The sequence below is a fragment of the Cryptomeria japonica genome, chromosome 3, assembly GCF_030272615.1.
Source record: "Cryptomeria japonica chromosome 3, Sugi_1.0, whole genome shotgun sequence".
Classification (NCBI taxonomy): Eukaryota; Viridiplantae; Streptophyta; class Pinopsida; order Cupressales; family Cupressaceae; genus Cryptomeria; species Cryptomeria japonica.
In genome coordinates, this window is record NC_081407.1 from 389,559,274 (window position 1) to 389,631,362 (window position 72,089).

Sequence of the window (72,089 nt, forward strand, 5' to 3'; positions counted from 1 at the left end):
GCTGATGACATTTTTTGATGAAGCCCATGTTAGTCAGAATTCCAACAACCACAGTAATTATTTAAAAAAAAAGAAAAGCACAGGTTCATTTGAAAACCACGCGCGACGGATTGAATTAACTCTCAACTTCCTCTGCCTCTGTCGATTCCTTTGTTTCTTTTGCCTCTTCCTCTGCCTCTGCCTCTGCAAATTAGGTTCAACGTGTCCTTCTCCTTTTAACTCTCGACTTCCTAATTAACAACAACAAATTTATAGCTGAGTGTTTTGATATCTTTAAAGCCTAGCAAGTATATCGAAGGATTCAGCTTTAAATTTCTCTTGAACAAGACTATCACTTCAAGGGAATCTATATGAATTGTCTTTTCTTGGTCTGGTTATCTTTTCCTAGTTTAAAATTGGGTTGTCTAGCAATTGATATCGAAGGATTGAGTAGCTAGTTTGGAGGGTATTGACCTCTTGGAGATGGAAAAATTCTTGTAGATTTTTGCATGCCTATAAATTCATGTGGACTTGTAGGTTGTGTGTTTGAATCATGTAAAGTTGGTTGCAGACAAGTTCATTTCAGAGTGTGTGTCTCATAAATTTAAGCTTGTCGTCCTAGCGGTATGTTCTCATTTATCTGTTTTTCTTTACTTTCCTAATGTTGTAGTTCCTAGTTATTGAAAAGTCTTCCAATTATCGATTATGTTAGATAAAGGCTAAAAGTATTGTATAAAAAATAGAAAATAAGTAAACCCTATTTACTATACCATAATCGGGACATAAGCAGCAGTGATGTCCACATATTTATCTAAGTGGTGTTACAAAATTGAATTCAATTTCCAAGTTTTGTCAAATCCATAGAAAAATCTTTTAAAATCAAATAAGGTGATAAGCATTTGAATCTTCCATAGTTCAATTTGGCACTAGTTTTAGAGTGTGTTGGGATTCAATCTAACAGTTGGAAATTTTGCTTGAATGCTCCCTTGTGCATATAGTCTTATTTTGCCCATCATATATAACAGATTTGAGAAATCTTTAAATGGATCTCCCTCAGTCAAATTTGTCTTGGTGTCATTCCTCTTCATTCCACATGATATTATCATATGTTGAAAGTTGCAAAAGCCAAAAAAAATTCTCTATCTAGGAAGGTTTTAGTCATTTTTCTCACTTTTTGTGGAGTTGCAGACTTTTTGTTGACTACTGGACTTATTCTAATTGTCTAATATCCAGTTCCAACTGTCAGTCCCATGTGGAAGTTGTTGGTCCCTAATGATGGTATGATGAAAGAATAAGTATCTGGTAGATTACTGAGAGGGGGGGTGAATCAGTAACTAGAAAAACTAATACAAACTTCCGAAACTCAAACTCGAACATGCAAAGTAAACTTATCAATGAAATACCACTGTCAAGATCAATACTCATAAGAATACTAGTTGAATGTTACAAAAACTTAATCATAAACAACATTTAACTTGTAAACATCCAAATGCTTTATCATATGTCAATGCTTCACCTCTCAATGCATCCGGTTATCATGCCTTATCAGAAATAGTTAATCAAATCATTCATAAGATCATAACCACAAAAACATTCACCACATGACACAAGTATTTATACGTGGAAAAGCCAAATAGGTAAAAGCGACGATGAGATCAGAATCACAAGATAATATCTGAACTCTTCTGAAGTTCACCTTGTTAGGAGCCAAGCCTGTTAAAGATTTTACAAAAGTCCTATTAAGAATTGATCCTATTAGGAATCACCCGATTAAGGGATTGACTAAAAATGCCTTATTAGAAGCAAATACGCTGTAAGAATTAACCTCACTAGAGGATTTGAAAATATGATCTAATGGACCACCTTGTTAGAGGATTTAATAAGTAACCAAGCTTGTTAGAGCTTAACTTGCTAGGGGATTTCAATTCTAGTGTAATTGTTAGAAAATAATAGGAGTTTCTTGATCTATCTGAATAGCACTACATTTGCTTGATCAGATGTATTTAAGCTTCTATCTGCCTTTACTCAAACTTCATTGTTTGGTTCGGCAATCACACACTCAACTAATTTTTGCCAACTCTTGCCAATAGTTAAACAAAATAACTTCATCAACCTTAAATACAAATCAATTAGGTCGGTAACACAGCAAAAATCTAATCCTCTCATCGAGATTACAAACAAGTCATTACAAGCATGACCATTGGATTTTATAGCAATCTCTACACATCAATCAAGAAAACCTCAACCACTCCTTGATTACTACTTCATCAAGCTCAGTAACTCATCACACGTTTTGTATTAGATGCAAATACATTTTCTTCATTCCCTAGACAAACAAACATGCCAAATCATTTTGAACTTGTCTTCATACAATGACCTTACATGTCACCATCATTACCGCTCAACCAACATAACCAATTCAACAACCTTAATCGGTTAGGGTTTAACAAAAACAACTGGTAGGGTTTTATCAGTTACATAACATAGAAAGGGTTTAACCTTTTACTCCAATTACAGGTTCAACTCACAAACTTACATACCGGTTTACAATAACCTTCATAAAGTTCTTCCTACCGGTTATAAGATAATATCAACAATAACAACAATATTAGCAACATTATTAATATCATTACCAGTTCAATTAACATCAATGACAACATAACATATCAATAATGCAATCTTCATGCAAATGCCAACAATCTCCCCCTTTCGCATTGATGGCAATACAAAATATCAACACCATTGCTTTATTATTGTGATTGTGAATAGGAATCCTGGTTTACATTACCAAGTGTTCACATGCTCTCACTGTCTTCAGTCTGTCACTGGTTTTCCTTCCCATAATCACATAATTCTTTTCCCCCTTTGACAACAATGCCAAATTGAAAGTAGAATATGCAATGTTAAATTTACACTGTGCATCAACAACATACTACAACTTGATGCTCCCCCTATGGAATACATCCACTTCAACATCAACCCTTGTAAAATTTTGCAAGTTATTCAAGGATTGATGCAGTCAACATTATGTTCAACTGACTTCATGAAGAGGGAAAACCCCTAACTGACTTCTAAGATACTTAAAAGTAGTCTTAGGCAGAGGTTTGGTAAAAATATCTGCAAGCTGCTCCTTGGTAGAAACATGCTCTAAGATAACATCTTTTCTTAGAATTTTTTCCCTCAAGAAATGATACTTCAATTCAATGTGTTTGGTTCGTGTGTGCAAAACAGGATTCTTGGAAATATTTATGGCACTTGTGTTATCACATAAAATATTTATAGGCTATGAAATATTCATCTTAAAACCTTCCAAAATGTGCCTCATCCAAATAGCCTATGTGTAATTCATATAAGCGGCAACATACTTAGCTTCAGTAGTAGATTGTGAAGTACAACTTTGCTTTTTACTACTCCATGAAACAAGCCTTCCTCCAAGAAAAAATGCTCGATTGGTTGTGCTTTTCCTATCATCAACATTTCCTACCCAATCAACATCTATGTATTCCTTCAAATCAAATTTTCCTCCGTATGGATACCATAATCCATAGTCAGCAGTACCTTTCAGGTATCTAAAGATTCTCTTGGTTGCTATTAGGTGTGTCTCCTTAGGATTCTTCTAAAATCTAGCAACTATGCCAACCGCATGGGCTATGTCCGGACTGTTGTGAACAACATAGTACAATTTGCCGATCATTGACATGCATTCCTTCTCATCAACAGACTTAGATACATCTTCCTTGGATAACTTACAATCTGTAACCATTGGTGTCCCAACTAGTTTACAGTCACTCATGCCAAATGCCTTCAAAACTTCTTTCACATACTTAGACTATGTAATGAAAATACCATTCTTCATTTGTTGTATCTGCAAGCATATGAAATTTTTTATTTTCCCTACTAAAGACATTTCAAACTCATTTTTCATTTCATCTATAAAACTACTTCTCATGACATCATTACCTCCAAATATAATATCATCAACAAATACTTGATTGACTAGTATTTCATCTCCTTTAGACTTGAGATATATGTTACTATCATCATTGGTTCTCAGAAATCCTATCTTCATTAGATGTGTATGAATCCTTTCATACCATGCTCTGGGTGCCTTCTTTAATCCATATAAAGTCTTATACAATCTGCATACCATGTCTTTCTCATCAGTTAAAGCATAACCATCCGACTTCTCTATATATACCTCTTCTTCCAATATCCCATTCAAAAATGCAAACTTGACATCCATTTGATATACCTTGAACTTTTTATGGGCTGAAAATGCAAGTAAAGTTCTAACACCTTCTAGTCTTGCTACTGGTAAAAAAATTTCTCCATAATCTTCTCCTTCTTCTTGTGCATAACCCTTGTAGACTAATCTTGCCTTGTTGCGAACTACAACACCATCTTCATTCAACTAGTTCTTGTATACCCATTTAGTACCTATAACATTATTATTTACCGGTCGGGGTACTAGGGTCCAAGTGTTGTTCTTCTCAATTTGATCCAATTTCTCCTTCATATCTTTAAACCAATGATCATCACCAAATGCCTCCTTAGCAGTTTTTGGTTCAATGGTGGAGATCATGCAAGAATTTTCTCTGATTCTTCTTTTGGTTAGTACTCCATCATCCTTATCTCCAATAATCTTCTTAGGATTGTGATTCAATCTCACATATCTAGAAATAACATGATCATTATATTTAAGTTTAGCTTCTTCATTGTTATCATCTTCTTATGAATTTAACTGTTCTAGTTGAATTGGTGCATTAGAATTTGCTTTGCCGGTTTCATATTTCATAGTTTCTGGCTCCAAAATTAAAATGCAAGGATCTTCATCCTTTTTCTCTGAATTGGTTCCTTCTAAGACTAGGAAATTCATCCACTCAGACATCAACATTCTCAACAATTCTTTGTGTCAGGTTGTTAAAACATTTATAGGCCTTACTCTTGGTGGAATAGCCAAGAAATATACTTTCATCACTCTCTGCCTCAAATTCGCTAATGTAATCACCTCTCTTAATAAAACATATGTTTCCAAATATCTTAAAATAACTAACATGAGGTGATATTCCATACCAATATTCATAAGGAGTCTTTTCCTTACCTCTCTTTACCAGAATCCAGTTCATTATGTAGATAGTTGTGCTGACAGCTTCTCTCCAAAAGGTTTTCGCTACAACTCCTTGTATCAACATTATCCTAGTAGCTTCAACAACTGACCGATTTTTCCTTTCTATGATACCATTCGGTTGTGGTGTCCTTCATGTAGAAAGTTTTCATTTGATACCATTCTCTTCACAATACCTAGTGAATTCCTTAGAAGTAAATTCATCGCCTTGATCTGTCCTTAGACATTTTATCTTCTTACCATTCTCTTTCTCTGCTAAGGCCCTAAATGCCTTGAACTTACCAAAATCTTCAGTCTTATCCTTCAAGAATGTGACCCACATCATCCTTGAGAAATCATCAGTGAGAATCATAAAATATATGTCACCTGGAATTCTTATTGTTCTTATTGGTCCACAAAGATCTGTATGAACCAAATCTAACAAGTGCTCCACTGAGAAGGATTTTCTTTTGAAAGTTGAAGAAAACATCTTTCCTAACTGACATTCTTTGCAAAGAACATTAACCGGTTTGTCTAACTGAGGCAAACCTCTCACTGTCTTGGACTTACTCACTTTAACAATGTTATCAAAGTTTATATCAAAAAATTTCCTATGCCAAATCTAGCTATTATCTATTTTAGCAATAAAATAGTTGCTAACTTTATAATTAAGATGAAACAGGTTACCTTTAGTTTGTTTCCTGGTTGCAATCAATTCACCTTTGTTGTCAAAGATTTTGCACATACCATTTTTAAACTCCAGTGGGTATCGTTTGTCATTAAGTTATGCCACACTCAAAATATTGTGCTTTAGTCCTTTAACCTAGTAGACATCATTTGTACTACTCTTCCCATTAAGAGAAATAACTCGTTTACCTTTAACCATGCAGGGTGAGTCATTGCCAAATCTAACAACACCGCCATCAAATTCTTTCAAGAAAAGAAATTTTCTCCAATCATCGATCATATGATGTGAGCAACCACTATCAATGATCCAATTATCAAAGTTATCCATCCTATATACTAATGCCTTATGGTCTGATATCTCTTCCTTGATAGCTAGAAACACAATATCTTCACTAGCATCATCATCAGATTCTTCATCAGTGATACCACTATCAATAGCAATAAGCCAATCTCTTTTTCCTCTACCCTTATACTTCTTTAATTTATATCTCTTGTGTTGATTTTCACCATTAGGATAATTAGCCACTATGTGACCAATATTGTTGCATGCAAAACATTTTAAAGGTAATTTACCTTTGCATTTACCAGTGCCTCTAGGCAACTACTTTGCCAATAATGCTTCAAGATCCACTAAACTATCTTCATCATCAACATCTCTGCTGGATCTAGACTCATAACCATGACTAGTATCTCTTATTTTTCTCATAGATGGGTTAGAAACAAAAGCTCTAAATGCAGACTCATATTATTATACACTATCATCATAACCATTTAATTTAAAAGCAGTAAGCTTGCCAATGATGGAGTCAAGAGTTACCTTAGTTTTGTTAATGGACTTCATCTCTTGAATAGCCGCAACTCAAATAGCATAGACCGATAGCAGGGTTCTCAATACCTTACTGATTACTGTGGCATCTTCCACTTTCCCTCCTACACTCTTGATTTCACCTACTATTTCTTTTATCCTTTGACCATACTGTTGGATATTCTCACCTTCAGACATCCTCATGTCATCAAACTTTCCTCTTAGACTCTCTTCTTTAGTAATCTTAACATGTTCATCACCGCTATAAATCTCTTCAAGTTTTTTCCATACTTCATATGTAGTTTCAAGACCATGAACATCTACATATTTAGCATTAGATAGGAAACTGATAATAGCCTCCAATGCTTGATGATTTTCTTATCGTTCTTTCTTCTGATCATCACTCAGAATTCCAGTAGGTGCAATATACTTAGTTCTATATGAACCCAATACTGACTTCCCACACTCTTGATGTAAATTTTCATTATGTTACTCCATATCCTATAGTTTTCTCTGTTGAACTTTAGACCTTCCTTCTTCATCATGATCTAGCAGATCTTTTCCTCAAGATGTTTGGCTTCAACCTTAGAGGACCTAAATAGCTCCAATACCAATTAATGGTATGATGAATGAATAATTTTGATAGATTATTGAGACGGGGGGGTGAATCAATAACTAGAAAAAATAATACAAACTTCCCAAACTCAAACTCAAACATGCAAAGTAATCTTATCAGTGAAATACCACTGTCAAGATCAATACTCATAAGAATACCGGTTGACTGTTACAACAACTTATCAGTAAACAACATTTAACTTGTAAACATCCAAATGCTTTATCATATGCCAATGCTTTACCTCTCAATGTATCCGGGTATCATGCCTTATTAGAAATAGTTAATCAAATCATTCATAAGATCATAACCACAAAAACATTCACCACATGACACAATTATTTATATGTGGAAAACCCAAATAGGTAAAAACCATGGTGAGATGAGACTCACAAGATAATATCTGAACTCTTTTGACATTTGCCCTGTTAGGATCCAAGCCTGTTAAAGATTTTATAAAAGTCCTATTAAGAATTGATCCTATTAGGAATCACTTGGTTAAGGGATTGACTACAAATGCCTTGTTAGAAGCAAATACCCTGTAAGGAATAACCCTAGTAGAGGATTTGAAAATCCAATCTAATGGACCACCTTGTTAGAGCTTACCCAGTTAGGGGATTTCAATTCTGTTGTAATTGTTAGAAAACAATAGGAGTTTCTTGATCTGTCAGAATAACACTACATTTGCTTGATCAGATCCATTTAAGCTTCTCTTTATCTTTACTCAAACTGCAGACTCATTCTCTGGTTCGACAATCACACGCTCAACTAATTTCTACCAACTCTTGCCAATACTTAAATAAAATAACTTCATCAACCTTAAATAAAAATCAATTAGGTCGGTAACACAACAAAAATCTAATCCTCTCATTGATATTACAAACAAGTCGGTACAAGAATGACCGTTGGATTTTATAGAAATCTCTACATATCTATGGCTAGTTTCCAAGCATCTAATCGCACTTTGGAATGTGCTTCAAATTCCCCTCTGATTTGTAGGTATCTACATCATAGATAATATCTCTAGCCACAATCTCCAAAGTGATAAAGTTTTCTATTTGCTCAATTGTCTCTGTCATGTCAGGTACATCAGACCGGGCAATGTTAAGGGAAGCATTGAGAAGACTTTGGCACTCCACAATCCATTTATCCTTATCCTTAATCTATCCATTCTGATCTTCAATCTATGGAAAACCATGTTGTACTATTTCCTTACATTCATTCAGTTTGCAATTTTGTGTCAAAGTCTTCATGCTTTTTCAACAGATTTTGTATTCCTTTAATAACTTCAATATCTATATTGGCCATTGTCTTATCATGCAACATATTTCCTAGTCTATTATAAATTTGGTTGTGAGATATTGCATTATCCATATTCTTTTGATAAACAACCCAAAAATCTTCAAGGAAACCCTGCAATTTTTTAAATCTCTTACTCAATAAAACAAAGGTTGTGTCAGCCCTCACACTCTGCATTTGCCTTTTCAACTTTTTATTTTCTAGTTGCACTTCCTCACATTTTCTTTTCCACTAAGACCCATCATGGATTTGTGGCACAGACTGTCCTCCTCTTTTTAGCAATTCTTCATATAATCCCTTGTATTGATCTCTTTCTTTGATCACTTTGACCAATTGTGCTTTATTAAATTTTTAAATATCAATACCCATATCAACAATAATAATGGGATCTAATTCACCAACTTTCAATTTCATCATGTGACCAAAGGCTTTATCCACATCAATGATGTCATGCCCAAATTTTAGGGCAAGAACAATTTTTTTTTTTTTTAGAACATAACTATAAAATCATTAAATCGACAAATATAACTTGCTACAACATGGTTTGTCTTAACTATGTTTAGAGTTAACTAGCTCAAGTAATCAGAATTATTAAAATAAAAACGGAGTTCTAATGATTAGTTTTAAGAGTGCCTCCAATCTACTTGTCAATAATTAAATAGTAAATTAAACTAGGTCAACTAAAGGGTCGATCGTAATTGCAAATGCATATTTTCGTATAGCATTTAATCATATGCATCTATGTCTAGGAGAGTTAAAAATTTACCCTTTAGCCCATTAAGTTACATTTAGAATTTAAATTCCCTAGTGGTTTAATTTCACACATCTAAATTTATTTAATTAAAAATCTATAATAATCCACCGATTTCAATTTATAAATATTTCACCCCATTTAGATTCACAATTAAATATTAACTGCATTAAAATTTAATTTTATAATATCTCAATAAAATAAATATTAACCCTGTTAATATTTATTTTATGACATCTTAATATTCTTCAAATAAAAAATTAAAATTAAAATATTAATCCCCATTTAATATTTATTTCATAACATCTCCACCTTTATAATTATATATATAATTATATATATATACACATTCATATATCTATTTACAACCATATAATAATATGATATATATATATATATATATCAACCCTAACCCTTTTTTTTTTCATTATAAAAATAGGCTCTTCTATTATTTTTTTAAAAAACTTATTATTATCAACACATTTTTTTACCCTAGCCCTACCCGGGCTAGTGTTTCCTTTTTTTTCTTCTTGCTTGAAAATTTGGTTTGCAGGGCCGAACCAGACCTTGGAAGTGGCGGCCATGGCAAGGGAGGGAGTGAAGGTTGGGGGACGGCGTGGCCAAAGCCACCCACTATGCAATGCATAGTGGGTGGCACCGCCGACCATTGTACAGTGCATAGTGGGTTCAGCCATGGCCGACCCCCCCCGAGATTTCATAAAATAATTTTTTATTTTTTTTTAAAGTTTGTTTAATATTATTATTTTTTTATTTAAAAATATTATATATATATATATATAAAGGTATATTTTATTTATTTCTAAGAATGATTTCCTTTACTTGTAGACATAGGCATGCAAATTTGTTATATATATATATATATATATATATATATATATATATATATATTCAAAATAAATGCATGTTGTAACTAGGGTATAAATTTTCTATACAATAAATATACAGGTGCTTTTAATCTGCAACTTATCTAATAGTTTTGATGCTATATTGAGATTTCAATCATTGTGTTCCTTTCCCTTTTATCAAAATCTTAGTTGCTAAAAAGAAATAGATAGGTTATTTAGTTATTGATTTTCTTTCAGCAAAAATGATGTAAAAGGCAGAATTAAATCACTTAAAAACAACAACTCAAGGATCTTATTTATTTCATTTAATCTATTTCTATAGATTTTATTTTCTATACATAGCAAATGGTAGTATTTAATAATGCTAACAACAACTATAGAAAGGACAAGATGTTAAACAAATTTAACAACGACTAGATGAAACTAGATTTTATTAAAATCAAACATTAGAAAAGACTATAATAAAATTCTGATTTTTATTTTCTACAATAAGAAAATGACAGAATTAAACAATTACAACCAGCAGCAATATTATACTAGATCCAATTGATTTAAAACTTGGTGATATGCATAAGGATATAAGCAGAGCTCTTATTTCCAAAATAAACTTGCATGCAAGCAATAACATTATAAGAACAATGCAACTGATATCCAATGAAATCTTTTCATTTATGCAATAATCAAATTGACATTTTTGCAATAATCAAATTAACTGAGATAATGCATTTATCTAAACAAATTTGGCATACAATATGGCTAATATTACAAAATGTGTGAAATATCCAAACTAGTCCCTCATTTCTATTATATGGGGACTTTAAACCAAAATAAATACATGTTTTTTTTTAAATAACACAACATATAGTTTTTCCTTTACAATTTTGCAACTTAAAATATCAATACTTTATATCTCAATCTTTTTCTGCAACTGATTATAACCAGCCACTTCTACTTGCCCTTTTTTCTCTCCTTTCAACAACCTGCATTAAATCAAAAACTATGACCATGGAGTGCTCACCTCCAAGCCTAGGCTAACTGGTAGCCACCCTTGAGCTCAGAGAACCAAGCCCTAGATAGGTAACACACATGCAAACACAAAATAAACAATGGAATACACAAACTCAAACACAATCCCAACCCTGGCTACACTGCAGCACACATTGGTGATGTCCTTTCAAGGGTGGTAGTGGACCAAGTACCCTGAGGAGACTGCAAGTATGGAAAAACATATAGCCACCTCATGGAAAACCAAATACATCAAGTATAACAATCCCCATATTCCTTATGCCCCCCAAGGCATTCATGCCTTATTCCCTCCTTATGACCCCCAATGCATAAACAAGCCATGCAGCAAGGGTCACAAAAAATCCCTTGTGATCACTCTCATAATGAGAGCCTCTCACTTGAGGGCTATCACTTCTACCACCCACAAGACCATCCTCTCTCTCAAGAGTAGGAGGCCTTGTTCACTTCCCAAAAACACATGCATTGCACAAGCACAAAAATACCAATTAAATTTTCAAGAAAACATGCAAGAAAAACTAGTCTTTCACACAAGCATATCCTACAATACAACATGCAATAAGGAAACCATACAAGAAGATGAAACCAACCTTTAACTACCCAATGGAATGCTAGAATATAGTTGAGGAAGAGCAGCCCAAATCCACAAATCTTCTCTTCTACCCTTAGCCAAATTTTGAATCCAAAAAGAAAACTAAAAGGAAACATGCAAGATCTCCAACAATGGAGAGTGGGTGATTACCCACAAAATCTCACATTCTTGCTTAAGAAAACACTAGTGAGAGTTCTCACCAGTTTCTAAAATTGACAAGGAAACTAAGGTAAAATGGAAAAGGGAACTCTCATTCAAAAAGGAAGGTTTACAACTCAGTTGATCCTTCTAAGTTCAATTTTCGCACAACTTAGAAAAGCCACTTTTTAGGGTGTCGAAAAGGTCACATGTGAGTAGAAACTTGCCTAAAATTACCCCTAACCCTTAGGTATACCTTATGGGCTTTAGAAAACCCTATTAAACTACCCCTAGGTGTCCATTTAACCCTTTGTAAACCCCTCTGAAGTTAGTTTATAGGTCAAACCTAAGTTGACTTCCCCTAGGATTCTCTACCCAAGGCATTTATGGAATCACATTAAATTAATTGAAAAAGCTATAGTTAAACAATTCCCTCCAAGAGACAAATTTAAAAATTCAAACATAAATCCACACATGTGTCAAGTGACACAAAGAAAATACTTTACAAATTTATATATGAAATCGTGTCTCTTGTTGGATTTACTTAAGTCAATTAAATAACATTTAACACACATGCACCATTTACTATTACGAATAAAATATGACACAAATGGGGTTTTGTCTCTCCAAATAGACAAACCTTGGTTTTACGAACATACATAGGTCTAGGTTTGGTTCTCCGTAATATTTCCATGGTCACATGGATAACTTCCTGCGCATCTCAATTACACATTAGTAACTTCAAATAACCTCATATAATATAAAACACAAGAATAATAATACACATCAAACACTTGCATACAATTTACATTTGAACAATTTAATACATCTTTTATCCAAGTAATTTCACATGAGCAATTATCCTAATTCTCATAATTTGATCCACACATAAAACATACATCCTAATTCTATCATCATAGTAAAGTCCTGCAATTCCAATAACGACATTTATCACCACAAATTCATCCTATTCACAATCATGTAGTGTTCTATATCATAAAGCATATAAATGAAGCATCAACATACAACAATGTTATCCCAATCATGGAATCATATAAGTTCTAAATCCAAAATGCAGAAAAATAAAGCATCCATAATAGTCTCAACATAAAAACCACCGAAATATCAAACTGAGTCGGGGTGGGGCCTCACACCCTCCCCCTCTAGGCATGAACTTCCTCCTGGAGTTCATCAAAAAGGTGTGGGTACTCTGATCTCATACATGCTGCATCCTCCCATGAAGGTATAACTTCATCATAGCAATCCCACTGGACCGTAACCTAGTCCAGCTCTCGACCTCGAAGGGCCAGCGTTCGGCGTGCCAAAATGCAAATGGGCTCCAAAGCTAGCTGCCCATCCGACTCCACCTGTAAGGCATCCCAATCTAAAATATGAAACTCATCATAGATATATTTCCTCAAAACTAATACATGAAACACATCGTGGATGCGTGACAGGCTAGGTGGCAATGCTAAATGGTAGGCAATTGGGCCTATCCTCTCAAGGATCTCAAAGGGTCCTAGAAAGCGAGGTGCGAGCTTAGAACCCTTTCTATAATGGATTGGACTCTTATGTGGCCGCACTCTCAAGAAGACTTTGTCTCCAACCAAGTAGCTATGATCTATCCTCTTCGCATCAGCATATTTCTTCTATCTATCCTAAGCTGCTCTAAGATGCTGCCTAATCAAATCCACCTGCTGTTCCATATCCTGAACTATCTTAGGGCCAATAGCAACTCTGTCCTCTATGTGATCCCAACTCAACAGTGTCCTGCAAGGCCTACCGTATAATGCCTAATAGGGTGGCATCCCCAAAGAAGTGTGATGCCCATTGTTATAGGCAAACTCCACTAAGGGAAGATACTCTTCCCATCTGGTCTGATGATCCATGACATACATGCGAAGCATATCCTCTAACACCTGATTAACCCTCTTTGTCTGACCATCCATTTCTGCATGATAGGCTATATTGAAATTGAGCTTAGTGCCCATAGCTCCCTATAATGCCTTCCAAAAGGAAGAAGTGAAGAGGGAATCCCTATCAGAAATAATCTTGCATGGGATGCCATGAATTCTAACAATGTCTCACAAGAACACCTATGCTACTGCTGGTGCTGTGAAGGTAGTCTAAACTGGTGAAAAGTGGGCCACTTTGGTCAACTTGTCAACTATCACCAAGATAGCATCATGGTGACGAGAAGACATAAGAAGACCAATGATGAAATCCATGGATATAGTATCCCACTTCCACTCTGGTATAGCATGAGACTGGAGCAACCCACCTGGATGGCGGTGCTCCACCTTTACTCTCTAACACTTGAGACATTGGGCTACTATCTCAGCAATGAGCTGATGCATTCCTGGCCAATGATATAACTACCTCAAGTCAACATGCATCGTTTTAACTCTGGGATGCACTGCATAGGGAGCTCTATGAGCCTCCATGACAATGAACTCTCGCAATCCCCTGGAGGAAGGTACATAGATGTGCCCTCTATGGCATAATAGTCCATCGGACTCCAAAGAATAATCCACATATTTCCCCTCTAGAGTATCCTGAAATCGTATCACCTGACAACCCTCTACATACCAACCATTCCCTGGAAAATGTTGTAGTATACAGTCTCTCAAATCCATGCCCATAGATATGGTGTAAACCTTGTGATGTCTCCTACTCAAAGCATCTGCAACTACATTTTCCTTTCCTTTGATGTAGTGAACGTCAAAATCATATTTGCACAAGAACTCCATCCATCTCCTCTGACGTGCATTAAGGTTCGGCTGAGTGAAATGTACTAAAGACTCTGATGATCTGAATGTAGCTCGAAGTGATGACCCAAAAGGAAGTGTCTCCACCTCACAAGTGCATGCACTACTGCTGTGAGCTCAAGGTCATGAGTAGGATAATTAAGTTCATGAGTCTTAAGTTTCCTAGACTTGAAAGCTATAGCCCTACCATCCTGCATAAGAACTACCCCTACACCCTCTAGTGAAGCATCTGTACAAACCATGAAGTCAGTTGAGGGATCTAGTACAACAAGGATAGGAACACTAGTAAGTGCCTTCTTGAGTTCCTAAAAGGCCTTCTCGCACTTCTCTGTCCACTCAAATTTCTTCCCTTTACGCTAAAGAGAAGTAATAGGATGTGCAACTCTGGAGAAACCCTCAACAAAACATCGATAATAGCCTGCTAAGCCCATGAAGCTCCTGACCTCTGTCACACTGGTTGGCACTAGCCAATCCATAATAGTCCTGATCTTTGATGGGTCAACTGAGATCCCATCACCAGAAATAACGTGCCCAAGGTACTTGACCTCTAATCGAAAGAAAGCACACTTTGACAAACTTCCAAACAACTGATTATCCTGCAAACACTGCAATACCTGTTTCATGTGCTCCTCATGCTCCTTCTCATTTTGAGAATACATCAATATATCATCGAGGAACATAATTACACAGCGGTCCACAAATGTGTGGAATACCCCATTCATGAGGCTCATAAAAATAGTTGGAGTATTTGTCAAACTGAATGGAACCACGATGAACTCATAGTGACCATATCTAGTGCGAAATGCGGTCTTGTGGATATCACTCTCCACTATTCTCAGCTGATGGTATCCTGACTTCAGATCAATTTTGGAAAAGACTTTGGCACCCTAAAGTTGGTTGAATAAATCATCAATTTTGGGCAAAGGATATCGATTCTTGATGGTTACTTTATTTAACTACCGATAGTCCATACATAATCGGAGAGATCTGTCCTTCTTCTTAATGAAGATGACTAGTGCACCCTAAGGGGATACACTAGGATGAATATGACCCTTCTCAAGGAGTTCCTCAAGCTATATTTTGAGCTTATTAAGCTCATTTGTGGTCATCCTATAAGGTGCTCTCGAAACTGGCTTGACTCCTAGTACAAGGTCTATATGAAAGTCAATCTCTCTATGGGGTGACATTCCAGGTAGCTCTGAAGGAAACACATCTGAATATCCCTTAAGGATAGGATGGTCATCAAGCGATGTTTCATTTTCTTCCTCTTCTCCTCTATCACTGATAGTGATAGCAAAAAGCTGACATCCCTTTCGCATGCTCCGCTTCAGCTGCATTGCGGAGATCATATGTAGAGACACGGGTCTCTGAATCCCAGTGATAACTATGGGCGAACCATGATCATCCTCACACTTGATCTTTTTCATATAGCAATCCATCTTGGCTCTATGGGCATAAAGCCAATCCATGCCAAGTACGATACCATAAGATCCAAGTGGTATCACTCCAAGGTCTACTAAAGTGGTGGTCTTGCCAATCTATAGCTGACATGCCCTAACCTCTGATTCCACTGACACTCTAGCCCCTGAAGCTAATTTTACTTCCCAACTGACACCCTATCTAGTTGCCACTAGCCCACAACGCTCCACAACCAATGGAGATATAAAGGAGTTAGTAGCTCCTGAATCAAACAAAATAGATACATTATTACCTTTGATCATACCTGCAGCCTCAATGACCATGGCCTGATGCTTAGCTTGGCAGTTGTCAACCGCTACGAATACTCTATGGGACCTACCCATATCACCAACTATCGGCTCTGAAGTGGCCATCCGCTGATTCCCTGCCATCTGACCCTAAGGGCAATCCCTCGCCATATGCCCCATGGCTCCACATGTAAAGCAAGCACCCCGTGCCTAAAACTGGGTGCCCTGGGGCCTAGAGAATGCTTGTCCTCCCGTCCTACTAGATCTACTGTACCCACCCCTAGAGGACTATTGAGTCCTCGCCGGAGGTGTGTAAGGCACCTGCGCTCTTTGATCTCGCCTCTGACCCTGAGACTACCACTACTTGGGCTTGGCGCCCTGTTGATACTATGGAGGCTTCTGCCTCTGGTTCTATGGTGTCTGTTGTAGAGGAGGGGGTTTGGAGAACCCCTGTGAGTTTCGGTTATTTCCCTTCCAATGTGGTTTCTAGAATCCATAAGTCTGAGGTGTAGGGTTTCAGTTTTGAAACCGATCCCTAGTGTCCTGTGGTCTGACTTGAATCTCCTCGGCTATCAGTTCCTTCTCCATGGCAACCCAAAGGCTCTCTAGAGTGGACATCCTCACTAGCCTGGCTATACCGGCATTTAACCCTCTGATGAAGTGGTTAATGAGAAGTTTCTCATCCTTTAGATAATCCACATAAGGCAAGAGCTCAAAGAATTTACTCTTGTATTGGGTTACTAATAATCCCTTTTGTTGGAGGTCGTGAAACTCATCTATCCGACGCTGTCTGAAATGTTCTGATAGGTACCTCTCCCTGAACCTCTCTGTGAATATCTCCCAAGTGAGAGTATCAAGAACTAATCCGCACTTGTACTCCTCCTGTCTCCACCATGTGGAGGTCGTTCCTCTCAACAGATGGACTGCGACACGTGCTTTTAGGTTGCTCTCATAAGAGCGCAATACAAAGCACCTCTCAAGGCTCAAAAGTCATGCCTCAGCTTCTACCCCATCGGTAGAACCTCCAAAAGATGATGACTGGAGGTGCATAACCTTTCTGATAAGATCCCCTAGAGCCCGATGAGCTCTCTCAAAATAAACTGGCTCCACCATTGGAGGTGGTCCTGGTAGGTGCACAGACTCTGGCTCATTTCCACCCCAACTCTCTATAGGAATAGGAGCTGGACTCCTGATCCGTTCCCTATCAACTGATCTATGACTCCTAGAGTCCTGATTTCTAACATGAGGGTTCTCTGCTGGAATCCTTTCCTGAACTATGCCAATTAGGTTCTAGATTGCTTCTAAGAGGTTTCGGTTAGGATCATTTGGTTGTTCGGGAGGTGCTTCTGGGTTCTCTTCCAGAACCGACTCCTCCCTAGCTACCTCTTCGCATGCTATGCGCACACGCCTAGGACCACTTCTGTGCTTGCGAGCTTCTCGCGTAGTCGGAGGCATCCTAAGAGAAAAATAAAATAAATTAAATTAAATAATTAATCTCTTTTGGAAAAATATTTAATTAATTAAATTTAAATATCCTATAAAATCAATATAATAAAATAAATTAAATAATCTAATGCGAAACGTAAGTGGAGAAAGGTTCCTAGTGTGGAAACCTTGCTCTGATACCAAAATATCATGCCCAAATTTTAGGGCAAGAACGAAATTTTTTCTTTTTAAAACATAACTATAAAATCATTAAACCGACAAATATAACTTGCTACAACATGGTTTGTCTTAACTATGTTTAGAGTTAACTAGCTCAAGTAATCAAAATTATTAAAATAAAAGCGGAGTTCTAATGATTAGTTTTAAGAGTGCCTCCAATCTACTTGTCAATAATTAAATAGTAAATTAAACTAGGTCAACTAAAGGGTCGATCATAATTGCAAATGCATATTTTCCTATAGCGTTTAATCACATGCATCTATGTCTAGGAGAGTTAGAAATTTACCCTTTAGCCCATTAAGTTACATTTAGAATTTAAATTCCTTAGTGGTTTAATTTCAAACATCTAAATTTATTTAATTAAAAATCTATAATAATCCACCAATTTCAATTTATAAATATTTCACCCCATTTAGATTCACAATTAAATATTAACTCAATTAAAATTTAATTTCATAATATCTCAATAAACTAAATATTAACCCCGTTAATATTTATTTTATGACATCTCAATATTCTTCAAATAAAAAAAATATTAATCCCCATTTAATATTTATTTCATAACATCTCCACCTTTATAATTATATATATAATTATATATATATATATACATACATTCATATATCTATTTACAACCATATAGTTATATATATATATATATATATATATATTACTATATATATATATATATATTCAATTTCCTAGGGTATTGCCCATGCAACCCTAACCCCATTTTTTCATTATAAAAATAGGCTCTCCTATTTATTTTTTTAAAAGCTTATTATTATCAACACATTTTTTTACCCTAGCCCTACTCGGGCTAGGGTTTCCTTTTTTTTCTTCTTGCTTGAAAATTTAGTTTGCAGGGCCGAACCAAACCCTGGAAGCGGCAACCATGGCAAGGGAGGGGGCGAAGGTTGGGGGATGGTGTGGTCGAAGCCACCCACTGTGCAATGCACAGTGGTTTCGGCCCTCGCCGTCCACTATGCATTGCACAGTGGGCTCGGCCCCGCCGGCCACTATGCAATGCACAGTGGGCGCCGCCGCCGACCACTGTGCAGTGCACAATTGGCTCGACCGCCGACCATTGTGCAGTGCACAGTGGGTTCGGCCCCGGCCGACCCCCCCCGAAATTTCATAAAATAATTTTTCTTTTTTTAAAAAGTTTGTTTAATATTATTATTATTTTTTATTTAAAAATATAATATATATATATATATATAATATACCTTTTAATATGTATTTATATATATATACATATAAATAAGTATATTTTGTTTATTTCTAAGAATGATTTCCTTTACTCATAGACATAGGCATGCAAATTTGTTATATATATTTTTTTTTTCAAAATAAATGCATGTTGTAACTAGGGTATAAATTTTCTATACAATAAATATACAGGTGCTTTTAATCTGCAACTTATTTAACAGTTTTGATGCTATATTGAGATTTAAATCATTGTGTTCCTTTCCTTTTTATCAAAATCTTAGTTGCTAAAAAGAAATAGATAGGTTATTTAGTTATTGATTTTCTTTCAGCAAAAATGATATAAAAGGCAGAATTAAATCACTTAAAAACAACAACTCAAGGATCTTATTTATTTCATTTAATATGTTTCTATAGATTTTATTTTCTGTACATAGCAAATGGTAGTATTTAATAATGCTAACAACAACTATAGAAAGGACAGGATGTTAAACAAATTTAATAGCAACTAGATGAAACTAGATTTTATTAAAATCAAACTTTAGAAAAGACTATAATAAAATTCTGATTTTTATTTTCTACAATAAGAAAATGACAGAATTAAACAATTACAACCAGCAGCAATATTATACTAGATCCAATTGATTTAAAACTTGGTGATATGCATAAGGATATAAGCAGAGCTCTTATTTCGCAACTGATATCCAATGAAATCTTTTCATTTATGCAATAATCAAATTGACATTTATGCAATAATCAAATTAACTGAGATAATGCATTTATCTAAACAAATTTGGCATACAATATGGCTAATATTACAAAATGGGAGAAATATCCAAACTAGTCCCTCATTTCTATTATATGGGGACTTTAAACCAAAATAAATACATGTTTTTTTCCAAATAGCACAACATCTAGTTTTTCCTTTACAATTTTCCAACTTAAAATATCAATACTTTATATCTCAATCTTTTTCTGCAACCGATTATAACCAGCCACTTCTACTTGCCCTTTTTCTCTCCTTTCAAAAACTTGCATTAAATCAAAAACTATGATCATGGAGTGCTCACCTCCCAGCCTAGGCTAACTGGTAGCCACCCCTGAGCTCAGAGAACCAAGCCCTAGATAGGTAACACACATGCAAACACAAAATAAACAAGGGAATACACAAAGTCAAACACAATCCCAACCCTGGCTACACTGCAACACACATTGGTGATGTCCTTTCAAGGGTGGTAGTGGACCAAGTACCCTGAGGAGACTGCAAGTATGGAAAAACATATAGCCACCTCATGGCAAACCAAATACATCAAGTATAACAATCCCCATATTCCTTATGCCCCCCAAGGCATTCATGCCTTATTCCCTCCTTACGACCCCCAATGCATAAACAAGCCATGTAGCAAGGGTCACATAAAATCCCTTGTGATCACTCTCATAATGAGAGCCTCTCACTCGAGGGCTATCACTTCTACCACCCACAAGACCATCCTCTCTCCCAAGAGTAGGAGGCCTTGTTCACTTCCCAAAAACACATGCATTGTACAAGCACAAAAATACCAATTAAATTTTCAAGGAAATATGCAAGAAAAACTAGTCTTTCACACAAGCATATCCTACAATACAACATGCAATAAGGAAACCATACAAGAAGATGAAACCAACCTTTAACTACCCAATGGAATGCTAGAATATAGTTGAGGAAGAGCAGCCCAAGTCCACAAGTCTTCTCTTCTACCCTTAGCCAAATTTCGAATCCAAAAAGAAAACTAAAAGGAAACATGCAAGATCTCCAACAATGGAGAGTGGGTGATTACCCACAAAATCTCACATTCTTGCTTAAGAAGACACTAGTGAGAGTTCTCACTAGTTTCTAAAACTAACAAGGAAAGTAAGGTAAAATGGAAAAGGGAACTCTCATTCAAAAAGGAAGGTTTACAACTCAGTCGATCCTTCTAAGTTCAATTTTCGCACAACTTAGAAAAGCCACATTTTAGGGTGTCTAAAAGGTCACATGGGAGTAGAAACTTGCCTAAAATTACCCCTAACCCTTAGGTATACCTTATGGGCTTTAGGAAACCCTATTAAACTACCCCTAGGTGTCCATTTAACCCTTTTTAAACCCCGTTGAAGTTAATTTTCGGGGCAAACCTAAGCTGACTTCCCCTAGGATTCACTATCCAAGACATTTATGGAATCACATTAAATTAATTGAAAAAGCTATAGTTAAACAATTCCCTCCAAGAGACAAATTTAAAAATTCAAACATAAATCCACACATGTGTCAAGTGACACAAAGAAAAGAAAATACTTTACAAATTTATATATGAAATCGTGTCTCTTGTTGGATTTACATAAATCAATTAAATAACATTTAACACACATGCACCATTTACTATTACGAATAAAATACAACACAAACAGGGTGTTGTCTCTCTAAATAGACAAACCCTGGTTTTACGAACATACATAGGTCTAGGTTTGGTTCTTCGTAATATTTTGATGGTCACATGGATAACTTCCTGCGCATCTCAATTACACATTAGTAACTTCAAATAACCTCATATAATATAAAACACAAGAATAATAATACACATCAAACACTTGCATACAATTTACATTTGAATAATTTAATACATCTTTTATCCAAGTAATTTCACATGAGCAATTATCCTAATTCTCATAATTTGATCCACACATAAAACATACATCCTAATTCTATCATCATAGTAATGTCCTACAATTCCAATAATGACATTTATCACTGCAAATTCATCCTATTCACAATCATGTAGTGTTCTATATCATAAAGCATATAAATGAAGCATCAACATATAGCAATGTTATCCCAATCATGGAATCATATAAGTTCTAAATCCAAAATGCAGAAAAATAAAGCATCCATAATAGTCTCAACATAAAAACCACTGAAATGTCAGACTGAGTCGGGGTGGGGCCTCACAAATGATTTTTGGCCTCTTATTTGGAGGGTAAAGAGCCCATAAAAGAAAAGCCACTTCATTCTAGTCAAATCTAGAGCCGACAAACATATCATTTACCCCCTGAATATCCAATTTAAAATCCTTATTCTTAGAATGTAACATGCTATCAAAAATAAATGATGCACTCATGTCCCATCCTGGAAAGATGATGATGCCTTCTTCACTAAGAAGTTGTCTTCCCCTTTGAGGGGTTATAGTAGTTAATTCTAAACTGATTTCTTCCTTTAATTTCCTCAACAGTTCTGATTCTTTTTCAGGAGTGACATTATGTATAGAGTCTATTAATTTTTCCCTTTGACATTATATAAAAAGGATTTAAATTATTTTGACTTAATAAAAACATCATCAGACACAAAGGTAGAATACTCATCATATCTTGCATCACTATGGATTTTTAGCCTTGCAACAATTTTCTCTTGCAATTCTGGCTCTTCTGCTATGTCTGGTACTTGATGCCTAGATACCACCTCAACTTCTTTGGACTCACCTTCACTCTCTTCTTCTTTAGTTTCCATTTCTTGCAATCTCTTTTTCTTTTCTTCCAATTTCTTGTTTAATTCATCAATGCTCCTCTGGGCCTCTTCCTCCTCCATGTTTCTAAAAATGTCCTCTACTTCCAAGTAAACATGAAGATAATCTCCCATATTTTGACTTTTCTTGCAATTGTGAATATATCCCTCAGGGTCATAATTGACCCTAGAAGCATATTTGAACAAATTGTATTCTTCAATCAATTTCCTATCAATGGCTTCATAAGCCTTTGTTGATACAATGGTAAAATACCCAAAACTGAGAGTCCTAGGCAGGAAAGTCTACTTATGCATATCTCCAAAATGTTTGGCATTCGAGACACTTAACTATCTCACAATCTCCAGATAAGAATTATGTTTGGTATAAGTTTTGGCAACAGATATGGGGTACCTTTGAAACCATAAATCCTGAAGCAAGTAAAATCCTTGTGAACAAACCAATCGCCCCAGTTGTGATTGACAATACCTCTTTCATCAAAAACAATAGGTCTAAGAAATCTTTTAACTTCAGTGAAAATAAATCCTTCACACGAGACACCATACATCTGGTATAATGGATTTACTATTATCTCTTCAAACTTGATGTAGTTTGATTTCAAATATCATGAATCCCAAATTGATGTCCACATCTATACTGGTTGTTCTTTACCTACTCTATCCACTGTGTTCATTTTTAAATTCATTGGCCACATACCCCTAAATCTTCCATAAAATCAAATCAAATGGGTTAACAACAAGTAAAACTTGAAAGTGGGCTCCCTATTATCTCTAAGGTTCAAGAAACCTTCATGTAATTTTTCTACAAGATAAGTAGCATAATCAAAGGGTCTTGGCTCATACATCTATACATTTTTTGCTAACACCAGTGGCCCAATATTAGCTACATCAGGGACCTCTATACCTCCAACTTGTCTGCATGACATATAGGTGTATTGTAAGTAGTGTCTGAAAATGTCCATGTGTTGGGATTTGCATGAAGATTGCATTAATGATATGTTATGTTGTCATTGGTGTCAATTATCTGGTAATGATATTGTTGATATTGTCTTGTAACCGGTAGGAAGAGATTTGTGAAGGACATTGTAAATCGGTATGTAAGTTTGTGGGTTGAACCGGTAACCAGTGTAACAGGTTAAACCCTATCTATGTAATGTAACTGGTAAACCCTACCACTTGTTTTTGTTAAACCCTAACCGATTAAGGTTGTTGGATTGGTTATGTTGGTTTATGATTTGATGTTGAGTGGTAATGATGGTGACACATTTGGTCATTGTATGAAGACAAGTTCAAAATGTTATGGCATGTTTGTTTGTCTAGGGAATGAGAAAATTTTATTGCCTCTAATGCAAAGCATGTGATGAGTTACTGAGCTCGATGAAGTGGTAATCAAGGAGCAGTTGAGGTTTTCTTGATTGATGTGTAGAGATTGCTATGTAATCTCAATGAGAGAATTACATTTTTGTTGTGTTACCAACCTAATTGATTTGTATTTAAGGTCGATGAAGTTATTCTATTTAGAGTTGGCAAGAGTTAGCAGAAATCAGTTGAGTGTGTGGTTGCCAAACCGGATAATGAGTCTGCGGTTTGAGTAAAGGCAGATAGGAGCTTAAAAGGATCTGATCATGCAAGTGTAGTGATATTCAGACAGATCAAGCAAACTCTTGTTATTTTCTAACAATTACACCAGAATTGAAATCCCCTAACCGGGAAAGCTCTAACCAGCTTGGTTACTTATTAAATCCACTTACAAGGTGATCCATTAGATTGGATTTTCAAATCCTCTACCGAGGTTACTCCTAATAGGGTACTTGCTTCTAAAGAGGCATTTGTAGTCAATCCCTTAACTGGGTGATTCCTAACAGGATCAGTTCTTAACAAGACTTTTGTAAAAGCTTTAATAGGCTTGGCTCCTAACAGGGTGAACTTCTGAAGAGTTCAGATATTATCTTGTGAGTCCCATCTCACCGTGGTTTTTACCTATTTGGGTTTCCATGTCAAAAATACTTGTGTCATGTGGTGAATGTTTTTGTGGTTATGATCTTATGGTTGATTTGATTAACTACTTAACTATTCTGATAAGGCATGATAACCAAAAGCATTGAGAAATGGAGTATGTTGACATATGATAAAGCATTTGGATGTTTACAAGTTTAATGTTGTTTACTATTAAGTTGTTGTAGTAGTCAACCAGGTTTTCTTATGAGTATTTACAGTGGTATTTCATCAATAAGTTTACTTTGTGTGATTGAGATTGAGATTGGGAAAGTTTGTATTAGTTTTTCTATTTACTGATTCACCCCCCCGCTCTTAGTAATCTACCGGATACTTATTCTTTCATCATACCATCACCATGTTGAATGGGGGACCATCCTCTTTAGTTAGAATGCCCTTCTCAACCCTATGGAAAGCTAAGTTCCACCCTTTATAAGTAGTATCCATTTTAATAAATTCCTCCTCTAGTTCTTCAAATGACAAGGGTACATCAGGGTTAGGGTCTAAGCTAAAAACTTCATCTATGTTGCCATGACTAAATTTGATAAACACTTCACCATTTAGAAACTGAATGTGTCTCTTCATAGAATTGTAATTTTTGACCAAGACTTCCATCAATCTAATATTTACAAAAACATTTGGAACAACTAGTTTACCTAAGTTGGTTATCCACGAGTTACAAATTGGCACTTCTCTATCCTTTCTCAAAAAATGAAACAGGAAGAGTTCATGACCTCTCACCTTTGTCCATATATCTCCAACCCCTTTAAACCTGTCCTCAAACTGGTCTTTTCTAGGCATATGTTGTTTTGACCTCCTTGATTTTGGGCTTGGGGACTGCAATTGATCAATAATATCTTGATTCAGTTTTCGTGTAGGAGGGATTTCCATTGTTTTGGATTGTTTAGACGCGAATTCGGAGCCCTTAGCACTCCTCTTTCTTCCTAATGAACTTGCAGCCTCCATGATGAATTGTGAGCAATAATTCTCAACTTTATGTTTTTTACTAAGACGCAACCTTCATTTGGTTCTTAATTTGCCTCATGTGAGCCATCAATCTACTCAATTGCATGCATTAAATATAGGTTGCTTTGGTTTCAGTTTGAATTGTATCTATAATGGCTCATTGGTATATGTTTTCCTGGCGAATTACTCTATTGGCACCATCGGTAATATTTCATTCCTTAAGTCACTTTTTTTTTATCGGTGTGTGTCTTCCCGAGCCCTCCATCGGGTATCGAGATAACCTTAAACAACTTCTGTCGGTAGTTACTTTTTCCCTGATGAATCTCTTGCTCTATTGTTTCCATCAGATGTTGGGATAGCTTGAAATGTTACACCCCAATCTCTTTAAGTTGTACCGATGACTAAGGATTCTCTTCCTATCGGTGTAAATCTTACCAATAGCCTTATCGGCTATTGGCAAGACAACAATTCACATGTTCCAATAGCGAAAGTCACACTGATGATACTTTAGTAATGACCCAGTTGGTGTATATCATCTCGATGTGTCTATTGGGTATCGGGATAACTCCTATCCTCTGTTAGCAATAGTTAATCACTTCTTGATGACCTTTGGCTTTGCTAGGGTGCTTTCTTCAGGGTAGGCTACACTAATGGTTTGATTTGCTTATAAAATGTGTTCCCGTTAATGAAATACACATGTTTATGATTTTTTATATATAAACTAAACAAAACCTCACACAAGCTCAACCTTTGAGATATCACATAGATCTTGCCTCTTTGGCTACATTTGTCAAAGTGAAAGCCTTATCTTTACTCAGTGCCACCTCCCAATTGCTTGGCTGATGGTTGACTCACTAGAGACATATCACATATGGATGGGAATTGATGTTTTAGGATTACTCTTTCACCTAAAATTATAGTAGTAACTATTCTCATGATAAAAATACTTGTTTAAAACAATAATCAAATAGTATCTCAATAGCATAAATAATTTGAAAAATTATGTGCTAACAGAAGCTCTGCTAAGTATATTGGATTTTCCTTCTATTCATCTTCTTTTATTTCCTCCTTTTGTGGGTTTTTAATGAACAACTGATTTTTAGCGAACAACATGAAACAAATGGTTGTTCATGCTGAGGAAATTATGAATAGTATTTAGGTCTCTATTGGTGTCCTAGGTTCTGTCTTTTTGTTGTCTCTATGCTTTCCTTTCACTATCTGTTCCGGGTTTTTAATGATATGTTATGTTATTTGATCCCTTTCAGTGGGATCATTTTGTCTTTTTGAAGTGATCAGGCACTTTTTTCTAGTAGTTCTATTCTCCTAGCTTGTACAAGGTTTAGGTACCTTTCAAATACCTTCTTTTACTTAATCAAAATGAACAACTAGACTTTTGTCTCTTTGTACCAATATTCTATTCTCTTCTACATCATTTCATTGTCATGTACTCCAAAAATTTATTGCATTCTCTAACTTTACTTGCTTCCGTTACCATTTCATCCATTTTGCATAGTTCTAGACTTTCGGGGTTCATCCTTCCCTTTCTCATCCCAACCTTTGGTCCTTCTTTGCTCCCAATTTTCACAAGCCTTTTCTCCTCTTCCATTTTCCCTTTTGTGGAATTTTGAAGGTCATCCAAACTTCTTCCCATCCTTGTCTATCTTGTGACCTCCCATCCTTCTCTACAGCCCCACAATCTTCAATAACTTCTACTTTGCAGACTTGTAGAGTTCTAATGGACTTCTTCCATTTCTCTTCCACTTCTAGACATCCATACTTAAAGAAATACATACTCTCTTTTTTCTTAAATAAAATAGATAAATAAATGGTACTAAGATTAATAAGCTACATACTCATCATGAGTAATGAGAAATAAACAAGCTTGTCAAGCTTGAAATCAATGTGTAAGGCTAACTGAGGCATTTTGTCAAAAGCTGTCAAATAGTCATATGCATGTCTTGATTGTTCAAATAATGTAAATGTACCCATGGAAGGGTAATAAAGGTTTAATATGTTGTTTTGATTCCATTCTAAGGTATTCAAAGTATCTAAGTAATGTTTAGTGGTCATGCATGTTAAAAGGCAAAAGTTGTCAAGGTGTCACTAAAAAGTTATAATGCAACAATGCATAAAATGTTGTCAAATTGTACATTTCGGTCTTAGGGGTAGTTGGAATAGTTATAGAACCATGAGAGGCTATAAAATCCATCATTTATTCAGATTAAGTGTGTGTGACAAAGTTGGTGGAAAATCTTGTAAGGCTAGATCAAATAAGGCCTCTAACTGTCACTTAATTTTGTAGGGTTGTATATCAGTTTGAAAGTAAAACTTCCATGTAATTGTTTGTTGGATAAATAGGAAGGAAGTGTATTGCTATAAATTATGTATTGGAAAATGTTTTTGATGAAGATTCAATGAGAAAATGGATATTTTGTTCAATACTTTTAACTGTTGTTTTTTACAATCATGATTATTTGTTGCTTTAGATGTTTTTCCTAATAAGATTTGGATTGAATTTGGCCCCTAATAACCTATTTAAGGTTATAGAATGAAGATTTATCTTTAATTCAATATAGGTTTGAAGGTCATCCATGGATTATAAAGAAAAGTTCTAATGGTTTTTATCAAAATTGTCATAAAACCCTTGTTGACAGGATTGCAACAAAAGAATTGATTATAACTCTTAATGTAACTGCTCAAGTTTCTTCATATTTTGGATTCTAATAGTAAATTCAATTCTCTTTCATATGAAATTAGTTTCATGTTGATTGTTTGTATAAATTATAAGAAATCTTATGCCCTAGCAGGCTAAATATGGAATGAGCCTAAATGTCATTGACTCAAAACCACATTATGAATGATAAAACCTTAAAATTATCAAATTAAAACCTTAATACATTATGAATGACTTGATTGAATTATTCATAAATTCTTCATTCCTAAAATTATTCTATTATATGACACAATAAAAATGTTTCTCTTTTTTTAAAACTCAAATATTTTTCATCAACTTGCCAAAATCAAGCTTCTTTTTTAGCCAAGAAAACTATCTAAATAAAATAGTCTTCATAATTGAAGAGAGTCTAAGTTTAAGTAACATTTCAACTTCTATATAAGTAGTTCTAAGAATACTTCTGTACTTGTTATATCCCTTTGCGTAATTTGTGAAGGTTATGCACCAAAGTTTTGATAGCCTGATTATTTTGTGTGTGAAGAAAGACCATGCCAGAAAATATCAACGAAGAACAAAATAACGAGACAGTTTCTAGATTGTGGTCTAACTTGAAAATAAAACGTTATGGAAAATGTTATTGTCCCTACAAAATTTGTAAGGGCTTAAAGACTAGAATACTTCTAATCAAAACAACTAAGAAACATTGTAGGTAGGATGGTCACATTGAAGGGGGACATGATTATCATAAATTGGTAAGTTGTTCATTATATTGTTTTAACAATTTATATACATAAGAAATCACTTCATGATGAGATCATGATCATGGTTTATTTATGTTGATCATTTTTATATAGGTCGAGCTCCCCAGGGCACATGATATGGACCAACACAACTCGAAGAATATTCTTTTTGAAGTGGAGGAACATGGAGGTGTGAATATCAAAGTTGAAGATAATGATCCCATGGAAGATGGTGATCATACATCAAAAAACACAATTGAAGATGATGGTACAAAATACATTGATCCATGACACATTTAGTACTAGCCCATTCGATCATGATGATCAAGATGACCTTGATGTTGTTCATGATTTACCTATATGTGAGAAGGCATATGAGCCCCTTTATGAAGGCTCCCAAACAACTCTTCTCTCCAATGCATTATTGTGGGTGAACTTCAAGGTTATGAATGGTTTATCCAACATAAAAATCTCACGTATGTTAAGGTATGTCATATATGTCATTATAGTTAATAAAGGGTGAATCGTGTACCATTAATATTCTTTATATTAACAAATTAATATTTTGTAGATTGATAGGTGATTTTTTGTTACCACCATCAAATATTCTACCTCACTCATACTGAGAATTATCTTCCATTCTGAAAGATATTGGAATGGAGTATCAAGCAATAGATGCTTGTCCCAATAATCATATTATATATCATAAAAAACATGAATTTGCAACAAGTTGCTTTGAATGTCATATCAGTAGATATTGAACATATCAAATAACAAAAAAGGTGCCTCACAAGGTTCTTCGTTATATTCCCATTATTCCACGTATACAACAATTATTCAGGTGCACTAGCTTGGCACAATTTATGGATTACCATGCACATAATAGAAGGCGAGATAGCCTATGGATGGTTCAATACTTATGGACATAGAGGAAAAGTGGCCACACTTTAAAGAAGAACCTCGTAATCTCAAGCTTTCATTGGCAACAGACGGTGTTAATCCATTTGGAGAGATCAGATCTGTTTACTTGGTGTGGTCAATTTTTGTTATCAACAATAACATTCCTCCATGGATGTCAATAAAGAGGGAGCATATAATGTTGGTGATGATTGTTCCAGGTATTTTATCATTTAATAGTCATCTACTTTTATTTATAAATATTGTAGTAAAATGGTCATAATAATTATGTAATGTTTTTGTTCATTCAACTAGGTAAGTACCTAGTTAAAGATATGAATGTATATATTGAGCCTCTTATCGACGAGTTGCTGGAGCTATGGGATGGTGTCACTATGTATGACGTCTCTATACCAATAGGACAAAGACAATTTCAATTCCATGCAATGCTTGTATGGACAATACATGATGCCCCAGAGCTAACACATTTTTGTGGTATGTTACAATGTTCAAGTTGTGCATTATAATTATAATTATAAAAAATTAACATATTTAATCCAATTATACATTATCTTGTAGGTCTTCAAACAAATGGAAAATTTGTAGTTCTAGTTTGTGGTCCAAAGATAAAATCCCGTCATTCAAAAAGTTTAGGAAAGCAGGTGTTTGATGAGTATAGGCACTTCCTCCACATAAATCATAAGTATTGAATACTGAAAAACATCTTTTCAATGGGAAAGAAGAGACTACATCAAAGCCACAAAGAATGACACCTTGCCTATGGAAGTTGGAATATAATAGAATTAATCGTCAAGGTAATGTCATTCCATCTAATGGTTTATGTTTGGAATTTGTATTTTTCTATTGTGTTTTTTTTACTGATGATGTAATTGATGATCATGAAGGTCGTCAAGGCATTAGTGACCACCTTCCAAAGGGACTAAAAAGTGATCTGAGATAATTTAGTAGGTTGCCCTACTACAAGCAGCTACAAATTGTGCATTTATTTGATACTATGCATATTGGAAAGAATATAATAGAGACATTATAGAAAATATTGGAGGGAAGGCATGATAGAGAAAAAATTGTCAAAATTTGTAGTGACATTCAGGAATCCAATCATGCAATGAAAAATGTCATTAAATCAAATAGCAATGGAGACCTGATTAATATAAGTGCCCTTATTTGGTTATTAATAGACCAACAAAGCAATTCTATAAAAGAATTCATATGAAAAATTTGATTTCCCATAGGATTTTCTGTGAACATAAACAATCTCATATCAAAGAAAAGTGAATTTGGGCTAGGGATGAAAACACATGATTGACATACCTTCATTAAGGTAATTCATGTTCTTGTGTATTTACTAAATATTTGTATACTACACATGTAATTTTCATTGTATTATGTTAGAAAATAATGAAAAGATCATTTGATAATTGTTGCGGTATGTTCTACCTCTATCTCTCCTAGATAACTTTGACAATAATGTCAAGCAAGTCATATATGATCTTGGAAAATACATGAGGTAAGTAGTGATTTTTGTTCATTTTTTTGTATAGATAATATATTTGCGATTTATTTTAATTGTTATGTAATATATTGTATACTATTTTGTAAAGTCTTGTTTATATATTTTTGCATCTCGAATCTCTTCTAGGTGGTTCTCATCTAAAGAAATCCATAAAGAAGATATAAAATATTGGAAGAGAAAAATTCCCCATTTAATGTGTGAAATGAAAAAGTGTCTACCTTCAACTTTTTTCAATGCACAAGAACACTACCTCATACACCAAGCTAAGGAGATTGAATTGTGTGGACCTATACACACTAGGTCAATGCGGATGGTTGAGAGGCACTTGAAATTTTTGAAGGCTTTGGTTTGACAAAGAGCACATCCTAAGGGTTCTATGGTGGAGGGATATATGGTATACCAAACTATGGTGTACATTGCTGAATATCTTCCTAAGTTTGCAACAGAGATCCACATAGATCGCATTTGGGATCCCAACCCATTAGCAAATTCAAAGGGGAGTACTTGATGGGGAAAGGTAGATTGAGGAAAGTGAGAGGTAATTATAAGATGTTATTGTAGTTAATTAATTCTTAATCTTCTACAATAAATCGGTTGTAAGTCATCTATTAATTATGTGTACAGTTTGTCGGGAGTGGAATGTGCTAAATTTGTATATTGTAAACAATCTTGATTGGATGACAATGTGGATTGAATAGTCAAGATTCTGGTCATACATTAACATGGGAAGGTGTGGCTTCATTGGTTAAAGAAGCTCATTGTAATGGAGATTCCAATGTTATGCAAAGGGAAATTGATTTAGCATATGGTTTAAGAGATAAACAATTATGTATAATTTTATTAATCACCTATATGCTTATCAACTCACAATGCAATAATTTTAACATGTTAGATAGATTGTAGGTCAAACACCACAAGGCTATGTGTTGCAATGGTAAAAAATTTCACATCAAAATGTTGGATGACACGAAGAAAACTTGTGATTCTAGGATAAGTGTAGTCTTTGAGGTGACCAATATTTCATCTAGAAACGATATATATCTGTAAAGCGGAAAATCGCGATCGAACCCTAGTTGCTCTCCCCTCTTCCAACTCCAAGGAGAGAGAAGGGAGATTCACTAGGGTTGATGGTTTTCACTTAAGGGAGAGACTTTACATTCAAAAGAGGGGTTGAAACCCACAAGATCCAATCCCACACAATGCAAGATTGGATGCTAAATGTGTTTCAAGGGTTAAGAAAGCAAGGCTACCCTCTTTTGTAAAGAATGTTGATAGAAGAATTAAGCTAGGAATGCATAGAAAGTGATAAAGATTCGCTTATAAACTGAGATAAGGATATGATATGAAGCTGCGGACCTGGAATTAGCAGTAAAATGTCGATACGGTGCTATCCTGCAAATTTGAACAAAAGTTGTCGGGACGATGGCGCCCGGCACCACGGTCCTCCGAAAAATCCACGAAATGAAGGGGGATCTGTTCATCTCTGCACAAGGATTCCAGATCTTCAATTTCAGCCGCATACCTGCAACCTACACGCAGAAAAGTGAAGACGATTGGGGGGTTAGGGATTAGGGGTTTGCCTTTAGGTCAAACCCCGGTTTTGGAATTAACCAAGAAATGAGAAATTGCTGTAAATGTAATGTAAAACAAGTACTAATACCTTGTTGTAAGGATGTTTGTATCCTTATGTGTGAAGGTATAGATGTTGTTGTTTGTTGTATGTTGTATGTTGTATGTAGCATGTAGTATGTGATCTCCTCTTCAATGGTTGAATCCTTGTCTTGAATGCAACACTTAGCCTTGAATGGAGACTTAGAATGATCAATTTCTTGAAGGAATGCTTGAATGCTTGAATGCTTGAATGCTTGAGTATAGTTTCCATGCTTTTTCCATCATGTATGTATATATCCAAATGAGAGAGGAAAATGTAGTTTATATACTTGTCAATTAGGGCTAATAGACTGATTTTCCCGACCTTAGGCCGACCAGGAAAGATAATTTTCCAATTTGCAAACATAAAGACCCGAAGTCCAAAAGAGACCGGGCCCAAAATAGGACCCAGGGACCAGGGCGCTAGGCGCCCTGGTCCTGGGGACCAGGGCACTGGGCGCTCTGGTCCTGGGGACCAGGGCGCTGGGCGCTCTGGTCCCACCTCCCGGGACAGCAGGGTGCAAAGGAGGTTCAGGCCAGGGTGCAAGAAAATGCAGTTTTTGGTGTCATAATCAGGTTTCGGGGTCTCCATTCAGGTTGCATGTTGCGTCACCATCGTGAAGACTGAAATGCAGTCGAAATTGCAAGTGTCACAATTTTAGGACGCTACATTTAGCCCCCACTTTAGCGGGAGTATAAGCGTACGCCAATACTTCCGGTAAAGTACAAGGAAACAACATTGAAAAACTTTCACCACATCAAGGAGGCAAGATACACCAAGCCCCCAGTGGATCTTACGACTTCAATTGACACAGTAAAAGGGAAGATCATGAGGGAGAACCATGACTGTCAGTAGTAAGGTTCCCTCACTATGAGTCATGCAAGAAAGATATCAAAAATTTTCAAGGCAAAGCTAAATTTGCCAAGAAATTTTCAAGTATCTTGAAAAGATATGAACGGGATGTATGCCCCCCTACATTAAAGCGATCGCACATGCCTCACCGGGGGTGATTGCTTTAAGGTAGTGATACATATAAGAAATGAGAAAGGAGCATGTTATCACAAGGATTTAGCCCCCAAGTGTGAGATAAGCCCAAGGATAATAGACACAAAACACAAAGCACGAGGTGACTTCGCTTTCCTTGGGGTCAGTATGCTGTATGATAATTCATGTATATCATATGTATGTATGCATAATTGTTCTTCATTCCCCAATCAAGGAAGGTCACCTAGAAGAAGGGAACACATGTGTCTTTTGAGTCAACATGAGAGAGATCGAGAGATCTCAATGCTTTGCATCGTCCTCAAGTAGACAACACTAAGGACAACAAATAGAAGAATGAGAATAACATATAGAAGAAGTAACAAAAGAGAGGGGGAGAGAATCTGCTATGCTAATGAAACTAGTCTAGCATGTCATCTATCCCCCGATCTTGCTAATCAATGTTTCGGGAAGGTAGGAAACATGTTAGAGGAGGAACATCCAACACAGTAGATGGAGCTATCACAAGATCCAAACAAGGGCTATGTTCATGTTCCGAGCCACATTGTTCTTGTCTAGGAGCTAGGATAAGTGCTTTAGAAAATTCGTTAGATAAATGGTTATCAATATCAACAAGTTCATATTCACTATCAGAAGCAAGAGAAGTAACATTTTCATCATGAATAACATTTTCATCTAGATCATCATCAAGATCTATAAAAATAGGATGTTTAACTCGCACAGGATCAAGACCATCATGCATCTTATGTTTAGGAGATTTCGGCTCAATCGTCGGCTGAGGAGAAAATGGAATAATGCTTGTTGAAGGTGTTTTTGGGGATCGCAAAGTTTGAGAAGCAGCTGCTTGAGCTCTAAGATGACACTTTCATCGACGTTCACGTGCAGAACAATTTTGTCTAGTCTTAGTAGGAAGTTGCGAAGATTGAGGATGAGGAATGTTCTCATCCTTATCACTTGGGTGTTTAGGTTGTGGTCTTTTAGGTTGAATAATAGGAGAAGAGGAAAGTCTCTTCTCTCCATAAGAGGAAGGAGGAGGAACTGCTCCATACAAAGGAGGAATATTTGGTTTAGGAAGGAGACCAAGTCCATCATGACGAGGAGGTATAGGTCTACTTTTAGGAAGTTTATTAGATATAGACATAGTCACATCCATAGGGATGGGTTGGGAATCTTCTTGAGGAAAGACATTAGTTTTATCTTTCAAAGGAAGAACTTCCTTCTCAAGAATGATAGGAATGTCAAGTTTGGGTGTTCTAGGTTCACTTAGAGATAGGATCATATCTTTTTTCCACTTTTGATAAGATCTGAAAAGATGATCACTTCGCGGAGGAAGAGATTGGAATTGTTTAGGCCAAAAGTAATCAATAGGAACGCTAGAAGTTCTTTCAGCTGGTTTAAAGAGACTATGATTGACAGTAACAACTTCACCATTATGGGGAAATTTCAAACACTTGTGGATAGGAGAAGCAATAGCTTTCATGGAAGATAGCCAAGGATAGCCTAGCTTCACACGAAATTGTTCGGATGATGGAATGATAGCAAAGTCCACATCAAGGGTTTTGTTATGGACCTCAATAGGTAATGTAATAGAACCAGTTGCAGGAGAAGAAAATGCATCAAATAATTTCACAACCACATCTGTTTTGTCATAGATCACTTGATTCAATTGCAAAGTAAAAAGGAATTCTTCAGTAATAACATTAACCATGCACGAAGGATCAATAAGCACTCCACGGCAAGGTGTATTCTTGACTTTTGCAGCTATGTATAAAGGACCATCAGGTGCCCTAATGGTTTCACTAGAATTAAATGTGATGGAAGGTTCTTTAGGGATTTTCTATTGCTCTACAAAGTTAATCACATTCGGAGTCATAGACACGAGATCATCGGGTGAGACAGAGGAATCAGTAGTATCAATCGCATTAGAGGTATGAGAAGGTAATGGATCAGTAAAAATCTAAAGATTTTGGTTAGGAGGAGCTATAGATGTGTTACCTTTATCATGCACTCCAGAAACAGAGATAGTATTTTTATCAATCAAATCTTGAATTTTACCCTTTAAAGCAAAACATTTTTCAGTATCATGCCCAGGTTGACGATGAAATTGACAAAAAGATTTGTTATCAAAATAAGGTGAAGTAATCTTTGCAGGATCAATTTGCCTTATAGGAGGAAGAGTAAGCACATTTTGTTCCAATAATTTATTCATAATACTATGCAATGATTCATTCAAAGGAGTATACTTTCTTTCTTTCTTGAAAAACTTAGAAATAGGAGGCACACCTGATGTTGCATTCACATTGTTGTTGATGATGTTTTCATTGAATTTAATGGACTCTCTATTCGGTTTAAACTTTCCAAATGGTTGTTGACTACTATCACCCTTATCACTCGAAGCCATAGGATGTGATTGTTCCATTTGACTCACAGTCAGTTGATAATTGTGAAGAGTTGCGCACAACTGTTGGAAAGAAGTAAACTCAGAAAACAGGAGTTTGTCTTGAATATCTTTTTGTAAATTAGAAATAAATATTCTTTGAATATCATTGTTAGGCACTGGAAAAGAAATTTGAGCATACAAATGCTTATATCTACCAATGAAATCAGTCACTTTTTCTTTAACACCTTGTTTACAATGCATTAAATCAATCAAAGTAACTTTAAGACTTATATTGTTTTGAAATTGTTGAATGAAAGCATTTGCAAGTTGTTCGAAAGAAGTAATAGAATAGGAAGGCAACGAGCAATACCATTGTAGGGCTTTATCTCTTAATGTTCTAGTAAACAGTTTTGCAAGCAACCTTTGGTCATAAGCAAAATCAGTACATATTGTTTGAAAAGTCTTAACATGTGTTAGAGGATCACCTTTACCATTATAAAGCTCCAAATGTGGAATTTCAACATGTTTAGGAGGGATAGCTCGAACAATGTCAAGAGAAAGTGGGCTCGCAACATCAAATGTGGGCACACTAAACTTAGATTGATTCATAGAGGCAATTTGTTGCTGTAAAGAAGAGACAGTTTGTGCAAGATTGTTAATAGTCACTTCAGTCGAAGAGTTCATATTAGACGTGTTAGATTGTGATGGAGGTGTTATGTTATTGAAAGAAGGTAGAGAGTAAGGTGGTGGGACACTATGATAGTTAGTCATAGGAGATGATTGGACAGGAGGAACACTACAAGGAGGAATGGAAGGGTTAAATGAATTGCCCCCTTGCGTCATGTTCATTTGTGAAGATATAATAGGGACACTCATTGAAGGAATGAATGAAGAAGTTGGATTGATTGAAGGAAGATGGTTAATTGAAGAAGAAGGATTGCCCCCATGACTAGTGATCATAGGAGGAATGTCTTGTGTTGAAGTAGTCATTATGTTTGATGTAAAAGTAAGTATACTAGCAATAGGAGTCATCAAAGGAATAGAATGATTGTCTTGAGTAGGAGGTTGTGTATAACCTAAGGTTTCGGCACAACTCTTCATAGGCATCACATTCGAATCCACAATGTGTGCAATACCACGCAAAATATCAATTCCATTCTTATCACTTTGAAGCATACGTTTTAGACCCTCAATTAAAGGAAGAGCTTGACTATCAGGGTATTCTTGAGACATCCACTATCGAAAATCATCAAATTGGTTATCCAATTTTGAAAGTTGTTCTACAGAAACCTCATGGAGAGCTTCTTCATCATTAAGAGGATTAGAGGAATTACCCAAGTCCTCGTTAAAAAGGCCATTCAAATTAGGTTCCATCTCCTCAGTAACTAAACCTTGGAAGGACCTAATTCTAAGGCTTCGTCTAACGGGAATAGTGTAAGTAGGGCTTACTATTGTAAAACTCATGCACTAAAGAAAGAGAGAAGATTTTGAATTTTAGAGGTAGCAAATTTCAGTAAAATCAGCCAATCTCCTAGATTTAAGCTGTTAAATACAATCAGGACAATCTCTCGAAATTTCGGAAAAAATGTCCAGGACCATGGCGCTCGGAGTGCACACGGTCCTTGCAACTTTTTTCAAAATTTGCAGGGATGAAAGTTATGATGATTTTACAGCTAACCTGAAAAAATTGAGTGATTTTACGATCTGTAGATAGGCCAAATTAAAGTTGCAATCTCAAAATTGAACCCTACCAAGATTGTCGAAAAATGCAAAAATTTGAATTTTGAAAAAGAGAGGGAAACTGAAATTTTGAATTTTATGATTTTAGAGGGAATACCAAAAGCAATGCAAGTTTTGAAATTTGAAAGTTGACTCAATTTCACGCAAAATTCAATTTTGAAAGCAGAAATCAAAGTTGTTGTAATTAAGCACTTAATTTCAAAAGTCACAAATTGCAAAAATTTGAATGAATCACTGAAATTTCGAATGAATGATAACACACTTTTCAGATTTAGGACAGTAAGAACACAATTTTGACACAAAATTTCAATTTCAATGATTTTTGAATGATTAGAAGCCCTAAACCAAGCAATCACAAGACCAACTTTGACTGTAATTTTGAAGGTGTTAAAATTGATAAAATCAGCCAAAATTCTGGATTTTAGCAGGAAAATACAGTAAGATCTCGCTCCCGAAATTTTGGAAAAAATGTCGGGGACGATGGCGCTCGGAGTGCACACGGTCCTCGCAACTTTTTTCCAAATTTTCAGGGATGAAAGATATTGTGATTTTATTGCAGAATCCAAAGTTACAGCTGATTTGGAGATGTTTTGATCAGTGAAATTGTCGGACAAAGGTGGAATCAAGAGGGTTTCAAAAATTAGGGTTTTGACACTTAACCACTTAATTTTCAAAATTAAAGAACAAATATGAATTGATAATTTGTAATAGAAGGGCAGATCTGAAACAAGCATCAACAATTAAACATTTCGCAAGTTTAATTACTTAAAAAGAAAATTTAGGGTTTTTATGCAATTAACCTCTTAAAATTTTGCAAAAGATCAAACATGGAAATGTAATCAAGGAATCCAATTTTCAGATCTAACTATGAATAATCAGAAAGGATGTTCACGTCGGGTTCACCAAAATGTAAAGCGGAAAATCGCGATCGAACCCTAGTTGCTCTCCCCTCTTCCAACTCCAAGGAGAGAGAAGGGAGGTTGCTAGGGTTGATGGTTTTCACTTAAGGGAGAGACTTTACATTCAAAAGAGGGGTTGAAACCCACAAGATCCAATCCCACACAATGCAAGATTGGATGCTAAATGTGTTTCAAGGGTTAAGAAAGCAAGGCTACCCTCTTTTGTAAAGAATGTTGATAGAAGAATTAAGCTAGGAATGCATAGAAAGTGATAAAGATTCGCTTATAAACTGAGATAAGGATATGATATGAAGCTGCGGACCTAGAATTAGCAGTAAAATGTCGATATGGCGCTGTCCTACAAATTTGAGCAAAAGTTGTCGGGACGATGGCGCCCGGCGCCACGGTCCTCCGAAAAATCCGTGAAACGAAGGGGGATCTGTTTGTCTCTGCACAAGGATTCCAGATCTTCAATTTCAGCCATGTACCTGCAACCTACACGCAGAAAAGCAAAGACGATTGGGGGGTTAGGGATTAGGGGTTTGCCTTTAGGTCAAACCCCAGTTTTGGAATTAACCAAGAAATGAGAAATTGCTGTAAATGTAATGTAAAACAAGTACTAATACCTTGTTGTAAGGATGTTTGTATCCTTATGTGCGAAGGTATAGATGTTGTTGTTTGTTGTATGTTGTATGTAGCATGTAGTATGTGATCTCCTCTTCAATGGTTGAATCCTTGTCTTGAATGCAACACTTAGCCTTGAATAGAGACTTAGAATGATCAATTGCTTGAAGGAATGCTTGAATGCTTGAATGCTTGAATGCTTGAGTATAGTTTCCACACTTTTTCCATCATGTATGTATATATCCAAATGAGAGAGGAAAATGTAGTTTATATACTTGTCAATTAGGGCTGATAGACTAATTTTCCCGACCTTAGGCCGACCAGGAAAGATAATTTTCCAATTTGCAAACATAAAGACCTGAAGTCCAAAAGAGACCGGGCCCAAAATAGGACCCAGGGACCAGGGCGCTGGGCGCCATGGTCCTGGGGACCAGGGCACTGGGCGCCCTGGTCCTGAAGGACCAAGGCGCTGGGCGCTCTGGTCCCACCTCCCGGGATAGGAGGGTGCAAAGGAGGTTCAGGCCAGGGTGCAAGAAAATGCAGTTTTTGGTGTCATAATCAGGTTTCGGGGTCTCCATTCAGGTTGCGTGTTGCGTCGCCATCGTGAAGACCGAAATGCAGTCGAAATTGCAAGTGTCACAATTTTAGGATGCTGCAATATCCTCAAGAGTCTCAAAATCGATACTATGGCATTTTGGATGATATACTTGAGTGTGACTTTAATTCCTTCAAATTAGTTGTGTTCATTGTCAAATGGTATAGGCTACGACTGAATAAAAATGATCCTGATAGAACTATTATTGAACATGATAATGGATTTACAATGGTTAATACAAGGTTGTTTGAGCCAGTTGGGGATGAGTCCTATATTCTTCCAAGCCAATGTGAGCAAGTATTTTACTTAGAGGTTCCACATAAACTGGGTTGGTCATTTTTTCTTAGACATTATCCAAGAGGAAGGCCGATAAATTATAATGAGATGGAAGAAGAAGATATCGAAGAAGTAGAAGAAGAAGATGATGATGATGATGATGATGATGATGATGATGATGATGATGATGATGATGTTGATGATGATGATGTTGATGGTGATGATGGTGATGGTGATGATAGTGATGACGATGACGATGATGAAAACGATGATGATGACGATGATGACGACGATGACAACAACGACGATGACGACGACGACGACGACGACGACGATGATGATGATGATGATGATGATGATGATGATGATGATGATGATGATGATGATGATGATGGTGGTGGTGGTGGTGGTGGTGGTGGTGGTGGTGATGATGATGATGATGGTCACGATGGTCATGATGGTCATGATGATGGGTTGGATGAAGAAGAAGATCAATGACATGAATGAAATGTGACATTTTTTGAACTTTGTGTTTATTTATGGAATTTGAACTGTTTATTAGCTATGTGATGGATTACATGTTTATGATGATGATGATGATGATGATGGTGGTGGTGGTGGTGGTGGTGGTGGTGGTGGTGATGATCATGATGATGGTGATGATGATCATGATGGTCATAATGATGAGTTGGATGAAGAAGAAGATCAATGACATGAATGAAATATATGAAATTTTTTGAACTTTGTGTTTATTTATGTAATTTGGATTGTTTATTAGCTATGTGATGGATTACATGTTTATGAGATACATTTGATATTTTTTGAACTTTGTGTTTATTTATGGAATGTGGACTGTCTATTATCTATGTGATGGATGGTGATTTATGATACATATGTGATAGATTACATGTTTATGATGATACATATGTGATGCCTATGATTCTCAATTACATTTATGATGATACATATGTGATGCCTATGAATTCTCAATTACATTTATGATGATACATATGTGATGCTTATGATGCTCATGATACATATGTATTTATTGTTTATCAAATTACAAATGTAATGTTTATGATGCTCAATTGTTGGTGTTGATTTCAAGTATATATTTTGTGTGATGATTCCACCCTTGGTATAAACAGGTAGTTGACTATAGACATTATCAACCCTTTAGTTGAGGATCCTACATAGTCTATGTAAAGTAAAGGTGAGGAATAAAAAAATATACAATGATTATGATGATTGCATATTGTTCATGTTGTGTACTATGTAAGTTTTAGTATATGTATCATGTAATTTTTAGCTAACATAAGATAATTAAATTACATATGCACTAACCTAAACCCCTTTGACAAGGATCTGCACAGTCTCATGGATCGACAAGTATAAGAAAATACACCCTATAGAAATAGTTTATTTTTAAAACATTACTAGGAAAACAAACTTCCTCAGTTCTTCAAACCTCGACATTAGCAACAAATCTAATACAATCATCAACACTTGAGGCCCCAGTTGGACTTATTCAATTTTTAATCTCAACATCAACTTCAGAGCCGACTTCTTCATCAACATTACCCTTATTTGCAAAATATCTCTCTCATTACCAACTAACTCTCTCATTTGATGGAGTGCAGGTACCACCAAATAGGTATTTGGCATATGTGTCTTCCTTGAGTAAGGGAAATGTAGGAATAGTCAACAAAAGTGAGACATGTAGTAGGTCTAAAATAGGGAGATCAACTAGAGGTCAAAAGATTAGAAGAAAATTTGATAAATGCATGGAATGTTTCCTTTCTCAAGGGAGGTCATGTTCTTATGATGACAAGACTAAAGGCATCATCAAGGTGCCCTTGAGGTACAAACATCTACATAAACAATGGGTACCCAAGGAACTTCCTCCAATAAACACCAATTTTTGTGTTAATGAGAGGATATATCGCATAGCACCTTCGTCATTACATGATTTGGGCTTATTTCCCATGGACAACATAAAGGTCTGTTATAACAAAGTTGTTGAATTCATGGAGTATGTCGAACCTTGTTACAATTAGAAAAATTGGATGCAGATTGTTCGATATAAAAAAGTATGCGTAGGTATGCACTGTCATCAAATTATATACAATAGAAAGATAATGATCAAAGTAAACGAGTGGCTATATACATTGATGGAAGGCCAAAAGCAACAAGAAATATTGTAGGTTTTATAAATAGTATGCGACTTGGGTCAACTAATAAGCAGCCCAATTGCATATTTGAGGCACGCAAGGGAAATCGTGTATTCATATGTGTGATGAAATAAATAAGTGTAGGGGAAGAGCTGCTAATCAATTACAATTTGAATCGTATAGATATAAACAAAATTACTAACATGGGGGTGGTACATACTATATACCATTCAAACCAACCTCCAATTAATGACTCCAATATATTATCTTATTATTAAGTTTTTTTGCTAAGTCTATTGGTTTGATTTCGCTAACGTGTTTATATTTTTTCTTTGTCACAAGGAGACTTGGATCCATCACATAGCACAGACATGGATGTAGGTTCTGACACTTTTACTAAGCAAGTAAACCTCATTGTAATTGTACAAATTAGATAGAAGCAAACTATTACATTATTATATTATTTTCTTGAGTGTTTCAGAGTCATTTTGATAGTGTTAATAATATTCTTGTCATAGACAGATGTTCGGGGAAAGGGAAAGGAACCTCCCTTACATCAGCACCTCAGCATAGTATTAAGCGATGAGGACTATGCAATTCCACAAACCCTATATAAGTGATAAAAATATCTATCACAAAAATTAATAAAGAGATTTTTGCTTTGGTATGCACGACCCCTCAGATTGATGAGATAAAAGATAGTTTGAATCAATTGATGCAATAAGTAGAAAACATGTGAGTAAGCAGTAATGAAAGCTTTAATTATAACAAAAGTTCAATAATGGTTTATATTTATATACTCTTTTATGTCACTAACTAAAATATGTACATGTTTTAACAGAATTTCATGTGTCATCATCAACCTGGTGGACATGATTAGGGTATTGCAGGTAGTGCAGGTGATGACCATGTTCTATACATTAAAACTACTCCTTTTTTGGACTTGTGAACTTGCTTTTTTAATGCTAGTGTTATTTACACATGCCTTTCCTTGTCTATACTATTTCTCTCTCTTTAGAATGAATAATAATAAGTTTTGTGTGTATATGTGATTGTAATAATAGTTTATTAAACTATTAATAAAGTATTTAGTTGCACAATTAGAAGTTCTCATTTGATCTGATCTGATCACTTGTATTTTAATTTACTATTATTAAATTATATTTCAAAGTAGGGACATTACAAAGACCAATAAGATATCATGAATTTTGACAACATGAGATAGCACATTGAAGCAATCTAAATAAATAGATTCCATGGACTATCTTATGTAAGGGTTATACTAGCTTATCACTTACACTGCCATCTTGTCACAAATGTTCATACCTTTGTCCTACATCAAAACCTACCTTCCCTATTCTCCTTCATACTATTGTATCATTAAGATTAGCATCTAACACTTAATAAAGGTTCATCCTTGTTTACAATTCTTGCAATTTTCATATATTTAATGTATTATTCTTCATCTGCATCTCATTCGAGGTTATCCCCATATGTATTGCTGACTGCAATTTTGGTAACAAGCAACATGCAAACATCCTCTACTGCTCATCATGTTGACCCGCCCAATGTTGGTATATCCCTCTTTTGCTCTCTCTTTTGTTATGTGTTTATTTCCCTTGAAGTGTTATTTCTTGGGGGCATTTCATAGTGGATTCATTTTTTGCAACAGGAGATGCACATGAGCTAGAGGTGAATACTAGTGATAACATACCATCATTTCCTGGATCTTTCTGTATTGCTAGTATGGGGACATTGTAGACCACAATGGTGGTGAGCGACAAAGAATTGATTCCCTTGAAGATACAAAAGGTTCTAGGTGCTTTAAAATTATTATTATATATAGTGTAATTGTAATTTACTTACTAATCACTCATTTTGGACTAATTATCCCATGATTTTTTATAGGAAATGATATTTTTTATAAAAATCTTAATGACATTGCATTAGAGATGTTTGGGCCCACCATATGTAAAAGGTGGAACATCATATGTGAACTAACCCTAATCCACCATTTTATTTCACATTATTTCTAGAATAGTTCTCCTTTGATCCATTTCTTGAACTATAATAAAGGTAGCTTCAATTCATTTCTGAATCTAATAGGTTTGTTTTTTCTAAAAGGTGGAATGACAAAGAAAATGGGTTAAAAGATGAACTCACAAACTGTATGGTTGAGTTGTTCGGCAATGACACATTTGACAAAACCAAGCTCCTTGAAAAAGCTAGCACATATCTAAAGTATGTGAGGGACTAGTGCAAGACACATTTAGAGAAGAACATAAAGTACGAGTGTCCCCCCATGATTCCAGAGAGGGAGTGGAAGGACCTAATTTTGGATGCGAAGGAGAGAATTGAAAGCAAAAAAGGAAATACACCACCAAATGCCAAAAGAAGGTATGTGATACTATTAAGAATGTAATTTATACTAATTACTCTTTATATTTATATAATCTAACATATTTCAAACTTTTCATAGACTGAGTGACACGTCAAAGGCAACCAAGGCAAGACAAGAAAAGAACAAGCAACACAAACTCAGCTCTGGTGGTTATATGAAACTTGCCGCATGAATTGTAAGTATCAGTAAATGAAATATCACATCAAAGTATTTATAAATTGCAAACAATTTTTTTTTATCAAACAATACAATCAAAATTCACGATACAAAGAAAAAATGTAGGGCGCTAAATTCAATAGAGCGCCCACACAAGATGGCATGAGATTTGCCTACCAGCAAGGCTATACAGTCATGGTTGAATGGCTACGAGAATTGAATGGGAAAAGACGAGATTCTGGTGCATCTGTCACACAGGTAAATAAGCTATATGAAAATAATTTCAAATTGAATACTCTACCAGTAATCTATTTGATGTTAAGTTCCAACATAAAGTGAATTTATTTGTTTTAATTAAGCAAGCAATTATAACAATGCGAATGACACTGGAATGCAGCCTGATAATCGTGGAACACAACCTCCACATGAAGGTTCGAATGTACATCCTAGTAGTTGAGGTATTCATTTTCTATTCAATTTTTTTTATGTAATTATTAATACAAATAAAAATCTTAAATTGTAATTCGTGTAGAAATTAATGTAACTTTTTTTGTTAATATTCTAGAGCATGTAGTCAGTGGTGACCAAGTGGAGCATGATCCAGGTAGACAACATTAGGAACGTGATTTTCCCTAGTCACGTAAACATGACCACTGTAACATATTTAATTGCAATTGGTGTATTGATTAATGTAACCTTTCGTATTTCAACTCTGGAGGATCTAGAGGGTGTTCAACATGTTGAGGTCGAGGCTAGACAAAATGATTTCGAAGATGATGTGGCCCCATCAGGTAAAGAGTGCCACAGTTATATTCTTTAAATTAATGAAATAATTGTAACAAAAATAAAAAATGATTTCAATTCAACCCATTTCTTTGTTATTGCAGAGGAGCCCCCTTTGCATTTGTGTCCTTGTCCTCAGAAGAGGACTAGGCATACATCAAGATCATGATCAGAAGACAGAACAACTGGAGAGGGGGAAAATGATGAAGAAAACGATGCTCCACTTAGAATTTACATAGTTTCAAAAAAAATAAAAAATGATTGTAATCTACATTATTTGATAATGATTGTTTTTTATCTGTTAATGAATATAATTATGTGCTAATGAATGTTCATGAATGATATTTGTTAATTAATATTGATGAATGTTGCATGTTAATGAGTGTTAATGAATTTTATGTGTTATTGATCATTGTGTGATAATGAATGAATGTTATTTTTTTTAATGGATGAAATAATGAATAAATGTTAGATGCTAACGGGGAATTTAGAGTGATGTTAGGGGGGCAAATGAGCTTCCACCTTCACATGGTTGGCCTTGTTAAGTAGAGAATATTAAAATATTCTCAAAACCAAGTGAAGCTCAATAAGATAACACACTTTTCAATATTTCATTATGTTGCATAGTTAATCTTATTGAATAATGTATATTGAATCTTAATTGTAGGGTCCAACAGAGCCAACACGAACAACAACACCACAAGTGGTTTGTTTTTTTAGTTTTTTTTTCATGATAATCTGGGAAGGTTCATTTGTAGTGTTATGTGTAACTGTGAAGGTAAGAAATTTATATTTTTTGTTATAGGTGATGAATTGGAAAAGGTCAGTGATCACTATCAAAATAGGGGCCACTTTCATGAACTCGTATCTGTGTTTGTGATGAGCAGCATCATTGGAAGGAACTTACATATTTATATATTCAATATGACGAATATGATATGTTGCCACTACTATCATGAACCATTCTCCGGAGGCATGAAATCATATGCAATTCAAAGATGTTGTAGTTAAAGTGGCCAATGTTGAATTGTACTACAAAGTTGTACACTTTTATTTCCAAGAACACCCAAATCTTATTAATGACCACTTGAATGTCCTTGCCCTTAGGGTAGACCACACACAAGTATTTGAAATCATGCATAAGGTATGGCTCTCAACTCTTTTATTTTGTTACTATTTTTAGGATTACCGAGATGTCTTTCACTTGGGTATTAAGTTTTTATAGATGTTCTCTTTAGCAGCTATTTGGTTTGGAAAAAAATTATGAGTATATTTTGTTGTGATGTATTTGTTATCCATGTTGGACATCTCCGTCTTGTGAATTTGTACATGGTTCTAGTATAGAGAAACAATGTAGCTAGTGTTAATGAGGCTTTGAATGAAATTTATGTAGAAGAGGAAGATTATGATAAGCTTTGAGAATCTATAGATATGCACGATAACTTTGATCACATAGGTCTTGCTCAGAGTGTGATGGGAACTTCTATATTGGTTCTTTCATTTAAGTTAAAGTGGGATGTAATTTAGCATTTGAATAGTTTTCTAATGATCTTCAATTTCAATTAGGTTGAGAAACATGAACTTCTTGAATTCCAATTTAAGGCTTTTCTATAGCGAATTTGAAAAAACCAGTGACCCTTCGAGGAGGCAAATGATTCTTGAATTCTTTTTGGTTATATTTATTGCTTGCTAAAAATTATGAAATGCTTACTTATAAATGTTTATGAAGTTGTGCCTGTATAAATTAAAAGTATGATTCCTTGATGAAGATTGCTTCTAAAAATACCTGATTTAATTATATCAGATCAACAACAGACCAATGCCTTCATCCCTTACTGATTTCATACCATTTCAAATTAAAAGATCCTACGTATAACCATGGAGACAGTTTTAATAACTTGTTTTCAAAACAAGACCATCACATCAAAAGCATCTATATGGATTGTAACTGAAATATAAAATGCAGTTAGTCTTATTGAATTTTAACTTTGCTCTGATGCTCAAACTGGAAATTAGTCTCAATTACAATAGCATAAGATAGCATATTGACGCAATCTAATAATAAATTTTTTTATCACATGGAACTAATCAATCAATTGAAAAGCATATACCATTCAGAATGAAGAACACTTGAAATTTATATTGAAAATAGATAATCAAACCAGTTGATTTCAATATGTATCATCCATCAACTTTGATATTTCTAGAAAACAATTTGCATAAGTGTTGTATAAAATTGTCTTGATAAGATCATAAAACTTGAGGTATCTCCCCCACTTGTTCTAAAAGATCATCCATTTATAGATGAGGATTCATTTTGAAAGTGAAAGGGCATACCCTTTCATTAAAACTAAAACTAACAAAAACTAACAAAAACTAACTAAAAACTAACTTCCTAAAAACTGTCTTTACAATATGAACATATTATAAAAAACATAGAAAAACATGACTCTGGGATCCAACTTAGACATCAGGTCTGGTCTCCCAACATCTTGTCGCACTTCTGGATATGCTCCGAGTACTTCTTTGACTTATATGTGTCTGCATCATGGATGATATCTCTAACAATGACTTCTAATGTGACAACGTTTTCCATATGTTTCACAGTCTCTTTCAATTCAATTCCATCAATTTGGGCAATATCAAGGGCGGCATTGAGAAGACTACGACATTATGAGATCCATACATCTTTATCCTTTATCTCACCCTTTTGGTCAATTAACTTTTGGAAACCATGCTGAACAGTGTCTTTGCATTCATTAAATTCAAATTGTAATTCTTCATCAAAATTATTGTGTTTAGCCAACAGCCTCTTTATTTTTTCAATTTCTTTTGTTTCCACTTTGGCCATTATTTTATCATGCAACCTTGTTCCCAATCTGTTTGAAATTATGTTGTGTGAAAATGCATTGTCCATGTTCTTTTGAAATACTATCCAAAATTCTTTTAGAAAGACTTGTAAAACCTCAAATTTTTTAGTTAGTAATGCACTAGCAGTATCTGCACTCACACTTTGTATCTGTTTTAATATCCTTTTATTTTCTTGCTACAACTCCTCACATTTTTTCTTCCATTGAGAGCTCTCTAGAGTAAGAACCATTGACACCTATTGCCCACTTCTCCTTAGCGTTTCTTCATACAACACCTTGTACTAGTTCCTCTCCCTCACTACTCTGACCATCTGTGCTTTATTGAATTTTGAAATATCCACTCCGATATCAGCAGAAACAATTGGATCAATTTTACCAACTTTAAGTTTCATCATATGGCCAAAGGCCTTGTCAACATCAATGATCTTTGGTCTTGTGTGGGGAGGGTACAGAGCCCATAACCTCAAAGATTCCTCATCCTGATCAAATCTTGAACCAATAAATACATCATTTACACCTTGTATATCCAATTTAAATTCTTGTTTTCTGAATACAATAAACTATCAAAGATAAAAGAAGTATTGAGGTCCCATCTGGCAAACAAAATCACCCTAGCCTTTGTAAGTAGCTGCCTCCCCTTTTGAGGGGTCATTGTGGTATCTCTGCATCAATTTCCTCTTTTAATTTCTTTAACAACTCAACCTCATTATCAGGTGTTATGTTGGGAATAAAGTCCCTCAATTTCTTCCCTTTAAAATTGTACAATATTGATTTAAATTCTTTGGAATGAATAAAAACATCATCAGCAACAAAACTAGAAAACTCCTCTAACCGAGAGTAAGCATGAACTTCTAATGTTGTCTCTATTTGGCCCTGGATGTCTAGCTCTTATTCCTTCTCTGACACTTGCCATCTAAAGACAACAACATTCTCATCAGATTCACTTTTTGTCTCCTCCTCCTCGATTTCAATTTCATGGAGTCTTCGTCTCTTTTCTGCCAGTTCATTATTTAGTTGATCAATTACCTCTTTGGCCTCTGCATCCTCCATGTTCTTGAAGATATCTTCAGCCTCAATACTAACATATAGATAACCTCCCAAGTTCTGCCTCTTCTTGCAAGAGTGAATGTATCCTTTAGAATCATAAGTTTTCCTGGCATAATGCTCAAACAAATTGTATTCTTCTATCAACTTCTTATCAATTATTTCATAAGCTTTGGTTGACACTATGGTGAAATCACCAAAACTCAATGTCCTAGGCAAGAACGCTTGCTTACGCATATCTGCAAAATGTTTAGCATTGGACATACTCAATTGCTTCACAATAACTAGATAATCTATTATGTCTAATAATAGTTTTGGTAGCATGTAGGGGCTCCCTTCAAATCCATATACTCTAAAACATGTAAAATATTTATTCACAAACCAGTCCCCCCAATTATGATAAAAAATGTGTCTTTCATCATAATCCTTGGGTCTTAGGAGCCTCTTGATCTTGTTAGAGATAGACCCTTCACATGAAATCCCATACATTTGGTACAATGGCATCACAATAAGTTCTTCAAACTTAATATAGTTGGACCTCATATATCGAGACTCCCAAAGAGATGTCCACAATTAGACAGGTTTCTCCTCACCTTCCATGTTCTTGGTATTTAAATTTTAGGCCCTTAGGCCAAAAACCCTTTACATATCCATAAAATAACACTAGATGCATTAATAGTGAATAAAATTTAAAATTGGGATGAGTGTCATCCCTAAGGTTTAAAAAACCTTCATGCAACCTCTCCACCGGATATGCTGCATAGTTAAAAGGCCTAGGTTCATACATTTGTATATCAAACACTAACACTAGTGGCCCAATGCTTGCTAGATTAGGCACCTCCACCCCTCCTACTTGCCCACATTATATGTATGTGTACTGCAAGTAGTGTCTGAACAAATCAATGCTGAATGGTGGCCCATCTTCCTCTGTTAATTTTCTTGCCTGCCTCTTGTGAATGGAAAATTTCTAGCCAGTATATGTAGTGTCCATTCTAAGGTATTCTTTCTCCAACTCCCCAAAGGACAAGGGCTTATCAGGACTGGGGTCTAAATTGAAAACCTCATTTATGGTACCCGTAGAAAATCTAATAAATGCTTCCCCATTTGGGAGTTGAATGCACCTCTTCATCGAATTATAATTCCTCACCAAAACCTCTAGCAATCTTATGTTTACAAAAACATTGGGGACTGTTAGCTTACCTAAATTTGTCATCCAAGGATTGCAAAGAAGAATCTCCTTGCTCCTTAAATAGTGGAACATAAACAATTCAAGTCCCCTTACCTTGGTCCAGACATCTCTGACCTCTCTGTACTTGTCTTTTAATTGGTCTCTCCCTGACAGGTGTTGCTTCAACCTTCTGGATTTTGGGTCAGGTGCCTGCATTTGGTCTATCATGTCTTGATTTAACCTCCTGGCTAGAGGTACCTCTTTAGTTTTTCCTTTCTTCACCTTAGAGTCAGGGCTGTTGGCCACCCTCTTCTTTCTTGTTGAACTTGAAGCTTCCATTTCTGCAATTACAATCCTCTGCTTTTTTTTTCAAAGGCGCAATGTGTTCTATCTATGTATTCTTCTTTCACCAATGCAATATTTAGACAAGGCAATTTCTAGTTCCGTCGTATTCTTTTGCAATAATGAACTTCTCATAAAATTTTCCTCGTGCGAACCATAGATGCATCTACTGCAAGTATTACATAGAATATTTTTAAAAATTTCAGTTTTGAATTCTAATATAACAATGGCTCGTCAGCATATGTCTCCCCAATGAATATATCCCTTTTGGGGCTCTCTGAACAACCCTTTATCTACTTTGACATCTTACTTTCTCTTATTGGGATACCCTAATCCATTGACTCCTTTTCCTCCTCATCAGTATATTTCAAAACTATATTCTCATCGAGTATCGGGTGAGCTCATTTAGCGTTATTGTGATAGGCATTGTTTCCCCAATGGGCTTCACCATCGGCATAGCTCTTCCCAATGCAACAAGCTTCATCACCATGAGTATTCCTAATAGTGTCTTTGATCCGCTCAATTAGTCTTCTCCTTCATCAGGTATCGGGGTAATCTGAAATGAAACATACCGATAAGAAAAGTCTTCCCGATAGAGTATGTTCCATCTGTATATGTTTCACTAATGATTTCTTCAGGCGTCGGGGTGGCTTAAAGTAACACATACTGATCACTTTGGTTATACCAATGCAACCAAATTCATCACCATGAGTCTTCCCAATAGTGTCTTTTCTCCACTCAATCAGTCTGCTATTTCATTAGGTATTGGGGTAATCTGAAATGAAACATACTGATAAGGAAAGTCTTCCCGATAGAGTATGTTCCATCAGAATATGTTTCACCAATAATTTCTTCGGGCGTCAGGGTGGCTCAAAGTAACCCATACCGATCACTTTGGTTATACCGATGGACTCTTCCTTTTGCCACCCTTATCGGGATAAGTCTTACTGATACCCTCATCAGCTATCAGCAAGACAATTCTCCACTACTACCGCTAATGTTTACTATGTTGATGGGTCATATCGGTATAGTTTTTGTCGATGCATCAATTCTCGTCAACTTTGCTCCTTGATCGGTATAACTTCTACCAATGAGTACAACTCTGACTTTCTATGCTCTCTCATCGGTATATGGTATCCCAATGCAAAATTATTCTTTGTTAGTTTAAGTGCCCTCATCGGTATAACTTATACTGATAATGTCAAATTTCAATCATTTTCAACTCCTTCTTTAAGATACAAAAATTGATAATGGATTTAATACAATTTGAATGAAAACTCTATTTTGCATGGGAGGTTTACCCTATCTAATAATTACTTGTGCACTTTGATCAATCCCAAGAACCTGTTTGTTAGGCCTCCTCACCTCAAAAGGAAACCCAGAGTGCTTCATCTTGTCTCAATGCCACCCTCAATATGCCCACTTGATGGTTGAGTCTCTGGAGAGATGTCACAAGTGGATGGAGATTGTCACTACAAGATTGCACCTACACATAAAACCCAGCAGTAACTATTCTTATGGGAAAAGTGCTCAATATATAAAAGGAAATTATAGAAAATAGCATTTTTAAGAGAATAATTAATTTGAAAAATTATTCTCTAACATGTTGCAATATCTAAAAAGGATAATCTTTACAAGGATGCAATGGAAACTAGTTCTCAATCGGGTGATGGTGAACTTGCAGAGGAATTGCTGGTGTATTTTTTGGAACAGGTATACAATTGGTAAAATATATAGTTGGTTGTTCTCTCTCATAGGATAAAGTATATTTTGAATTTTCATTTTGAATTGGGGCATTGAAATGGGGCTTACTTTTTCATTTGGAACTATAGGGCAAGAAAGAATGCTTTGCTTCATTCTTGTTCATATGCTATGACTTGATCAGACCAGATGTGGCTTTGAAACTTTCCTAGATGAATAATATGATTGACTTTGTGTTTCCATACCTACTTCAGGTTCTTGATATACTCTGATGATTATGTGAATATTTTAAGTTTCTCTTTAATAAATATTTTAAATCTTCTGCAGAATTAAATAGCTAATATTAAAAAAAAACCTCTTTCAAAGTTCATTCAAGAATACACAACAAAAGTTGATGAGCTTGTTAAGGACAAGTTAGAGGTTGTCTAAGAAGAGAAATCCAAGGAGAAAGAAGAGAAAGATCTTGTTGCTCAACAAGTATGCATTTTGCTTAATTGAGCCTCAAGGAGCACTTGTTCTACTCTACTGACAATTTTTAAAAATCCAAATAAATATGGTGCCTATTTTGTTTACAAAATATGTATGCTCAGCTTCTTCCCCTTACTTTGCCAGCACCTCCAATAGCATTTTTAAGAGCATAATTAAGGAAACTATAGAAAATAACATTTTTAAGAGCATAATTAAGGAAATTATAGAAAATAAGCATTTTTAAGAGCATAATTAAGGAGATTATAGAAAAATTGCATTTTTAAGAGCACAATTAATTTGAAAAATAACATTTTAAGAGCACAAGTAAGGAAATTATAGAAAAATAGTATTTTTAAGAGCATAGTTAATTTGAAAAATAGCATTTTAAGAGCATAATTAAGGAAATTATAGAAAAATAGCATTTTTACGAACATAATTAAGGAAATTATAGAAAAATTATGTCCTAACATATTGCAAGGTCTGAAAAGGATAATCTTTACAAGGATGCAATGGAAACTAGTTCTCAATCGAGTGATTGTGAACTTGCAGAGGAATTGCTGGTGTATTTCTTGGAACAAGTATACAATTGGTAAAACATATAGTTGGTTGTTCTCTCACATAGGCTAAAGGATATTTTGAATTTTCATTTTGGATTGGGGCATTGAAATGGGGCTTACTTTTGTATTTGGAACTGCAGGGAAAGAAAGAATGCCTTGCTTCATGCTTGTTCATATGCTATGACTTGATCAAACCAGATGTGGCTTTGGAACTTGCCTGGATGAATAATATGACTAACTTTGTGTTTCCATATGTGCTTTAGGTTCTTGATATACTTTGATGATTCTGTGAATATTTTAAGTTTCTCTTTAATAAACATTTTAAATCTTCTACAAAATTAAATAGCTAATATTCAAAAAAATTCTTTTTCAAAGTTCATTCGAGAATACACGACAAAAGTTGATGAGCTTGTTAAGGACAAGTTAGAGGTTGTCCAAGAAGACAAATCCAAGGAGAAAGAAGAGAAATATTTTGTTACTCAATAGGTATGCATTTTGCTTAATTCAGCCTCAAGGAGCACTTGTTCTACTCTATTGATGGTTTTTAAAAATTCAAATAAATATGTGCCTATTTTGTTTATAGAATATGTATGCTTAGCTTCTTCCCCTTTCTTTGCCAGCACCTCCAATAGCATTTTTAAGAGCATAATTAAAGAGATTATGGAAAATAAGCATTTTAAGAGCATAATTAAGGAAATTATAGAAAAATAGCATTTTTAAGAGCATAATTAAGGAAATTATAGAAAAACAACATTTTTAAGAGCATAGTTAATTTGAAAAATAGCATTTTAAGAGCATAATTAAGGAAATTATAGAAAACTAGTATTTTTAAGAGCATAATTAAGGAAATTATAGAAAAATAGAATTTTTAAGGAAATTATAGAAAATTATGTGCTAACATGTTGCACGATCTAAAAAGGATAATCTTTACAAGGATGCAATGGAAACTAGCTCTTAATCGGGTGATCGTGAACTTGCAGAGGAATTGCTGGTGTATTTTTTGGAACAAGTATACAATTGGTAAAACATATAGCTGGTTGTTATCTCTCACAAGCTAAAGTATATTTTGAATTTTCATTTTGGATTGGGGCATTGAAATGGGGCTTACTTTTGCATTTGGAATTGCAGGGCAAGAAAGAATGCTTTGCTTCATGCTTGTTCATATATTATGACTTGATCAGACCAGATGTGGCTTTGGAACTTGTCTGGATGAATAATATGATTGACTTTGTGTTTCCATACCTACTTCAGGTTCTTGATATACTCTGATGATTCTGTGAATATTTTAAGTTTCTCTTTAATAAACATTTTAAATCTTCTATAAAAATAAATATGTGCCTATTTTGTTTATAGAATATGTATGCTCAACTTCTTCCCCTTGCTTTTCTAGCACCTCCAATGCCTGGCATGGGAGTGGGCATGGAAGGTTGCTTTCAGCCAGGTATGAGTGGAATGGGAATGCCTCCCATGTCAGCTTATGGTATGCCACCTATGGGTGGCTATTGATGGGATTGAAGAACTTAAGGTGGGACAAATTCTTCAATAATACATGTTTTTTTGAGGCTGGTCTTCGAGTGGAAAGATTAGATTGTCAAATTGTTTTTATTGTCATTTGGCTAGTTGATACAGAATAATGAATTTTTAGTATTATTGTATTGGTCAATTAGTTCAAATCTTTCCATCCACCAACCATCTGACGCCTAAACCGTCGCATGCTTAGATTGTCAAATTGTTTTTATCAGGGAAAACTTTAAGAAACCCCTCCCTCGGACAAGGTGTAAAAACCTAGTGAAAGTTGTATAATTCCCAAGGAAAATTTTAATTTTACTGGCAAATTTTTGTGGTTTACGGAGAAAAAATAATAATCTCCATTGGCGAATTAGTCGTGATCACTCAAAGTTTGTGAAAAATCCTGGCAAATTGTAATATTTTTAAAACCAAAAAAATATGTGCATGGGCGAACTGTAATGTTTTTAAAACTAGAAAAATATTTGCATTGGTGATTTCAAGCTATTTTCATACCATTAAAAAAAAATATTGGCGATTTTAACCTATTTTCAAATCATAAAAAATAAAATATTGGTGATTTCAACTTATTTTCTGTTGGCATTCTACACTCTTATGAGAATAATGGTGTTGTCATTGATGGCAACCATCTAGCAACCTTTTGGCACTCATCTGGTAAAGCCACTGGCACCAGCATAGACATCTACATACACCGACAGACACTTCACCGACAATGATAACAATGCATACCGACAACCCAGCCAACAGGGAATACACTTTTGTTTATTGTATTTAAATGTAATTATCTTTTGTAAAGCCAACATGGTATATTGTAATAGACTCATATATGTATGAGATCTTGTAGATCATTTTTAAATGATGTAATAGGAATAAGAGAAGGAATGAGCAAATAGGAAAGATGATATATGCAAATGCATAAGGTAGATTTTGTATAAGGTTTTGGTTATAGAATGAGCTTAGTACTGAACCTAGAATAATTGATGCTGATTTGAAGCAGTACATTGTATTGGATTTTGTAATCCACTTTTGCAGTCAGTGTGACTCTTATCGAGTGGTTAGCTCTAGGCAGTTGGCCTTCCTACATGTGCAAACCCCTCATTGTGAGTAATATTTATTCATTGGCCAGTGAGTGAATATTGTGGGTCACAAATCCCATCAAGGTTTTTCCCACACCGAGTTTCCTCGTTAAACATCTTGTGTTATGGTGTGTTTTCTATGTTGTCTTTATTGTTCCTATTTACTACTTTAATTCTTATTTACTAGTACACTATTTTGGGATATAAAATTCTTAATAAGGTTAAATATTCTGTAAACCAGTTAGATACTGATTCACCCCCCCCCCTCTTAGTATCTTTGGGACTATCATTAATCCTAACAATTGGTATCAGTGCCTGGTCCTCTATTTTCAAAACCCTAATAGCTTGAGGAAGATTCTGACACCGGTACAAATGGAGAACTTAAGAAAACAATTGGAAGGATCTCTTGTAGACTATGATGTAGAGAAGTTGAATAATATCAAACTTGAAGATGATCTAAGGATTGCACAGGAATTCATTCAAGGACTTTAGGAAAATCTTACTATAGCTTGAAATAAAAGAAAAGAACTTCAAGAGAAGATGCAGAGTGATGATGATGAAAAGGAAACTCTTAATGAACTTGTGAACAAGTTGAGACAAGAAAATAGTAATATGAAATATGAAATTCAAAATATGACTATGAGGTTTTGTAAAGACATTGAAGACAGGAAGAAGAATGAAGATGACCTGAATAGGAGACTCAATGATGTTGGAAATGAAAATCTAAGACTCAATCATGAAAATGATATGTTGAAGATAGATTTGATTCACATTCAACATGATAAAACCGAACTTATGAGACAAAAGGGAATTCTAGAAAATGAGTTGGCTACTGCAAATCAACATAAAGAGAAATTCAAGAAAAGATCAGAAGAATTTGATATCATGCTGAAAAGTCAAAAACCTAATGGAGATACTAATGGACTTGGATTTGAAGTTGGAGAAAGTTTTGGTACTGCAAACAATCATGATCATAGTAAACTGGTAAGATAACCTAATGCTTATAAATTTAATGGAAAATTCTTTAACTGTAACAAGTATGGTCATAGAGAAAATCAATGTAGATTCAGAAACAATCAGAACATTAATGCACCCACTGGTCAATGTTCTAAATGCAACAAAGTTGGTCATAATTCAGAAAACTACAGAATGAATGTGAAATGTTATGTTTGTGGAAGATTTAGGCACTTATCTAATCAATGTATAACACAAACCGACATAGGATATAGAAAGGCTATTCAAAAGAATAATGTAACCTGTTATGCTTGTAACAAAATTGAACTATCTTTGAGGTAGGTATCAAAAAAAACCATGAAGATCATCTCTTGGAATATTCAAGGATTGAACAATCCTCACAAACATGATTTAATAAAAAGTACGATTAGAGACAAAAACCCTGATATTTTTTTGATTCAAGAACCCAAGATATCAAAAGATAAGGTAGAGGGATTGAAAATGTTTAGCAATGGAGGAGTTAGTGGTGGTAGTTCAGAAGGTGCCTCGAGAGGTATTGTTACTTTCTAGAATAAAAACATGGTAGAGGGAGAAGTGTTGATTCAGGACAATAATCTGGCTTGTATATCAGATTTAAGCATTTAAAAGATAGTACCTCATGGGTTTTAACTAATGTGTATGCTCCTAACACTAAGACTAGCAGAAGTGATTTTTGGAAAAAATTAACCTTGTTAAGAAGTAGGTTTGCTAAAGATAGTTGGGTGATTATGGGGGACTTCAATACCCCTTTGAAGGGAAATGAGAAAAAGGGAGGGAGCCAAACAAATCTAGACAATAGATTGGATTTAGTGGACTTTATCAATAATAATTCTCTCCATGACTTGGATTTGCAAGGAGTTAAATACACTTGGACTAATAGAAGGAGCGGTGAGGATTTAATTCAGGTAAGACTTGATAGAGCTCTTATCTCTTTGGATTGGTTTAATCTTTACTTATGTTCTTTATCTCCTCACATAAGAGAAGGATCAAATCACTATCCTATATCCTTCACGGCTGATGCTAAGAATAGAAGAAGACACTTCCCTTATAGATTTGAGAGAATATGGACTAAACATCTGGATATGGAAAGAAAAATCAAGGAATGGTGGTAGGTTAGAATTGAAGGGAATGCTATGTACAAATTGGTCAAAAAGTTGAAGTTTGTGAAAAAAATGTTAAAAGGTGGAATAAGGAATGATTTGGGAACATCTTTGCTTTGAAAGCTAAAATTCTCTTAGAGTTAAAAGTTATTCAGGATGAGATTCAGAATAATGGATATAATAACACTTCAAGAGATGTTGAAGATTAAATCCTTATGAGATATCATGACATAATAGCAAAAGAAGAAACTTTCTGGAAACAAAGGTCAAGAAATGTATGGTTGAAGGAAGGGGATAGAAACACTAAATAATTTCATATTTCCACTGTAAAACATAAGGCCATCAATAGAATATCACATATTATAGTGAATGGTATAAGTGTTGAAGAGGAAGAATCTATGAGAAAGGTTGCCATGGAGTTATTCTCCAATCTCCTTGCCAAGGATCATAATTTAGATATGCAGTCTCAAAAGAACCTAATGGATTGTATCCCTACTATCCTGGAGGCCAATCAAAACTCTTACCTGATTGCTATCCCTTCCAATGATGAGATTCTGAAAGCTATCAACTCCTTTGAAGGCAACAAGGTGCTAGACCTGGATGGTTTTCCCATGTTCTTTTTTCAAATGTATTGGCATATTGTTGGAGATGATGTTTCTAGAGCTTTGAAAGAGTTCTTTGGTGCTAGAAGAATTTTGAAAGAGATAAATGACACCTTTATTGCTCTTATCCCCAAAAAGATGGGAGCCGATTCCATGGATCTTTTCAGACCTATAAGCCTTTGCAACTCTCTATACAAGATTATCTCTAAGGTTCTGACCTCTAGAATCCTGAAGTTGCTTCCTTCTATCATTTCTCCTTAGCAAAGTGGTTTTGTCCCTAGAAGACAAATCTTGGATTCAATTATTTCGGTCCATGAAAACATTCATTCTTTGTCTAATGCTAAAAAAAAGGCTTTCTTCTGAAGCTTGACCTATCCAAAGCCTACGATAGAGTGGATTGGAATTTAATGATGGAAGTTCTCTTAGCTTTTGGTTTTTGTTCTAGAAGTATTAGTCATATTAGGAAATTAGTCTCTTTGAATTATTTTTTTGTATTAGTTAATGGGTCTCCTTCCCCTTTCTTCAAGTCCTCAAGGGGATTCAGATAGGGAGATCCTCTATCTCTGGTTATTTTTATTATCATGGCAGAATGTCTGGGGAGAGGCATTGGAAAGCTAGTTGAGAAGGGGGAGTTTTGTGGATTGAAACCATCTTCAACGGATCAATTTTTTTGCCATCAACAGTTTGTGGATGATTCTATAATTATGGGGAGGGCTTCAGTGTAGGACTCTAGGAGTTTAAGCAATGGATAGTTATGGATCAGCTACTGGGCAACTTATTAATTAGTCTAAAAGTTTTGTTTATTTCATCAACACTCCGGAGAGAAGAAAAATTAAAATAAGCAATATTTTGGGGTGTCAATTGGGGAGTCTTCTTGCTTCCTATTTGGGGCTCCCCTTATGCCAAGATCCTCCTAATACTTTCTAGGGAGCTTTGGTGGATAAATTCCACAAGAAGTTAGCTAGTTGGAAGGGCTCTCTTCTTAGCCAAGCTAGTAAGGTTTAACTATTGAAATAAAATCTTCAAAGTATACCTCTTTATGCCATTAGCCTTTTCAGAATTCTTGCCAAGTATGCAGAGGCTATTGAAAAGATCTAAAGAACCTTTTTGTGGACAGGGGTTGAGGAGAAGAAGAGAATGAATCTGATTGCTTGGGACAAGGTCTGTAAGCCAATAAGAAAGGGAGGTCCGGGTCTTAGAAGAATAAGAGATGTGAATGAATACCTTATGGCCAAGCAGATTTGGAGAGGGTATAATAACTAGGGAGAATGGAAACTGATATGGGACAACAAGTATAAAAGGCAATATCCTACACTTCTAAGCTTCCTCAATGCGAAAGATATCCCAATTGGTTCCAATATCTGGAAAAATGTATCTAGAACAAGAGATCTAATTGCCAAAGGTGTGAAATGGAAATGGGGAAAGGGAACCTTATCAAATTTTGGGAAGACTCCTGGTTGCTCGAGTCCCCTTTGAGTGAAAGTCCTGAGCAGAGTAGATCTCAGAACTAGTGCAAGGAAAGATATGGATCTATGGTGGGTGACTACTGGCAAGAAGGACAGTGGAAGGATTTATCTCAAGTTGATCATTCCTTGGGAAGTCTGAACAAAATAATGAATTCCATGGTGGTGGTGGAAGATGAAGATCAATTAATCTAGAAACTCATAGCAAATGGTAAATTTACTATGGCCTCTCTTTATTATCAATAGTTTTCTAAAATGGAGAGTCCATGTTGGGCTAAGGCCTGGGTGAAAGGCCTAATCCCTAAAATTAATATTTTCTTCAAGATATCCCTTCAAGATAAAATTCTAACTATTGATAACCTCAGAAAAAGAGGTATGTGTATGCCTAGTGTTTGTTTTCTTTGTATGCATAATGAGGAGACCATCAACCACTTGCTCTTTCATTGTCCCTTCTCTGTTATTGTCTGGGGAAGATGTCGAGATCACTTAAATATCAGTTGGAGTTTCTCAGAATTAGTTCAAGAGGTTTTTAATTCTTGGCAACACCCATCAAGAAATAAGTCCACTATTTTGTTGTGGATATTAGATTTACCCCATATATACTGGGGTATATGGAAAGAGAGAAACAAAAGACTATTCAGAGAGAAGGTGTCTAAGGCTCAAATTCTATTTGAGAAAATAAAAAGAAATATATTGGAAAATATGAATATCATAGATGGTATTGCTAATCCTCAAGACAAGGATGATCAAATAATCTTCAAGAAGTGGAGATTAAAAGGTCATGAACACTTTCAGATCAATCCTAGAGAGGGTGTGATATGGGAAAATCCTACCAATGGTTGGATGAAAATTAACTTTGATGGAGCTTCAAAATGTAATCCTGGTATTGTGGTATGTGGTGTGGTCCTAAGGGACGAATGGGAAAAATGAAAAATTATAAAATGCATACCTATAGGAAATCAAACAAATCATGTAGTTGAGGCTATGGCAGCATAGCATGGGATGGTCCTAGCAAAGGAATCCAAATGCACCAGAGTCTGGTGTGAAGGAGACTCATTGAATATAATCAATTGTTTGAATAAGAATTTCCTGCCATCTTGGTCAATAAACAATGCTATTAAAGTAGCTAAGAAAATTTTTGAGACATTTGAAATGTATGTTTTCACACACGTGTACAGGGAAGCAAATTCATGTGCTGACTGGGCAGTCAACCTGACCTGTCAAATGGAAGAAATCATTACTATTAATGGTGAGAGCTAGCTCACATGTGAAGTGAAATCCTTGCTCGATTTGGATTGTATCCAAACAAGGCAACATGGCACTATCAACCATAATTTCTAAATGCCTCTTCCACTTATTTCGAAGCAAGTTTACTACAGAGGTGATGTGCATTTATTTAAGTGTCTTTTCATAATTGCTTGGCACGTATTCAGGGTTGTTTTTTAAGGCAACCACATAAACCAGACAAGAAGAATTAGAGCCAAGAGAAGGAAATTTAGGGATCGTGAAGGAAAAATGGGAGGGAATAAAAAAAGGTTCGAACCTTCTTCTTGCTCGGAATGGAGGAAGAACAGGGAAGTTTGGGAAATTCTTCAGGAGGGGGGTTTGAGTGTGTTTATGGAGAGGCTTAGTGGGAAAGGTCCTATAGTTACTAAACACTTTATCAAGAATTGGAAGAATGGTAAGATTTTGGTGGGGTCCCAGATGATGACTGTGGATGAGGAGATTATTGCTAAAGCCATGGGGATGATGATAGAGGGCATGAAATTTTATAGAGATCGTAGTATCTCAGATAAGGTAGCGGCCAAATTTCCTATCACAGATGGTGAGAAGAAGAAAATGGTGAAAGTTGATAATTCTTATCATTCCCCAAAATGAATATGTAGGTCATGAAGGTTTGTTTTATTTGCTACAATTACCTATATAACTTTGGATGGTAGGATTTCTAGAGCTTATGGACACCACTTTGTTTTTCTCAACCATTTTCTTCATGAGGAAAAGGTGATCCTGCCATATTATCTTGCATGTTCCATGGACCATACTATCAAAGAGATATAGAAAGGGCCTAAGGGAGACCATGCCCTTCACCAGGGTCTTATGGCTCTTGTATATAAAGTGCTTAAAGGGAAATGTATTGAAAAACCCATTAAAACTAAATATGCAAGAGATGAGGACATAGAGAGTGAGGCTAGAGGTTTTAACTTTGATACAGAGACTGAGGGCAACTTGGAGGAGCCTAGTAAAAAGGGGAGAAACAAGGCTAAGAGGAAAAAGATAGTGGTGGATTTAGATATTTTAGAGTCTGAGGCCGAGTCCTTCAAGGGAAAATTCATTAAAAATAAGAAAGGGAAAGGTAACAAAAAGAAAACTCAGAGGAAGAAGATCAGCAAGGGAGGTAATAAAGATATTAATCAAATTTTGATTGATTTTGCTGAGGAGGCATAGGAGAATAAAAATGATGATGGGCAGGATAAGGAGGGGAATGAGAATCCAGTTATGGGCAAAATTGAGGGTTTGAATACTCAAGGTCTGCAGAAAGAGGATCAAGAGGACAAAAGTGGTAAGTTTAGTGACTGTGTTGGAGAAAATGAGAGTATTAGGGGTTTTTGTGAAACCATTTGTACAATGGTGAAATACATAGGCAGCCCAAAGAAAGATATGAATGCTGTCAAAAGAGCCATGATTGGCGAGAAACCCCTGTCTGAAAATGTCAAATAATTGGCAGTTGCAATTAATAATGTTGAAGCCATTGAAAGCATGGTGGGTAAAATTATTTCAATGGAAAAAAAAGGTTAAGGAGATGGAAGAAAATGGAGGTGAAAGGGATGGGAATTGCTATGAACAATTTGAGCAGCAAAATTGACAGGATAGAACTCACAGTTAAGAAGATTGCAGAATAGAACTTCTAGATTCTCAAAGCTTTGGTGGACAACATGAACATTTTGTTTAGCAGATTTGAGAATATCAAAGAGAAAGATGGCAACAAATATCAGCTGAACAAAAAAGGTTACGAGAAGAGGACCAAAGCCAATACCAGCAACAAGGGTGACATCAAAGGTCGAGAGCTGGAAGAGTTAAAGACCTCTGTAGACAACACGAAGTAAATGGTTGTCCACACTAAAGATATCATGAAAAATATCTAGTTGTCTCGACCACGATCTTGGTCTCTATCTTTTTGTTGTTGTTTCACTTTCCTATCTCTATCCTTTTTTGGCTTTTTATGTAATGTGTGTTGAGATCCCTTTTTGTTTGGATGGGATCAATTTTTGTTTTTGAAGTGATCAGGCATGATTCTTTCTCGCTCTTTTGATATCCTGCTATGTAAAAGGTTCAAGTTCCTTTCAAAAACCTGGTTTTACTTAGTTAAAACAAAATTGGACATATTGCAAAATTTTGTAGAAGAAAGACTTCTCCAACAAATAATAAAGGACACAATTTAAAAGGCAAAGAAAAGGTAGATGAGGTAAAGCAAGAATTTTCAAAACAATGGATTAGGAAGATAGATCAGAATGTTGATGAGACTATTTCCTCACTGGTAGAACAGAGTATTACTCTACCAAAAGGAGATTCTTCATCCAAATAAGAAGTAACCCTTTGGGGGTATCGCAGCAAATTGAAATATCATGCAAATTACCCTTGGTTGATGGTGAGAAGATATATTTCTTCTCTACTGGTAGATGTATTAAGTTTTCACTTAACCGAAGAGAATTTAATGCAGTTGTTGAAGGAGAAGTCATTATAAATCATTGGTTTTCCCTCATTTTTGATTCACCAAGCATTCAAATTAGTAGAGAGCACAAAATCCGAGTGAAGACATTCAAGGCGAAGGTGTGAAGTGATTTATTTTAAGCATTCACACATATCAGGAAGCTAAAGGAGTTTTCAAATGGCTTCTTCTTCTGCTCCCAAATTTATTGCAAACCCTACTATCATGGAAAATGTAAAACTCCCTAGGCCTGTGTTCAAAATTATCCTTGAAGTAGCTAAGAAAGATGATTCCATAGACGCATTTTCAAAGATTCCTAAAGTTGTAGCTTATACTAAAGACCCTAGGATATATATTCACTGCAACATTGAAGAATTAGGTTATAAGGAATTGTTGAAAATGTTAGGGTTCCCACAGATACTGAGAGGGGGGGGGGGGGGGTGAATCAGTATCTAATCAGTAATAAGAATTTCTTAAGTTGAAACATGTAGAACATAATATAACAGTGTACTGGTATGCAAGAAATAATGCAATAAACAAAATCAAGAACATCCACATGAAAAGTATACCATAACACAAGATGTTTAACGAGGAAACCCAGTGTGGGAAAAACCTCGATGGGATTTGTGACCCACAATATTCACTCACTGGCCAATAAGAGAATATTACTTACAATAGGGGCCTGCACATGTAGGAAGGCCAAGTGCCTAGAGCTCACTGCTCAATGGGAAGTCACACTGACTTACAATAAGGATTATATTAATCCAATGACTTGTACTGCTTTATAATAGCATCTTCAATGCTAGATTCAGTACCGGTTCTTGCTTTGTTCTTTACATATACCCTTGACCTATAATTCGCACATTAGGTCTACCTAATAATTTCCTTTTTTGCTTCTTACATCACTTTTTAAATGTCTACAATGATCTCCTTTATATACAAGAGTCATTTTACAATTTGCCAAGTCGTCTTAGAATAATAAAAAAAATATTACATAACAAAAATCCTATCGGCCTCTGTGTCGGTATATATCTTTTCTTCTGTGTCAGTGTCGGTGTCCTTGTTGATGCCGGTGCACTATCTTGCCTATGTAATACTTGCTGGTATGATGTCTTGTCGGTGCCATAGGATTGCAAGGTTGCCATCAATGATAAAACCTTCAATCGCATACAATGTCTCATTGGAGTGTCCATATGCCAACAATCTCCCCCTTTGGCATTGATGGCAACACTCATGAGAAATTTCACAAAAGTATCCAAAAATGTGTAGTCCAAAAATGTGTGTGCTCCCCCTGAGCATATGATTCTGGTGATTTGAATTTTCTCATCCCACTACTCCCCCTTTGGCATCAATGACAAAGGTTGTCAAGATGTCACTAGAGTTTGTAGTTTCAACTATCCATAAACTTAACCTTATAGCTAGGTAGTTATAATCTAAAAAAGATCTCCCAAAATTAAGTTTAAACTATCCATAAATTTCTTACTATCTTTTATTGTTGTCTCGGTTCTTTTTACTATACCGGTGAGATGCTACAAATGCTCTGCCGGTGTTTTGCTACCTTGTGTTAATGCCTCTGAGATTTCCTTCTGCAAAGATGCTAAATAGTCCAATCTTGGACTCAGTTTAGATCTCAAATGCTTTGCCTTGTTTATTATTCTCTCTTTCTCTCTTTCTAGTTTGAGTAATTCTTCCTCAAAATTTGCTATCTTCTCTTCAAAAACTAATAATGAATCTAGTGAGTTGACAAAATTGTCTGCAAGTTTATTTATCTCATCCTGTGCCTTGCTTATTTTCTTGTCAATATCTATAGTTAAAAAGTTTGTTTTATATGTATCTTTATACAGATTTTTGTATTCTTTCAAAAAACTACATAGTTCTAGTAGAATTGTGTCAAAATCTCTGTTACACTTCTTTATTTCCTCATCAAAGAATTTATGTTTCTCTTTCTCTACCTTATCCTTTACTGATTCTTCCTTTATTTTCTCAATGTTTTCAGAAATATATTTACACAATGTATCCAATTGTCCTAAAGAATCTTTATTATCTATGTTACAGTTTGGAGCTATTACCTTCAAAATTGGTATAGAATCATCTATTGCTTTACAAGCCTATGAACTGTAGTCAGTTATTTTCTTAATGGAGTCAAGTAGTACCTCAGTCACATTTGTTGACTTAAATGTTGATGATGATCCAATAATCTAGGTACCAATGGAAGTAACCATGCTTGTATTGACCTCTGGCAGGTCAGTTTGTGTCTGCATTTCTTTTAGCACTGGTTTTCCCACTTCACTACTTACCGGTGGCACTGTTTCCTTATGAACTTGTTCCAAAGCCTTTAGCTCTATTGGTTTCTCTGTATGTTGTGTTGTCTCTATTTGTGCCGCAGTCTCTACCTTTTTCTCTGTGTCCTCTTCTGGTTTCTCTGTTTCCCCTACTACCGGAGGCTCTTTAGCCATATCTGACTTGTTAGTTGTATCTTTATCAACTATTATGTTGATCTTTTGGGTATCAACATTTATAGTATATAGGACTTCAGAATTAGGATTGCTATCCCCTACATCCACACTTTCTGCTATCGGTTGATCTTCAGTAGTTGTAATTTTCACAGGTGGGGGTAGGTTGTCTTTAACTTTTATGCTTGGTGGTTGACCAACTTTGTCTTTCCTCTTGTCCCTATCCTTCTGATATACCTTTATAGGCTTAGGTTTCTTGTATTCTTCTTGTTTTTCCTTGTCAACTAGGAATATATCCCAACCATCTTCTATTTCCTCTGTTACTTTAGTAACTCTTCTTGCCATCAATGAAATATGCCAGTGTCCAATAGAGAATATTGACCGGTTTGCCTGAGCAATCAAATCATCAATTTCCTTGGGAGATTTTACTGGATATACAGCAAGTAGTTTCTCTATTTTTATTTTCTTATCTAATTCTATCACTACTTGTCTTCTGGCCTCAAGTCTTTTGAACAAATCATCAAGAATTTCATTTGCTACTTCCATCAAAAATTTCTTGTACATATCCATATGCAGTATCACACTTTCCTCAACTTGCTCTTTCTCATCAGCAGATAGAGTGTCATAAATTTTTCTTATGTTTTTCAGTTTTCCTTCCTTTGTGATTTCATTTAAGAATATATCTAGAGGTGCCAAGTCACTGCTTGTCCTTTTCTTTTTCTTTGGTGTCAGCTTCTTCTTGGGTGTGACCTTTCTAACTGGAGATTTCACTGCTTGTTGCTTTTGCCTTGTCCTTCTAGGTGAAGGAGTGGTTGTCGGTGAGGGATCTCTTTTTCTAATAACTCTTTTAAAAGTTGTTGGCATGTCACCTTCCGAAGAAGTACCTACCGGTGATAGATGAGCTTCAGGTTGTGGAGCTGCCAACTCATCTTCTGTTATGCCAGTTTTCTTCAATACATCTTCCTTGATGGCTTTTGCTTGTCTGGACCCTTTCCTTACAAATGCCTCAACCTTCTTTACTCTTTTCTTTGATTGTATTTGGCTTTCTATAGTCTCAACACTACCAAATACTTCTTCCTTGGGTTCATTGGGGGCTTCCAGAAGTGCTTTAGCATAAGTTTCAACTATGTGATCATCTGTCTCATAGCCCATGTCGGTTACCCAAACTATCCTTGGGATGACCGCTTCCATCTAGATTTCATCTTTCTTAATAACAAAGCATATACCATCTTTGTATTTGTCTACTATTTTCTGAGATAACCTTAATCTTTGCTTCATTTTGGTCTTCAATGCTTAGAAAAAGTCATGAATATTGTTCTCCTTGTTCTCTCCCATGTTATTGAATAGTTCAGTCAATTGTTTGCCTACCGGTATGTCGTATCCAAGTTCTTTGTAACCTATACCGGGAACTTGTTTTGTTATGTGTAGCATTAGACATACTAACAAATTTCCAAATTTGAAAGCTCCTTTCTTGTCCTTTTTATCTTTCCAAGGTTGTCTATTAATTCATCCTTTAACCATTCACAAATGTCAATTTTTGCATTGTCTATTACCATATCATAAGCACTCTTAATGCATAAACTTGAAACTGAGTTAAGTCTGTTGGCATGAGTGGCTTTGTAACCTAATATCATACTTATGAATCTCACATTGATATCTTTTACATCATTAACCCTTAGAGATCTCTTATTGAATGTTTCACCAGTTAGTTTTGTAACTAGGTCATTTGGAACCTTCTTGGTTTTGTCTGGTCTCTTACCAGTGGTCCGTAACCTTGTGACAGCTTTCACAGCTTCCTTGGTGATCTTATGGATTGTATCTAACTGAGAAAAATTCTCCATGAACTCTGCTTAAAACTATCCTAATCACATCCTTAGGGAATTCAAGAATGCTAAGGATTTCTGTGAATCCTAGGGTTTCAATAATCTTGTGTTCAGTTTTAATATTGTCTGTATCATCACATATCACAGTTTTATACATGGTTTTGATTTCCTCATCTCCTAACTCTTCAATGTTGCAGTGGATGTACATTCTAGGGTCTTCAGCATATACAACACCTTTAGGGATTTGAGAAAATGCACCTAAGGTATCATCCTTCTTTGCTATCTCGGGGACTAACTGAAATACGGGCCTAGGTCTTTTTATTACTTCAACAACAGTAGGGTTTGCTATGTATTCAATTGTAGAGGTGGATGCCATGATTAAATACCTTTTATTGCCTTGGATGGATGATTGCTTGGAGTGTGCTTGCTTCTTGTTCGAAATGCCTTAGCTTGGAGTCTTCACGCTCTCTGAAAGTTTGAAATCTTGGTGAAGTGAAATGGAGCAAAAACCTTAACTTTATAATGTTTATTTGCCATCTACCATAGTAATTGCATGCCGGTTAAGTTATTCACTTAACATTGTTTGCCGGTAATGAGTAATTTTTTTTCAACTTTTGTCTCTAATCGAGGGAATAATTAGCATATGTGTCATTTGATTGCCAAACCCTCAAGGAAATTTTCTTCAATTAGATGAAGAACTTCCTACCAGTGCAGTACTGCTCTATCCTGCTAGTGAAGCATCACTCTGTCCTACCGGTGAAGCATTTGTTGGTTCTACTAGTGGAAAAGTATTCCCAATATTTAGATTAGCTTTTCTAATCCATTGCTTTGAGAATTCTTGCTTAACCTCTTCAACCTTTTCTTTACCTTTCAAGCTAGCAGTTTTGTTGTCTACCGGTGTTCCTTTATTTCTACAAAATTTAGTAATATGCCCAATTTTGTTACATGCATAACAAGTTACATTAGTTTTTTGAATAGCTTTCCCATAACCTATGTTGATTTGTGTTCTGCATTGATTAGATAAATGTCCAAATCTTCCACAAACATAACATCTCACATTCATTATGCAGTTTTCAGAGTTATGACCAACTTTGTTGCATTCAGAACATTGACCGGTGGGTGTGTTGATATTCTGATAATTTCTAGATCTACATTCATTTGCTCTATGACCATACTTATTGCAGTTAAAGCATTTTCCATTGAATTTATAAGCATTAGGTTGTCTTACCAGTTTGCTGTGATCCTGAGTATTTGCAGTACCAGAGTTTTCACCAACTTCAAAGCCAATTCCAGAAGTGTCACCTTTAGGTTTTTGATTTTTCAGCAAGGTACCAAGTTCCGCTGAGCTTTTCTTGAATTTTTCTTTGTGTTGATTTGCAGTTTCCAGTTCTCTTTCCAAGATTTCTTTTTGTCTCATTAGTTCATTTGAGTCATTCTGAGTATGCATCAGATCTATCTTCAACATGTCATTTTCATAGCTAAGTCTTGTATTCTCATGTGTTGCATCACTTAGTCTTTTGGTCAATTCTTCTTCATTCTTCTTCCTATCTTCAATTTCTTTGCAAAACCTCATAGTCATATCCTACATCTCATTCTTTATTGTTATGTTCTCCAGTTTTATCTTGCTTATCTCATCATTAAGTAATTCTTTTTCATCATTCTCATTTTGCAATTTTTCACATAATTCTCTTCTCTCATTTCTTGCAATGGTAAAATTCCCTTTAAGTGCCTAAATGATGTCCTGTGCTGCCCTTAAATCATCTTCTAGTTTGATATTTTTCAATTTGTCTACATCATAGTCTGTAAGAGCTCCTTCAAGTTGCTTCATCAGATTTTCCATCTTTACCGGTGTCAAGATCTTCCTCAAGCTGTTAGGCTTCTGAAAATAGAGGACCAAGCTCTGATACCAATTGTTAGGGTTCCCATAGATACTGAGAGGGGGGGTGAATCAGTATCTAATTGGTAATAAGAATTTCTTAAGTTGAAACATGCAGAACATAATATAATAGTGTACCGGTATGCAAGAAATAATGCAATAAATAGAATCAAGAACATCCACATGAAAAGTACACCATAACACAAGATTTTTAATGAGGAAACCCGATGTGGGAAAAACCTCGATGGGATTTGTGACCCACAATATTCACTCACTGGCCAATAAGAGAATATTACTTACAATAAGGGTCTACACACACAGGAAGGCCAGCTACCTAGAGCTCACTGCTCAATGGGAAGTCACACTGACTTACAATAAGGATTATATTAATCCAATGACTTGTACTACTTTATAATAGCATCTTCAATGCTAGATTCAGTACTGGTTCTTGCTCTGTTCTTTACATATACCCTTGACCTATAATTTGCACATTAGGTCTACCTAATAATTTCCTTTTATGCTTCTTACATCACTTTTTAAATGTCTACAATGATCTCCTTTATATACAAGAGTCATTTTACAATTTGCCAAGTCGGCTTACAATAATAAACAAAATATTACATAACAAAAATCTTGTCGGCCTCTGTGCTGGTATACATCTTTTTTTTAGTCCCGGTGTCGGTGTCCTTGTTGATGTCGGTGCACTATCTTGCATGTGTAATACTTGCTGGTATGATGTCTTGCCGGTGCCATAGGATTGCAAGGTTACCATCAATGACAAAACCTTCAATCACATACAATGTCTCATTGGAGTGTCCATATGCCAACAGAAAATGTTTAGAACCATAATTTGTGATGAAAATGGCATTGTCCAACCTGAGCACAAGATTGTGGAGACTTTAGGTTTTGTTGAAATATTGGATATCCCTGAATTTCTGGAAGAAGTAGTGAGAATTGTCCTAAGTAGGGCACATGGATAATTTATATAGTTAGACTCTATCTGCAAAATAAACCGGCAAGCAATTAGGGTAGTGACAGGTTCACCCTCAACCGACAGCAGACCAAACAAAACAAAGAAGGTTCCTAATAACAAAGTCATGAT